Here is a 55,899-nt window from a genome sequence, read left to right as displayed (position 1 = left end):
TCTTCTGGAAAAAAAAAACAAACCACCAAAAACTTGTTGTAAAGGGGTAATTATTGCAGTTTCTAAAATGGGGGGGAAGTTTCAATGCAAATGGAAGGAAAGGGAGGTATAGGTGAGGGTGTGTGTGTGTGTGTGTGTGTGTGTGTGTGTGTGTGTGTGTTCAGTCGTGTCCAACTCTCTGCGACCTGTAGCCTGCTAGGCTCCTCTATCCTATGGAATTTTCCAGGTAATGATACTGGAACAGGCTGCCATTTCCTACTCCAGAGGATCTTCCCGACTCAGGGATGGAATCCGCGTCTTTTGCACCTCCTGCATCGGCAGGCAGATTGTTTACCACTGCGCCACGCGGAAAGCCTATCCCGGGTGAGATGGCTCGTCAATAAACGCTGTGTGTGAAAGGGAGAGGTCAGCTAGCCCATCAAAGGGTTCGAATGGAGGGACTGTTGGGTTGATCTGGGCTCAGGTTTCGCCAGGTGGCGCCACAATAGAACAGAGGTTAGGATACTGTCCAGGATATGGCGAAGCTGATGGAGCTGGGAATATAGGAGAGAGACGTAGAGATCGGCCAGCAGGAGGCGCTGGTGCAGCAGGAGGGAATGGCTGGGCAAATTAGGCGGATTGGAGGCTATACTGTCTTGAGATAATTTTAGGGAAAACGCTTGGTTCTTGATCAGATCGCAGTATGCCCTGGATTCCCTGATCCGCTGGTCTCTAGTTCCAGGATTCTCCAAAGTTAAAACAGGGCTTGGACTAGAGTAAACGCTATATATTGCTAGCCCGATTAATATAATTTGTAAAACTCCGGAGATTCCATTACCCTTGAGGCACTGCAGCCGCCCGGACTACAATTCCCATCATGCCTAGCAGCCCGTCAAAGCCATAAATACCCATGTCCCTTAATCGGTTTTCCAGTCCCAGCATTCCTCAACTGTTTTCCTACCGCGGCAGCACGCTTGCCAAATCATAGGAGCAACCAATTAGATCAGGGAGTGCGAGACCAGCAGGCCAATCGTTCAGCTAGAGGGGCGGGAGCGGGCGAGGTCAAATCTGGCCCCGCCCCTGCCCCGTGGCCGGTTCGTTTCCGGCTGAGGCTTCGGGCGGGACCAGAAGACATGGGCCCTACCTGGCGGAGTCCGGGGTGGGTGCGGCTCGCGCTCTGCCTCGCGGGCTTAGTGCTCTCTCTCTACGCGCTGCACGTGAAGGCGGCGCGCGCCCGGGACCGGGATTACCGCGCGCTCTGCGACGTGGGCACCGCCATCAGCTGTTCGCGAGTCTTCTCCTCCAGGTGCACGGAGAGTGGAGGGCTTGGGGGACCGCTGCTCGTGGGAGCGGTGCATGGGGTCCAGGTGTGCATGGCAGCCAGGCTGCCAGATCAATCGGGGGTTGGGGTTCCCGAGGAGCGGACGCGCGGGACCAGGCTGCTCAAGGGAGCGTTGCCTGGAGAAACGAGTGTGTCCAAGATAGGAGTGTGGAGCTATGGGGGCAGATAGTGCTGGGGACTGGGATTATTCGAGGGGATACATGTGAATCCTGATGACAAGGAATAACAGTGACCGGGCAGGACACAGGGAGATGGGGTCGAGTGTGGGAACTGATTATAGTCTTAAGGATGGGCGTGCCTGGCGACAAGGTGGCCAGGTCTGGTTATGCTTGAGGATACAGAGTTTGTGGGATGACCTGAGACAGAAGATGGGGGAGGGGGGTGGGGGCACTGGAGATTTAGGGGTCCAAGGCAGAGAGATTCTGTCCTGGTTTCCCAGTCTCTGGTAACTCTGTAAAATAAGATGAAGGGTTATACGCACCTTACCACCATAGGATTTATTGAAAGTCTAGGATGAAAAGAAGCGTCTATGGGAGAGCCATGGCCAGGCCTGATCTGGGGATGGGGGAGGATAGGGGCAGTGACATGGAATCCTGCCTTGGCCAAAGAAAGGCTATGCTCGGAGGTCACTGACCCTTGGACTCATGTAGGGGTTGGGGGGAGGGTGAGATGGGGAAGGACAGCCCAGCTGGCTTCTTGGAAACAACCCTCCCAGGATAGGGCTCAGGGCACTGGGTTGACACTCCTAACTTAGGCCCCCCCTTCCACTAGGTGGGGCCGTGGCTTCGGACTGGTGGAACACGTGCTGGGCAAAGACAGTGTCCTCAATCAATCCAACAGCATATTTGGTTGCATCTTCTACACACTGCAGTTGTTGTTAGGTGAGTGGCCTTACCCTCTCGTGACAGTCCCCTTCCCCTCTTGGCCAGCCCAGCCTGAACTCTTGCAGTCTTGGTGACCCAGACGGCCAACTAAATGCGCATCACTGAGCACCAAGGGGGTGGGAACTTACAGGAGTCTTTACTGTCAGAAACAGAGGGCCCTTAGAGACTTCCCAGGAGCCCGGTTTTCTAGAACAGACTCCTTTCTGGGGGAAACCCAAGGGTTGCTATCTCTCATCTCATGTAGAGCTCAGCAGGAAAATTCACTATTTTGGTCCCAGGGATCGTTGAACACGTAGGAGAACCAGGGTCTTGGTGGGGCCTGTCTGAGCTGCTCATATTAGAGGCTCTTTCCCCACTAGCCCCTGCTGTCTGGGTGGCACCATGGAGTCATGGCATGTTCTAGTAGTGGCCAGTTCCCAAAGGCTATGTCTGCCCCTTTTCTGCCTTACAGGTTGCCTGCAGAGCCGCTGGGCATCTGTTCTACTGAGGTTGAGTTCCTTGGTGTCTCTAGCTGGTTCTGTGTACCTGGCCTGGATCCTGTTCTTCGTGCTCTACGATTTCTGCATCGTTTGCATCACTACTTATGCCATCAATGTGGGCCTGATGGTGCTCAGTTTCCAGGAGGTCCAGGGACCCCAGGGCAAGGTCAAGGAGCACTGAGCCCTCACCCCAAGCCAGAGTGACCTTTGCCCAAGAAGGCCACATCTGGGTTCTTGGAAGAGTCTGCAAGTTGCCCCCACCATACTCCCCACACAGGACAGTGGACCAAACATGCCACATTGTTTCCTCCACCTTAGTGCCTCTGTTTCTGTTCCCAATGGCTGGTTTCCAAAGCTCCTGCTGTTGTTCAAGGAGGGAAGGTTCAGAGCAATAAAATTTTTAAAATAAATTGACCAAATCTGAGCCATCTGTCTGCCAGGGACCTTAGTGTTGGGCTTCCCCTGATCTTTCCTCCTCTGGGACTGGAAGATATGAGTCAGAGGGAGAGTGGAGGGCCTGCCTGGGAAGGGTGGTTAGTCCCTTCTCCAGTATGTGGAGTCAGCAAAACCTGGGGTGCCATCAGCCCCCCCCCCCCAAGGAAACAGGCTGGTAGTGTTCTGTGCCTACTACCCACAGAAGACAGGCCTCATCTTCTGGGGCAGCCAGGTATGTGCTTGCAAGGGCGAACTGACTTTCTGGTTCTGTGCAGACGTGCCTGGAAGTTCTTCCTGTAGTCTAACCTTAACCCCTCCAGCTGCCTTATCTACCACTAGAAGCCAGTCTTGATAGCCCTGGAAGGAAAGGGACAGGCTGTGTTTTGGTTTTGTTTTTCCTAATGTATCCTAAGTACTTATCCACATGCAAAGCACTGTTTAAGGACATGCCGTCTGTCAACTCATTTAATCCCTATAGCAATTGTATGAGGTAGGTATTACTACAGTCATCCCTTGGTATCCATAGGAGATTGGTTCCAAGACCCACCCCACTTCCCAAACCAAAATCCAAGGATGCTCAAGTTCCTTATAGTAAATGGCGTAGGGAATTCCCCGGCAGTCAGTGGTTAGGACTCCACGCCTTCACTGCTGTAGGCCAGGGTTCAGTCTCTATAGTCAGGGAACTAATTAAGATCCAACAAGCCATACAGTACACCAAAAAAATAAATAAAATGGTGTAGTATTTGCACATAACATACATACATCTTCCCATATAATTTAAGATATACTTTTAAGTCATTTCTAGATTACTTATAACATCTAATATAATGTAAATAGTTGTAAATACAATGTAAATGCTAGGTAACTAGTTACTGCCAAGCAGTACACTCAAGTTCTGTTTTTTGGAACTTTCTGGATTTTTTTTTTTTTTAATCTGCAGTCGGTCGACTCTGCAGATGTGGAACCTGTGGATACAGAGAGCTGACTGTATGTCTTGTGGAGGATACTTGAGGTTCAGAGAGGCTAAGTAATTTGCCTAAGATCACACAGCTAGTTGGGGGGAGGGGTTAGGAAACCCTCAGGATTTGAATCTACTAGGTCCATATTAGCTCCAGTGTCTGTTCTTAACCCAAGCCACAACTGCCTCTGAGTTGGGGCCACGGTTCCTAAAGAGTCTGGGCTGGTCTGAGTTAGAAGTCAGAGAGAAAAAGGATTCACCCTGAGTATTCTTGCCTCCTGATTGAGTTTTCCAAAATCCAAGGATGCTCAAGCCCCTTAAATGTTCTAGGGAATTCCCTGGTGGTCCAGTGGTTAGGACTCCACACCTTCACTGCCGTGGGCCAGGGTTCGATCCCCTAGTTGGAGAGCTAAGACCCCACAAGCTGCACAATGCAGCCAAAAAATAAAAATGGTGGGGGAGGTGGGCCCCACATAACCCTGGTTTCCCAGGAAGGTGGCAGAAAGGCATTGCGATTTGCTAGCTTCAGCCAGCAAGAAGCAGAGAGCCCGACCTCTTGACACCCAGTCCAGCAGATGCTGCCTCTGAAGCATGGGAGAAGGTATGTGAAACCCACTTGGATCCAGGCCTAGGAGAGAGGTGGGAAAGGCCTGCCTACTGTGCTCTTCACCTGTACCAACTCCCCTGCTGGGAGCAAGTTCACTCTGCCAGGCTGCGGTAAAGGCATTTTTACATCCAACAGCTCTGAGCTTTTCAGACAAGGCATGAGGAGCTAACTGTCCAAAGTCATTCACGTGTTAGGGGGATCTGGGATGTGACCCCAGGCAGCGAGGCCATGGCTGAGGCCCAGGGAGAGGTGGTGAATAGCCCAGGGTCACACAGCCACAGCCCCAGAGCTAGAAACTGCTGGCCCCCTTCCAGCCCAGCAAAAGCAATGACACCTGACTCCTAGCAAATTGGGGGTGGAGCAGAGGTGGAGCTAGGGAGACCCAGGTGGCCTCTCTTGAGAACCAGAGCACAGGCGGCAGATTGACCTGGAGCAGCATGAAGCAGAGCTGGGGACTGAAGCTGTTAATCCTGGGAGCCGTGGTCCACATAGAGGGTGAGTCACCCGGGTTTGGGGGGGGGGGGTTACGGTGATGGTTTGGGGGCTGTCCTCTGCCGGAGCAGCCCCTGAAGCTGGGTGTGTGGGAGGGAGCCTGTCTGGGGGGGGTGACAGTCAGCCTGTGGCAACGTAACTGTGTCCGGGTGTGTGTGTGGGGGGGGACACATATGTGGCTGCCTGTGTCCAAATGGGTGTGATTTCCTTGGACTGGATTATAATCTGCGTCTGCAGGAACTGTCATTATGCCTGTGTGTGTACCCTGTGCCCTCGTTGGCCTCTCTCCTTCCACAATAGCTTTAGGCAAGTTCTGGGGCCCTTTGGTCTCAGCCTCCCCATCTTTACATACATCCCATCTCTCCCATGTTCAGTGGATGTGTTTGTGTGTGCCTGTGATGGGGAAGAGGCAGGGCAGGGGACCCTTTGGTAGCATCTCTTTCTAGAAAGACGGGGGAGGCCGAGTCGTCAGAAGAGGGGTGGGGTGAGTCTCAACTCCTGACGCCCTCCGCAACTTGGACATGACGCAGGCCTCTAATCCTTCCTCTTAGGCCTCCACAGCCCAGGGCACAATTAAGCTAATGCTCTCCACAGACACAGGCTGCTCCCTGACTCAGCGGTAGGGGCAGGAGTTGGGGGTTCTGACGCCTGGAGGAGGGTTGGCCTGGTCCCAAGCTGAACCCCAGGTCCTGCCACTCAATGCCCAGGAGTGCTGAGCACAGCACTGGGAGAGGAGAATTAATGACTGAGTGTACACTCTGAATAGCTTCCAATAAAAGCTGTTTCTTGACCTCATATAAATATTTTCATTCTGGGAGGGGCCGGTGTGGTAGCCACAGACGGAGTCATAGCAAGGACCCCAGGCCAGTCCCCCCAAAACCTGTCCCCTCCACCAAGGCTGGGCTGGGCAGGTCCCCTCCCCCAAGGCTCACCTGCATCTTTCTCTTCCCAGGTCTTCAAGCAGCTCAGCGTGGTAAGTTCTGGGACTGTGGGGCCTGGGCCTTACTTGGGTCTGGGTCATGCTGGAGGTGAGGGCAAGCCAGGGGCCTGCTGTCAGCCTGATTCATGTCTCTCCACAGCATGCGGGCAGCGAGGCCCTGGTCCCCCTGAGCCTCAGGAGGGCAACACGGTGCCTGGTGAGTGGCCATGGCAGGCCAGCGTGAGGAGGCAGGGCATCCACATCTGCAGCGGGTCCCTGGTGGCAGACACCTGGGTCCTCACTGCAGCCCACTGCTTTGAAAAGTGAGTCATGGCTGCAGTCAAAAGATTTCTGGCTTTGGGGTGGGTGATTTGTCCCCAAGCCCTGCAAGACTGAGCCCTGCCCCTAGAGTAACAACCTACCGTTTATTTAAAATGTGCCACATGCCGGGAACACACTATCAGATTAATGTCAAACTTTCGTGGTAGAAGTCTTACAGATGTGACAGCTGAGGTTGGGAGGATGGCCCTTGTTCAAAGCCACAGTTTTGGCCACCTGTCACCTCCTTGTGCTATCTCCTACGGTGTCACTGTCTCTGTTGGCACTCAATGTTTGGGTCTTATCCCCTCTCCCCCTTCCAGGGAGGCAATGACAGAACTGAACTCCTGGTCAGTTGTCCTGGGTTCTCTGCAGCATGAAGGTCTGAGCCCAGGGGCTGAGGAGGTGGGGGTAACAGCTCTGCAGCTGCCCAGGGCCTACAACCACTACAGCCAGGGTTCAGACCTGGCCCTGCTCCGGCTCGCCCACCCCATGGCCCACACACCTCTCTGCTTGCCCCGACCTGCCCATCGCTTCCCCTTTGGGACTTCCTGCTGGGCCACTGGCTGGGATCAGGACACCAATGATGGTAAGTGCTGGCCTGAAGCCCAGAGAGGTACTTGGCTTGCCCAAGGTCACACAGCCTCAGCTGCTAACTGTTCCCATTCCCCGTCTCCCTTGCTCTTCTGGGCCCAGACTTTGGCCCCAACCCCCTCTCTTTTGCCAGCTCCCAGGACCCTACGGAATCTGCGCCTGCGTCTAATCAGCCGCCCCACGTGTAACTGTCTCTACAACCGCCTACACCAGCGGTCACTGGCCAGTCCGGCCCGGCCCGGGATGCTGTGTGGGGGTCCCCAGCCTGGGATGCAGGGGCCCTGTCAGGTCTGAAGGGGAAGATAGGGGAAGGGAAAAGAAAGAGGAGGGGGCCTGCCATAGGCTGGACACTCAATCCACAGGGATGGGTGGAAGGGCGGCCCACAGCGGGTGTCTACCCAGGGCTGGGGCTCAGATGTCTGTCTCTGACAACACTGCCCATTTCAGGGAGATTCCGGGGGTCCTGTGCTGTGCCGCGAACCCGATGGACACTGGGTTCAAGCTGGGATCATCAGTTTTGCATCAAGCTGTGCCCGGGAAGACACTCCTGTGCTGCTGACCAATATGGCTGCTCACAGCTCCTGGTTGCAGGCTCGAGCTGAGGGGGCAGCCTTCCTAACCCAGAACCCAGAGACCCCGGAGATCAGTGATGAGGACAGCTGTGTAGGTATGAGCAGCGGGTGTCAGGAGTGGGATGTAGGGGAACCTCCCCCTGGGCTGCATGAGGACTTCTGGGCAGCAGAAGGTGGGACCCGCAGTGGAATAAATTTCAGTTCAGAATAGAAAACTGATTAACGAGGCATCCACGCACTGCCACGGAGTAACAAGGGGATTTAAAGGACCCTTTCAGACCAGGATGGGAACAGCTCCATTTATGTCTGAGAGACATAGACACTTCAGAACTTTATGCCTTTGGGTTCAGGTAAGAAGAGGAATTTCTGGTACCTGGCTGAAGGTCTGGGGGGTAAGATGCAAATTTCCAAGCAGAGACTCCACAAGATTGGAGAGGGCAGGGTTCCCACTCAGTAGGGTGTGAATTCTGGCGTTAAGTGACTAACATGCAAATAGCATGCAAAATAATTCCTGGGATGGAAGCTCTATCTTGATGGGAAGAGAAGCATCAGTGAGCCAGGAGTTCTGGGGCCATTCCAAGCCCAGAGGGGTGCAGACAGGCGGGGTAGAGGAATGATGAGCGGGCCACTCCCATGATGCTGGACCATCAGGGTTAAAAGCTTAGACCCTGGGTTTTGAATCCCAAGTTGGCTACTTGCCTGTGGTTACTGAGCTAGAAAGTCACTGAACTTCTGGAATGTTGGTTACTTCAGTAGTGAAAATAACAAAGATTCAGCTTAAAAGGATAACGTAAGGATATCTGATAGCACACAGCAAGCTCTTAGCGCAGGGCCTGGCATGCAGTGAGTGCTTAGAGAAGGCAGATGATGTAATGCATCTGTTTCAGCCTGTGGATCTCTGAGGAGAGAAGGCCCTCAGGCGGGAGCTCCCTCCCCGTGGCCCTGGGACGCTAGGCTGAAGCACCAAGGGAAGCTAGCTTGCGGTGGAGCCCTGGTGTCAGAGGAGGTGGTGCTGACTGCGGCCCACTGCTTCATTGGGTGAGCCCTGACTCCCTCGCCCTGCTCCCCACTTCTAACGGTGGCTCTGCCACCCAGTGCTGTCACTGCTGTCCTTGCACAGGCGCCAGACCCCAGAGGAATGGACAGTAGGCCTGGGGGTCGGCCCAGAGGAGTCGGGCCTGAAGCAAGTCATCCTGCACGGGGCGTATACCCACCCGGAGGGGGGCTATGACGTGGCCCTCCTGCTGTTGGCCCAGCCTGTAACCCTGGGCCCCAGCCTGCGGCCCCTCTGCCTGCCCTATTCGGACCACAGCCTGCCTGATGGGGAACGCGGCTGGGTCCTAGGGCTGGCCCGCCAAGGAGCAGGTGTGTGGACAGGAGAGGGCGCCCAGCAGCTGGGCATGCAGCCTGGAGGCTGAGGTAGCAGCTGGGTCTTCTCCCTTACCCTGCAGACACCAGCTCCCCTCAGACAGTGCCTGTGACCCTCCTGGGGCCCAGGGCCTGTAGCCGCCTGCACGCAGCCCTCGGGAGCAATAGCATTCTGCCGGGGATGGTGTGTACCAGTGTTGTGGGCGAGCCGCCCGGCTGTGAGGTGAGCCCCACTCCCCTAACGTCACCCCACAGGCCCCTCGCCCTCCCACTCACAGTCTGACCTCTCACCTGTAACCTTTCTGCCAACTGACTCCCAAAGAGCCAGACCCTCAGCCCCGGCCCCTCCTGCCCCATGCAGCCGCCTAGGAAGAAGTCACAAAGCTGAGTCCCCTGACCTGACCCCTTTCAGGGCCTGTCGGGGGCACCGCTGGTGCACGAAGTGAGGGGCACATGGTTCCTGGCTGGGCTGCACAGCTTCGGAGATGCCTGCCAAGGCCCCGCAAGACCTGCTGTCTTTGCAGCGCTCCCCACCTATGAGAACTGGGTCAGCAGTTTGGACTGGCAGGTCTACTTTGCTGAGGAGCCCGAGCCCGAGCCCGAGCCCAGAAGTTGCACGGCTAACATGAGTACGTGGCCCTGGAGCCTCCTGCCAACACCTGCCTCCGCAGACCCCTTCTCTGCCGGCCCCAGGCTGTCTGTCCGCAGCCACCTCCAGCTGAGGCGGGTGGAGCCGTGGACGGAGTCATGGGGATTCAAGTACTAGCTCTTGTCATTGACTGGTTAGGAGCACATCTCTCAACCTGTGCAGCCCTCACTTTTCTCATCTGTCATAGGGGCTCAGGGGCACCTCCTTCCTCTTCCTTTGAGGGAGGGAGGGAAGCTGTGAACTCGAGACCAACCCCACCCTCCTTCCTCTCCCTGACAGGCCAGCCAGCCAACTGCTGACAGGTGGCTCTGGGACGCTGCAGTCACAGCAAGGCAACTCCCACAAAATTGCTTCTCTCCCATCCAGCCCCCTGCCTTTCCCAGGCAGGTCCGACAGCGCAAAGGGCTCTGGGAAGGAACCTGCCCTGAAAGCTCCACCCTGCAGGACAGGGAGATGTCGCCCGTGGATTCCCCCTACCCAGCTGTGCAGTCCAACATAGGCGTCCCAAGCTTTTCCTATTCTTCATCCCTTCAGATCCAATGACACCAGCCAAGTACTTTGAAAATTTCTTTTTTTGGGGGGAGCAATTTTCCTGTTTTTTAAAACTTAAATAAATTGTTACAAAATAGACTTTAGAAAATAAGTTACAAATTGTAGTAAAAGGCTCCCCATCCACAGGCAACATTTCCACCTGTGGGGGCGCTCTCTGAATCTGCCTCTCCCTGGTGTTGCAATCTGGCTGGTAAGGGTGGCCCAGCATCGTGGCCAAGCCGGGCACTGGGTTTCTTGGTGGGGCTGGTCATAGGAAAGAACCTGGTGACAAAAGCTGGGGCAAAGGAGGTCCCTCAAGGACAGGACAGAAGGAACATCTCACCCCCTCCTTGGGAAAGAAGCCAGATCTGGGTCCTCTTCGAAGGAGAGGAGAAAAGAGCTGGGGACGCCCAAACTACTCCTGAGCAAAACAAGGAGATCAAGCCTTTCCCTGCAACTCGCCCTGCACCCACCCACCCCCCCGCCCCATATTCTGATCTTTGGAGACTGGAACTTCAGAGGGAGAAGCTGAGGTCTGCAGGCCACTGGGGTGAAGGGTCCAGGAGTGGGGCCGTGGGGGTGGGTGGAGGAGGCAATGACAAGTCCCCTCTGCCCGCCGCTGGTGCCTTTGGGGTTCCTGGGGAGAGAGAGAGGAGGTGACTGAGGGGGCAAACCCCACACAGCATGTACCCTGCTCCCTACCCCGAAGGCCATACCCCACAGTCCTGTATGCGAATTCCCAATTATTTTCCCAGACCTGGCTAATTAGCTCCTTGCTCATTCCCTTGGGGGCAACAAAAAATCTCTTATTCTAGTAATATGTGCTGCCGAAGCGAGCACATGAAATCTTTTAAAAGCACATTGTCAGCACTCTCAGGGGAATCTCACCACTGTCCCCTCCTGCCCTGATGATCCCTGGTCAAGGGGATCATCCACTCTCTCAGGGACACCCATGCACTAGATGGAAGGGGTCTTGGGATAAGGGCTACAGGCTCCTAGAGGAGGTGGAGAGTGAGCCTGTGACTTGCAGAGACAACCGACCCTCCCATTCCTCCACAAGTCTGGGCGGAGGTGACTTTCCATGAAGATTCCCCTGATAAAGGATGGGAGATAGAGGCTAATGACTGTTGTTGCCACAGCTGGGCCTGGCTTCAAAGAAACAATTATCTGTGACTCAGTCCTTCAGTTAAAGGTGTGCTGGCGGGGACGGGGGTGTGCAGGTGGAAAGGGTGGTTTGGTTGGATCCCAAAAAGGAAATGCACAGCACAGAGAGAAGGATGAATAAAGGGAAGAAGAGACGTGGACCAACATGGGTGGGCAAGGGCCAAGGGTCTAGTTTCCAAGAAAAGAGGAGGGGGAGCAGAAACAAGATATGGGGAAAGAGGGACAGGGTGCTGAGTGCCAACAAGTGACCTGGTTTCCCAGAACAAGTCAGCATGGAAGCCACAAAGCAGTCCAGTCCAGGGGTGCCTCCTGTGGTCCGTCCTCATTCCCGGGATCCTGGCCTACTCTAAGAAAGAGCAGAACTGAGACTATCTTTTTCTCCGGAAATCATTACTTAACTGGCTGGATCAGAAGGGTTTCCAGAAGTATCTATAGTAGCCAGATGGTAGCTGGCTACCAGTCCTCCCCAGACAGAAAGACCATTTCTCTTTGGCTCCGACACAGCCAGAGGCTGTGAGCCCTAGCACACAGGGGAGCCCGAGCAGCTGCCTTGGCTCCGACCCTGCCACCCCCGCACCGCACCAACCCACAATGCTCCCTACTTACCTGACTCATGTGGTCAGATCTCAGCCGCTCTAAAGGCAGCATCCTCAACCTAGCTTTCTCCCTATCCCAGCCTGGGCCGCCTCCTGGAATCCCCATGATCCTCTCACTCCTTGCTTTCCTGCCCACCACGGGGCCAGTGGTTACCCTCCACTGTGTGCCCACCTCCTCCAAGACCCTTCGGCCCTCTGCCCAAGCCTGTTGGTGCCCCCGTACCGGAGCTGGCCACTGTCCACTCTTCCTGGTGCTGCTGCTCGTGCTGCAGGAAGCTGATGCGACGGCGGAAATGGCGGGGACAGTGGGGGCAGGAGAACGGCCCCTCCCGGGGCGCGTGGACCCGCCCGTGGCCCTCCAGCCGGGCTGCTGTCCGAAAGGCCTTGCCACAGATGCTGCAGCGGTGGCGCTTGGGGTCCGTGTGGGTCCTGCCATGGTTCTTAAGGGACAGCAGGTTGGGAAGAAGCTTGGGACAGAGGGAGCAGGGGTAGAGTCCCGTAGTGTGAGCCTTCTGGTGGTTCAACAGGCTGCCGGCATGGCGGTAGGAACGCCCACACTGGGCACAGCGGAAGGGCCGCTCCTCGTGCTCAGCCACCGCGGACTCAACACCCTGGCCTCCATTAGCTCTCCCCACATTCTCACCTGGGGCCACAGGGAGTTCTGATGGGGCTTTCCCTTGACCAGGGAGTTCCACCTCCTCCTCCTCAGCCCCCACTTTGGGACTTCTGGCCTCCACCTGGGGTGACACCTGACTGAGGCCCCTGGTATGAGACTGCAGGTGGCTGGCGAGTTCATGGTGGGACTCAAAGGCCTCGCCACAATCAGGGCAGGAGAAGGTCTGGGCAGCTATGTGGTTGCGGCTGTGGCTCTTAGGGGCCTCAGGATTCAAGAACTCCTTGGAGCAGAGCAGGCAATAGTGACGGTCAGTCTTGTGGGTGCTATGGTGGTTCAAGGGGCCCTCTGACTGGCAGGAGATCTTGCCACAGTGGCTGCAGGAAAAGGAGTGGCTCTCTGGCTGGGGCTGAGGGCCACGGTCTCCACTGTCCCAGCTGTCCACCGGAGTCAGACTAGGTCCATTGGGCTGGGTGTTGCCAAGGGGACAAGGACTTCTGGGAACACTGTCCCCTGGCTCGTCTTCTGGCTTGGTCAGTACATGGCGCCCAGGAACCCAATCTCCATCATGATTCTCTGGTCCCTGGTCTCCTCGCCACCCATCTGCTTCCCCCATGCCCCAGGATGCTGGCTCTGTGGCTTCTAAACCCGCTGCCCTGATGGGGCTCTGTCTTGGCTCTGCTGGCTTTGTGGCTCCATCCTCCAGCTGAGGTCCCAACTCAGTACCACCCGATCTGTCCTCCAGTCCCTGGTTGTCAGCGAGGTTCCCCTGACCACCCTCTGTGCCGTCTGGGCCTCCCTGACCCAGGTCTCTGGTCTCTTCCTCGTGCTCTCGCAGGTGCCGTTCCAGGGACCCCCGGCCAGGGAAGCCCCGACTGCAGAGGGCACAGCGCACAGCTGCCCGCCGGGACAGCCCGGCCCGCCGCCGGCGGCTCTCCGAGTGCAGCCTCTGGTGGTCCCTCAGGGCCATGCGGTTGGAGTAGGTCTTGGGGCAGGTGGGACAGCTGTACTGGCCTGTCTCATGGCTGCGCCGGTGGTTCAGGAGGCTGCCTGCGTGACGGTAGGTCCGCCCGCACTGCCCGCAGCGAAAGGGCCGATCTTCCCGGGACAGCTTGTGGGAGCCACCACCCCCACCACGCTCCAGGTGGACCCGCTGGTGGCTGGCCAGCTGCTTCCGCAGGCGGAAGGCCTTCCCGCACTCAGCACAGCGGAAACGCCGGGGATCGGCGTGGATGCGCCGGTGGTTCTTGAGGGACATGAGGTTGGAGAAGCCTTTGGAGCAGGCCTGGCAGCCAAAGTGGCCAGTCTGGTGGCTCTGCCGGTGATTGATGAGGCTGCCGGCGTGCTTGTAGGAGCGGCCGCACACCTCGCAGCTGAAGGGCCGCTCAGAGCTGGCTTCTGTCTGGCAGCCCTTCTCTGCCGTCTCCAACCTCGGCTCCATCTCCTCCCCCTTCACAGTCGTCTCCTCCCAGGCCTCTTCTTTCACTCTTGCCCCCTCCTCCAGGGGCTCGACTTTAAGTTCTTTCTGGAACCTCTCCACTTCAGCCTGCTCGAGGGCCTCCTCTGCCAGAGTTTGGGCTTCACTGTTCCTTTTTGCCTCTGAGACGGGCCCCACCTGGGGCTCTGAGCCTTTGCAGCGTGGGTGGTTTCGCAGGTGATTGCGGTAGGCAGCCAGGTTGGGGTAGCAGCGGGAGCAGACAGGGCAGACGAATTCCCCAGTCTGGTGGATCTTGCGGTGGTTCACCAGGCTGCCCCCATGCCGATAGGTCTTGCCGCACTGGTTGCAGCGGAAGGGGCGGGGCTGGGTCTCAAGAGAACTTTCCTCACCCTGCCGGCAAAGGCTGTCAGCAAGCGTGTCACCTACACCCTCACCCGGCTTTGTGTCCCCACCCTCTGCAGGGAGAGAGGTCACCGTGCCCTCAAAGACACCGTCTGCCACCACCACCGTGGCATCACCTGACTCTGCTGGGTGATGCATGAGACTGGGAACCTCATCAGTGGCGTTCCCGGAATTCCGGCTTTGGTGGTGACGCTCCAGGCTCCCCAGGTCATCGTAGGTCTGACCACAGCAGCCACAAATATGGCCATACCCAGCGCCGTCCAGCGCTTCCACCTCCCGCTGCAGCTGATTCAGTAGCTCAGCTTCTGAGAGCTGCAGTGGGGGGCTGTGGGTGGAGATTGCCCCTGCAGCTCCTTCCTCCTCCCCCTCCTCTTCCGAGCCCTCAGTCACGCCAGAGTCATGAGCCTGGCGCCGGTGAAGCCTGTAGCCAGCCCGCCCAGGGAAGATCATGCCACAGAGGCAACAGAGGAAAGGCTGGGTTGAGACGGCCTCCCCGGGCCCGTGGTTCTGGAAGTGGCTACGAAGGGCAGGCAGGGAGTCAAATTCCTTTGGGCAGAGGGAGCACTGATAGATGCCCGGTGGGTGGCAGGGCCGGTGGCTCAGCAGGCCAGTGGCATGGGGGAAAGAATGTCCACAGTCAGAACACGTGTGGGAGACTTCAGCCGGCCAGCCCGCAGAGCTGGCAGAGCGGGAAGGGGAGTTGGGCTGGCCAGGGACTGGTTTCTGGTCTTCCTCCACCCCAGGGAGGCCATCGCAGAAGCGAGTTCCATTGCTTTCCTCAGTGCCTGGGATGTCCACGTTGTCAAGGAAACAGGCCTCCATCCTCTCCAGTCCTTCCTCGGCGCCTCGGCTCTCTTTATCACCCTGGAAACAGGCCTCATTCCTCTCAAGCCCACAGTTGTCCCTTTCGGCTGCAGCCTGCAAACAGCCCCCACTGCTTTCCATGTTGCCTTTGACTCCACTCGGACTTGCTCTGGAAGAGTCTCGGGGACAGCCCAGGCCCACACTGTCCGCTGGCTCCGGGGCCCAGTTCCCGTCTGATTGGGGTTTGGCTTCTCCCCCACCGCCGGCACTGCCAGCCCGCCTCCGGTGCCGCCTGCTCCGTCGTCGACTGTGGCGACGCAAGTGGTTCTTCATGGCAGCCATGGTGTGGAAATGTTTGGCACAGGCCCCACAACTGAAGTCTCCCGTTTGGTGGGTCTGCCGGTGGTTGATAAGGCTGCCTGAGTGGCGATAGCTCTTGCCACAGTCTCGGCAAGCAAATACTCGAGGAGGCGACTCTCTGGCCTCGGTCCTGCTCTGTGCCCCATCCCCATGAGTCCGGTTGTGATGTTCAAGGCTCTCAGAGTCTTCAAAGAGCATCCCACACATGCTACATATCTGTGGTGTGGTCTGATCTGCTGCTGGGGGGACAGCAGGGGCTCCCTCTTCATGTTTGCACCCAGGCCCTTGATCGGAAAGTAGAGTTGTCTCTGGCCCCACTGGGTCAGGTGGGACCTCCACCTTGAGGTGGCTGGGGGGACCCTCAGCCCCTGGGCCCGTGCTGCGGCGAGCAGCCTTGCAGTGTACCCGCACGTGGTTGCGCAGGGCCATGAGGTTGGGGTACTTGCGGGGACAGAGAGAGCACTGATACTCTCCTGTCCGATGGCTGTGGCGGTGATTCACTAGGCTCCCCCGATGCCGGTAAGCCCGACCACACTCATTGCACTTATAGGGGCGGTGGTCTAAGGTGGTGGTGGGGGCCTCTGTTTCTTTGTGGGTGGACTCAGCCAGAGGCAGGGGAGCTGGCAGCACTGATAGCTTCCCATCCTCTCCGGCTCCTTGCCGGGGCCTGTGATGAGCCCGCACATGGTTTTTGAGGGCAGCTGCATTGAACAGCTGCTTCGAACAGATGGAGCAGGGATAGACACCTGTCTGGTGGCTCTTGCGATGGTTGATGAGGCTCCCAGCATGGCGGTAGGTACGGCCACAGTCTCCGCAGCGGAAAGGCCGGTACTCCTCCAGGCTGATGTCTTCCAGCTCCCCAGATGTGCTCAGCTCCCCTGAGCCATTCAGCATCTGTGTCCCAGGGAGCTGGTCCTGGCTGCTCTCATCTGTGTGCCCATTGGTGGTGGGCATCCCTTTCTCTTCCCACGGCTGCTCCTGACTTTCACCCTCATGGGACTGCTGGTGTTCCAGCAGCTCTCGGGGGAGCCGGAAGGCACGGGGGCAGTGGGGACACTGGTAAGGCCGATACTGGGCATGGAGTCTGGAGTGATTCTTCAAAGCCATGAGATTAGAGAACTCCTTGAAGCAGATAGCACAAGGGTAGACGCCCAGGGTGTGGCTCTGGCGGTGGTTGGTGAGGCTCCCAGCATGCTTGTACGTCTTGCCACACTGACTGCACTTGTACCGCCGCTCCTCCTCAGCAGGAGCAGACTGGGTGGGCTCCTGGCCCCCGGTAAAATTCACTACTGATTCAGCCAGATATTGTTCCAAATTGCTAAGGAGACTGCTGGCTGGGGTGGGGAGTGGAGTGTCTCTGGCAGAGTTGGTGGTGGGACCCCAGCCCTCTACACCCTCCTCAGTATCAGGCTGACTCTCCCAACCTTCTCTTTGTCTGGTGGGTGGATCTTCCCATGTGCCCAGAGCTGCCCTAGGGTCTGGCCCAGACTCACAACCAGATGTCTCTTCAATATGTTTTTTCTGATTTTCCCAGCCTTCCCCAGGGTCAAGCCTCTGGGCCCAGGAGTTAGTGGACACTGTCTCCCCCTGGAGACGTGGAGTGGCTTCCTTGGGGCGGGGAGGCCTGCGCCTCCGACGGCCTTCAGGAGCATGAGTCCTCATGTGGCTCTTGAGCGCCATGGGGTTGGTAAAGTCCTTGCCACAGGTGGTACAGGGGAAAAGGCCAGTCTCGTGGGTCCGGCGGTGATTGACCAGGCTCCCTGGGTGACGATAGCCCCGCCCACACTGCTGACAGCGGTAGGGCCGAGGGATGCTGTCGGCCTCGCTGCCCTGGCTGGAAGATGGATGGAGCAGTTCTCGATGCCGTAACAGTTCTGGGAGGCTAGGAAAGTGGCGCTGACAGTCAGAGCAGCTGAGTGAGGTGAGCGTGTCCTCCATGGGGCAGTGTGGCAGAAACCTGGAGGTTCAGGAAGAGCAGGCAAATGGCAGCAGCATCTTCCTCTGATGGAGGGTCCAAGGCCTAGGAAAAGGGGGCAGTGGTCAGAAGGAAGGCTTGAATTAACTTTGCCTCTTGATTTTATGAGCAACAAGTTCACCAGAGGTCACAGTTACCCCCAAGTAGCAATGCCCAGGGACCTGCTCTCTACTAGATCTATTCTGGAAATACCATTTAAAATTTCTCTGAATACAGGCTCCCCAAATATGGAAGCTCTCCTAGGCCTAACTCATGTCTAGAAGTATATATAAGGAAACTAACATCTAAAGGATTGCATTCCATCTCTAATCACAAACATATTATCCTGTCTTCAGACCAAGTCCTAAAAATCTTACTGTCCCTAATCCTCTGCTCTCTATAATTCTGAAACAAACAACCTATCTTATGTGACATTTTAAAAGGAAACTTGTACCTCTCCTAGGACCTTCAATAAGATAAGTCCAATCCTCTATCTTTCACTCCTCAGCTAAATAGAGTAGCTTAGAGGCACTGAAAGGGGCTTCCCTGGTGGCTCAGACAGTAAAGAATCTGCCTGCAATGCAGGAGACCCAGGTTCGACTCCTAGGTCAGGAAGCTCCCTGGAGAAGGGAATGGCAACCCACTCCAGTATTCCTGCCTGAAGAATCCCATGCAGAGAAGCATGGTTGGCTACAGTCTGTGGAGTCACAAAGTCGGACAAAACAGAGCAACTCTCATAGAGACGCACTGAAAAAGCAGCCTTTCTCCAATAGACAGCCTAGGACCTGAGAGGTGAGGTTAGAGGCCTCCTACAGGGAAAAGGGCTGATTTGTTCCCCCTTCTGCCCTATTCCTTTCAGGGTCACAAAATCTCCTTTCTAAAAGACTCTCTTGGGTTCCCCGGGTTCCAAACCATCTTCCATCTTGGAAATTCCATCTCCTTTCTGGTACTTCGCCCCTTACCTTTTTCTTTCCCATTATTCATCACTTTTCTCCATCTCTTTTCGTTTTTCCTTCTACCTTCTCTCCTAATATTGATGACAACAGCCACTTGTGCTACCTAAGCACTACCATGTGCTAGGCCCTGTGCTAAATAAAGAAAATTCATTGTGTCACCTAGTTCTCACAACTCATTGCACTGGCCTCTATTATTCCAGTTGACACACGAGGAAGCCCATTCACTCAATCTTCCTTCCAAAGCCCTTACTCCATAGCAGGCCCCCATGCTTCCTACATCACCTTGGCCTTCTCTGACTCGGACTCTTACCCCCCTGGGGGCCCCAATATGACTCCTATCTCCGACTTTAAACCTCCTTGCTGAACCTGCTCCCAGAATTCTCACTTCTCACAAAGCCCCTTCGCTCAAGAGTCTCCTCTCCCAATCAACTACCAAAGAGGTCCTCTCGCCTCATTCATCTCCTCAGCCAGTTTTCTCTTAGGACCCCTACCTCACACCGGTGGCCCCTTCTCGTTCCCGCCGCGGGTGCGTCCGTTGGGGACCGCGAACGGGAGTGCGCCTGCGCAATGGGACCCTCACCCTAACTGCAGCCGCGCGCCCCAAAGGGTGGTTGTGCGGGGGCTCTCGCCCTCCCACACACGCACACTCTGCAAAGACTCAAGGAAGTGGAAGAGGAGGGAAAGAGGGAAAGGAGAGGGGGGAAAGGAGAGAGGTAGAGGGAAAAGGGCGCAGCTGGCACAAACCAGCCGTCTATCGCCCAGCTCCGCGGACACTTCCTATTGTTACTAGGAAACAGGAAGTGTCCTAGCCTCAAAATCTTCCCCGCGAAACTTCCGCCTTAAAAGTGCTTCTGTCCCGCCTCCAAGCAGCTGTTATACACAGACACATTTCCGGTGCTAGGAGAGAAGCAACTAACGCGCGACTCCGACCCCGCCCACGTAGGTCAAAGAGCTCGTTGTTCTGCACTAACCTTAGCCACACTTCCGGGAAGATCCGCTAAAACCGTTCCGGTGCAAATTGACTGAGCGCAGAAGAGGGGGAAAAAGCCTTCTGCAATCCTGGCCTCAGTACTTGGGCGACACTTATTGTGGGGTTCCCTGAAAAACTTCTCAAGCCAGATGGAGGGAGCGTCACTTACTGCTTTCTATTAAGGCAAATGTTGTGGGATATAGGCAGATTTAGGTACTACAAATTTTGGACATGGCCTTTTTGTCCTCCCACCTTCTAGTTCACGGTGATCTAGCGCCACGCTAGCAACAGTCGGTGCATCCCGTAAACCTATTCCCGTATCCCTTGTCATTAGCACCCAGAGAGACCCCTTGCAAGGTGTTTCTCCGCCACCTTCTCTTGGGGCTGCTCCGGCGAACTTTGTCTTCCTCCCTTGCCGGGAAAGCTCTCTTCCACTTCCGCTCGCCGGCCCCGCCTCCTGTCCCTCCCCTTCTTACTCCCCCCCCCCCCCCCCCGCTGGGTCCTAGCGCCTGCCCCTCCCTGGCAGAGTCCCGGGCTCTGTCTGTGAGAGGAGCTGCAGCTGACGCCACGGAACCAGCCCAACTCTCTTCAGGTAGGAAACGCCGGCGGGAAGATGCAGAGATCCTCGGGCAGCCCCATTGCAGACGCAGTCCGAGCAGGCCTCAGTTTCCCTTTGGGTGCCTAGGGCGGATGGGGTTGGCCTGGCGCGAGCGGGGCGGGCGGGGCGGGAGGAGTGCGGCCCCGGGAGGGCGCGGGCGGGCTCCAGGCCCAGCGGGTCCTAGAACCCGCCGGCTGTCCCGGCGGGCCGGCAGCGGCAGACGCCTGAGCTTAGGCGGCACGGCTGCCCGCGTAGTGCCGTGCGGACCCGAGGGTCCTAGAGCCCGCCATGTTGCGGGCTTTTGTCCCCGGCGCGCAGCCCGCCTAGCATGGTCCCTGGCGCTGGCGGCCCCCCCGCCCCGGTCGAGGTCCTGGCCGCCCCTCCCGCGGTCCTAGAGAACGCCATCTTGCAGGCCTTTGTCCAAGGTCTGGCCTTCGGTCCATTCATTTGTTCATTCTGTCATTCTTCGTTCACCTTTTTGCTGTGTTCTCCCAGGCCACGTTTTCCCAGGGCATTTCCTGAGAAGAGCCAGCCCAGGGCCCTGCCATGTGGGATTGTCTGTCTGGCAGAAGCGCCGACACGTAGACAGTTGCAGGGAGCAAGAAGCGCAGGGTTTCCGCAGCTCTTGGCTCTAACGCCATTAAAACTCCCACATGCCTTAGAGACCCCATTTTACTGATGAGGAAACTGAGACCCAGAGCGCCATGGCGCTCTTACCTCTACTGCCTGTTAAGTCTTCCTGAGGACATTGGGGAAGCAGGTAGTTGAAGAATGCAAAAAGAGTTTTCCCACTGGAGAAAGCAGAGGGAACTGCATATGGAGATGGATTTAGGTGGGGAAGTTTGAGAATTGTAGCTGGAGCTGAGGTTGTTGTCGGGCGGGGGTGGGGGAGCCACACTGCCGCTAGAGGCGAGGCCGGAAAAGTGAGTTGGGATTACGTTGTGGACTGACCAGATTGGATGCCTAGGAGACGATTAGCTCTCATCTCTGCATGGTTCACAGTTCCCCATCTGCCATCTCACCGGATCCCTCATGGCCTGTGAGGCCTTTTCGTGACTACTTGTTTAGACGTGGAGAGACTGAGGTCTGAGAACATTAAAAAAGTGGCTCTTTACTGTCCCTGCCCGCAGGGTTCTAGCTTAAACTGGGAATTAAATATCTGGATCCCTGGCGATAAGAGTCTTCAGGCAGCAGGAAGTCATCCCCCTCCTAAATCCAGTAGTAAACAAAGATAAGGCTCCCACATGAGAGCAGTGAATCCACTGGGATATTTGGACCTTGTGAACTTGGAAAGGCAAAGAAATTCAGTACAAACTCCTGTTACGGGGGAGGTGGAAGCTAGAGACCTGGGTTCAGATACTGTCTCAGAGGTTCATCTGTTCAGTTTATTTTGGGGCACCAAGCGTGGTTCTATTTGTAGAGGGTACAAAATAAAGGTACCTGGCTCTGTGCCAGCCTAAACGCTTGCACTGAAGACAGAATTAACAACTGAACCATAAGATATGTAAGTGCTAGCAAAGCAATAATCAGGGGACAGAGAGCTGAAGTTTGGGAGGCAGACCACCTGGCTTTGAGTATGGGTTGTGACCATGACTTATTACTTCCCTTCTGTGTGCCTCAGTATCCTTGTCTGTAAAATGAAAGAAATGGGGAAGACACTACTTAACGTAGTCTGTTCAGTCTATACTAAGTCTGTTATATAACAGACTCTACCAAGTCTGACTGTAACCAAAACAAACAAACAAATGATAGCAGACTGGGGGCACAATGGAAGTTTATTTCTCATGGTTCGGAGGTTTAGGTGTCCAAGATCAAGGTGCTGGCTGATTCAGATCCTGGTGAGACCTCCCTTCTAGGAATATATATGTGACCACCTTCTAAGTTCTCACATGACCCTTTCTTTCATGCCTGCACATATTCATAACAAACTCCTAGAAAGTTGTGAAGCTTAGCTTGTGTAGTACACATAAAATGCTTAGAATGATACCTGGCCCTTGGTATATTTGCAAGAAATGTTATCCAGATGAACAACATGAAGGAGATTAAAGAGGAGGGGAACAAAGAGTGATTAGCAGAGATGCAGATAGCACTAAGAAAGGTGGTCAGGGGCTTCCCTGGTGGTCTAGTGGCTAAGACTGTCCTCCCAATGCAGGGGACCCAGGTTCGATCCCTGGTCAGGGAACTAGATTCCACGTGCCACAGCTAAGAGTTCGAATGCCACAACTAAAGATCCTGCATGCCACATACAACACCTGGTGCAGCCAAGTAAACTTAAAAAAAATTTTTTTAAATGTCAGGAAAACCCTCTTTAAGGAGGTGACAGGGAGCTGAGACCCAAATGGAATCAAAGAGATAGCTACACAAAGATCCTTGGGGAACAGTGTTTCTAGCAGTGGACACGGTTAGTGTGAAATCCCTGAGATTGGAAGGAATTTAGGTCTTTGAGGGTGGAAAAGGGGGAACCTGTGTGGGTGGAGCCTAGTGAGCTAAGGAGAGGGGAGTGGGAGATGGGATAGGCAGGAGTTAGGTAGTTCAGGGCCTTGCTGGCCATGGTCTTTGTCTTGGGAGCCCTGGAAGATCTCATGGTTTGGCTAAGAAACCTTAAGTAAATGAAGAACAGTAGAGAAAGAGCCCAGCCCAGTTCAGTTCAGTTGCTCAGTCGTGTCTGACTCTTTGTGACCCCATGGACTGCAGCCCACCAGGCCTCCCTGTCCATCACCAACTCCCGGAGTTTACTCAGACTCATGTCCATTGAGTTGGTGATGCCATCCCACCATCTCATCCTCTGTCGTCCCCTTCTCCTCCTGACTTCGATCTTTCCCAGCATCAGGGTCTTTTCAAATGAGTCAGCTCTTCGCATCTGGTGTGAAGAACAGTAGAGAAAGAGCCCAGCCCAGGGACTTGCAGATTTGAGTTTGAGTCTGGGCCCCTTGACTAGCTATATGTCCTTGAGTAAGTTTTTTCGCTATGGAGGCCTTAATCTCCACATCTGAAGAAAAAAAAAAAAATGTTAAAAATGCCTCTCTCCTGGAAGCTTCTGAAGATCCACGGATGTGTCTTTGGTTCTTAAATGTTAAATGTTGGTTGGGATGACCCAGAAAACATGTTTAGAATAGGTTTATGAATCCTACCCCATGCTCCCTGGATGATTATTCTCATGCCGGGAGCTCATAGAGTCATCACTGTAAGGAGTGGTGGGTGGAAGAGTCCTCTGTGAACAGCGAAGTGAGGAGCTGATAGTGGGGTTTCAGACAGGGCCTAGGCTACCTGGCCCTCCACTGCTGCTGGAGCTGATATCTTCTGGGACCAGCCTGGTGCTCCCCTCCCGTTTTCCCTGGGAAGTGCTTTAGGACAGGTTTACCCCTCCAGCTACCTGCTTTCTGGCTCAGAGGGGGAGGTTGAGGCTCAAAGCTCAGAACCCCCAGGTCCAGCCCTCTGAGAGGGAGACAGAAACATAATGGGGGCTGGCTCTGGTCTCCAGGCAATTATACAGGGATGTGAAAAGACCAAGGTGTAACCTGAGCTCAAGAGTTCTGGTCCCCATGGGGCTAACCCAAGCAGCAAAGTCTGGGAGGGCCCAACAACCCAAGGCAGATTAAACACCTGGATTTCAAGTCTGCTGCATGAGTTATTAGCTATGTGATCATGGGTTAATCACTAACCTTCTTGGAACCTCAGTTTTGTTTTTAATAAATTTTATTTATTTATTATTTTTGGCTGTGCTGGGTCTTTGTGGCCCTGCACTGGCTTTCTCCAGTTGTGGCAACTGGGGGCTACTCTCTAGTTGCGGTACATGGGCTTCTCATTGAGGTGGCTTCTCTTGTTGCGGGGCACAAGCTCAATAGCTGTGGCACACAGGCTTAGTTGATCTGAGCATGTGGGATCTTCCCAGGCTGGGGATAGAACCCATGTCCCCTGCATTGGCAGGTGGATTCTTAACCACTGGACCACAGGGAAGTCTAGAACCTCAGTTTATTCATCTATAAAATGAGAATAAATAATCCTGATCTCAGAAAGCTATGAGAGAAAAAGGTAGCACATGCAGCAAAGTGTCTGGCTCTGATAAGATTCAGTAATTGAGGGCAGTAATTATTATCTCATTCAGCCCTGCCCAACCCTGAGAAGTAAGTCCTGTTATTACCTCCCTTTTTTCAGATGAGAAAAATCAAGGTCCTGGAGCAGGAAGTACATTTCTCGGGGTCAATGTACAGCTAGGAAGCGAGCAAGCTAAGATTCAAAGCCAGGCAGTTTGACTTCAGAGACTGCACTTAACCACAAAACTACCTTGTTTCTCTGGGCCTCAATCCCTTATCTGAGAAAGAAGGTTAATGATAAGAACTTATCTCCTGGTGCCCACGTGAAGTTCAAGTGAGTTAATGCAAGTAAAGAGCTTAGGATATTGTCTGTTATTTAGCAGGCACTCTGTACATATGAGCTCTTATTTTTATTAAGGAGACTGTCAGACTGTCCAGAGATGATCTGGAAGGGAGGTTGTGAGAGCCTCATCCAGGGATAAGCAGATCCCTTGGAAACTGTAGGTGGAATTCAGCCCTGGGGAAGGTGGGGCCTCAAGCCCTTAACTCACCTTCCAGTCCTAGGATTTAGTCGGAAAAGTACCAAAACCAAGCTGGGGGTGGAACAGAGCTGTGTAGGATGGGGGTCAAAAACCAAAGGGAGATGCAGGATGAGCTTCCTTGGGGAAGTAAGGCTCCAAAAGGAAGGATCGGTGAGATCCGTAACAGCCAGGAAGGATCTGGGAACTTGTGTGATGTGATGGAAGCCATGGGAAGTTCCTGAGTAGGGGACCGAGCATTACATGGCACCTCGGGAGAAGACTCCAGCTGCCTGTGCACACTAGACTGTGCAGGTAGGGGACAGGAACCGAGGCAGGGCCACTAGGCAGAAGGATGCCGATTCTAAAGATGCACCCCTTGCTACTCACCCTCAGAGACTCCTGCATCCTCCCTGGGTCATAAATTAAAGCCACCAATCCCTGAGGTATACGGATGAGGAAACAGGCCCAGAAAGGAGAATCCTGACCTCTCACCTCCCAGTCCACCTTCTGGGCACACCTGGCTCCCCTCCCCTCTCCATAGTATTGTCCTTGCCCCCCCATCCCTGGCTGCCCCCAGCAGCTGCTGCAAGCACTCCTTAAGTGGATCTGCTATAATCCTCTTCCCTTCATCCCCCAGGGAGGATGAGCTGGTGTTAAGACTAATGTAGCCATTAATCCTATTTCCTCCCAGCCATGATCCCCAGGAGCAGCTGGGTGGAGGGTGTCTGGACTCTGAATGGAAAAAGAAGGGGCCATGGCTCCAGCCGGGTGTCCCAGGAGGCCAGGCCAGAGCAGATACATTGAGTAGGAGACAGAGGCTTCTAAGTTCTGCTAGCAATGGCTCAAGCCACTTGGAGAGTGACTGAACTCCCCATTACCAGAGTTATGGCAGCAAGAACCAAAGGGCCATTCCAGAACAGAGGGTGGACCAGGATTCCTATCTGGGGTGGAGTATCTTACAGCTGTGCGGGGCCAGAATTCTGTGCAAACAGTTGCTGCCTCTGACCGCTAACCAACCAGAAGGGAAAGACCAGATACACATGCTGGGGACCTACCCTTCCAGACAGATGATGCCAGTCACCACATTTAGCCCGCTGGCTCTGCCCTCCTCTGGACCCATATCTGTCTCTCCTGAGCACTTAGAGACCTTCAGGCCAGACTCACATCTGGGTAGCCTCCGTGCCTGCAGCCTGGCACAGGTCTTGGACACTGAGGTTAAGAACATGAAGATGGTTAGATGGACCGAGCCTGGGCCTTCTGGGAATGCCACAGGGCTTGGAGAAGCCCAAAGGCTGGGGAGAGAAGTGCCAGTGAACATTTGGATGATCCCAGCCTCCCCTGTCGGCTCCTCTGAGGTCACCTAGTCCAGCTCCTTTCATCAGTGAACGGACCAGAGGGGCAACAGGAGCACAGACAGGACACGCACCCGGGTGGGACATGCAGATAAGTTGAGTTCCTTCTGAGGCCTCCGAGGGCTTTGGTGAGGAGAGAGTCCTTGGAGAAATCGGAAAGGGGTGTGGCTCCTAACTTTGATTCTCTTGCAGAGAAGATCCGCCCATCGAGGCCATGGAGGTAGAGTCTCCGGAGGACCGGTCCCCAGCCCCCGGCTATAAGCGCTCTGGCCGTCGCTATAAGTGCCTGTCCTGTACCAAGACATTTCCAAATGCACCCCGGGCAGCACGCCATGCTGCCACGCATGGGCCTGCAGACTGCACTGAGGAGATGGCCGAGGCGAAGTTGAACCCAGAGACAGACCCCAAAGCGGAAGATGCCAGCGGGGACAAGGTGTCAGGTGCAGCGGCCAAGCCTCGGCCCTATGCTTGCCCGCTGTGCCCCAAGGCCTACAAAACAGCACCAGAGCTGCGCAGCCATGGGCGCAGCCACACGGGCGAGAAGCCCTTCCCTTGCCCCGAGTGCGGCCGCCGCTTCATGCAACCCGTTTGCCTGCGTGTGCACCTGGCCTCGCACGCTGGCGAGCTTCCCTTCCGCTGCGCGCACTGCCCAAAGGCCTATGGCGCGCTCTCCAAGCTAAAGATCCACCAGCGCGGTCACACGGGCGAGAGGCCCTACACCTGCGCCGACTGTGGCAAGAGCTTCGCTGACCCCTCGGTGTTCCGCAAGCACCGGCGCACCCACGCAGGCTTGCGACCCTACAGCTGCGAGCGCTGTGGCAAGGCCTATGCAGAGCTCAAGGACCTTCGCAACCATGAACGGTGAGGGAGGTGGACTGGGTGGGGGCCTTTGAAGGGGTTGGGAAGAGTGCACCAATTGGGTAAAGGCATTGAGTCCCAGAGAGCTGAAGGAACCAATGGAAGGCGAGTGGTTCTAGCGGATCTAGCGGATCTAGCGGAAGGATCTATGGGAGCTGGAGGGGATCTGGCATATGATTGGAGTGGGTTCCTAGCGCACAGGGAAGGGGATGGGGCTTGAATTTGGGCTGCTTCTAGGGTCTTTGGTCCAGTGCAAGAGGTGCGAGTTGGGCCTGGGTCTGGGGCATGCAGTGATGGATCTGGAACCTACACCTGTCCTGAAGGCTTTTTACTCTGGGGTACAGCTCTGTGGCCAGTAGACCAAGGCCCTGGAGAGGTGAGGGGGCCCTAACCAACAGTGCAGACAGGCAGCAGGGGTCAGGCAATGGGCTGCCACCTTCACACCCGGTCTCCGCACTCCCACAGGTCCCACACTGGTGAGCGCCCCTTCCTCTGCTCAGAGTGCGGGAAGAGCTTCTCCCGCTCTTCCTCGCTGACTTGCCACCAGCGCATCCACGCGGCGCAGAAGCCCTACCGCTGTCCAGCCTGTGGCAAGGGCTTTACGCAGCTCAGTTCCTACCAGAGCCACGAGCGCACACACTCGGGCGAGAAGCCCTTCCTCTGCCCGCGCTGTGGCCGCATGTTCTCCGACCCCTCAAGCTTCCGGCGCCACCAGCGGGCACACGAGGGCGTGAAGCCCTACCGCTGCGAGAAGTGCGGCAAGGACTTTCGGCAGCCGGCCGACCTGGCCATGCATCGGCGGGTGCACACGGGCGACCGGCCGTTCAAGTGCCTGCAGTGTGACAAGACATTCGTGGCGTCCTGGGACCTCAAGCGGCACGCGCTGGTGCACTCGGGCCAGCGGCCATTCCGCTGCGAGGAGTGCGGGCGAGCCTTCGCCGAGCGAGCCAGCCTTACTAAGCACAGCCGGGTGCACTCGGGTGAGCGCCCCTTCCACTGCAATGCCTGCGGAAAGTCCTTCGTGGTCTCGTCCAGCCTGAGGAAGCACGAACGGACCCATCGAAGCAGCGACGCCACAGGGGCTCCCCCGCCACAGGAGCTGGTGGTGGGGCTGGCACTGCCGGTCAGCATGGCTGGCGAGGGCTCCGCCGCCCCGGCATCAGGGGCGGCACTCGGAGACCCTCCAGCTGGGCTGCTGGGGCTGCCCCCGGAATCGGGTGGTGTGATGGCTACTCAGTGGCAAGTGGTGGGCATGACGGTGGAGCACGTGGAGTGCCAAGATGCAGGGGTTGGGGAGGCTCCTGGTCCCTTGGGGGCGGCAGGTGAGGTGGGGGGTGAGGAGGTGGATGAGAAACCACCCCAGTTTGTGTGCCGGGAGTGCAAGGAGACATTCTCCACGCTGACGCTGCTGCGACGGCATGAGCGCTCCCACCCAGAGCTCCGGCCCTTCCCCTGCACCCAGTGCGGCAAGAGCTTCTCAGACCGGGCTGGGCTGCGCAAGCATAGTCGCACCCACAGCTCCGTGCGCCCCTACACCTGCCCCCACTGCCCCAAGGCCTTCTTGAGTGCCAGCGACCTGCGCAAGCACGAACGCACCCACCCTGTGCCCATTGGCGCCCCCACGCCCCTCGAGCCCCTCGTGGCTTTGCTAGGAATGCCTGAAGAGGGACCAGCCTGAGGTCCAGGTCCCCTCTGCCACACTCCTGGGAACCCTGCCCCATGAGGTGCTTCCCGAACCCTCCTTTGCCCCAGCTCACTCTTAGACTTCAGATCCATCTCTGCACCCAGGCAGCTAGCTCATCTTCCTGACAAAGCTGGGGACAGTGGTGGCTGGTAGCAGTTGGTGGGAGACCTGGCTCCCTCTGAGCACCACTCATTAAAGCATTCACTTGACACTGGGTTGTCTTCTGTGTTCTGGTTGGGGGTAAGTAACAGAGGAGTTTGGGCACCTGAGAAGGTTTAGTGGAGATCCCTGGACTGACAAGTTAGAAATTAGAAGGGTCTTTGGGTGCATTGTTTTCTCTAAATATGTTTTCAGAATATCTTGTGACGAAGGGTTCCATGGTCAAGTAAGTACCGGGAATTCCTGTACCTTCTTGGGAATTCTTGGTGATCAAAGTATATTAAAGTCATTGATAAATCCTGCAATGAACAAATCTGTTTACCTTTCTTTAGCCCATACTTATTTAACCTTTTACTGAGAGTTCTACTTCTGTCTTTTTACAGATAATAAACCAAGGCCAAAGTTATTATAATATTTCCTGTAAATTACAATAACAAACTAGAAAATATACTTGGAGTCCCATTTTCAATAACAACAAAACCCATAAACTACAAAGGAATAAAGCTCACACAAAAAACACCAATTCTACATGAAAAAAATGGTATCTCTATCCTGAAGTATATAAGACCTAACTGAATGAAGACATAACCATGTACCTGAATGGAAAGATACTATTAAAAGCTGTTGATTCTCAGTTTAATCTTTAAGTTCATTGCCATTCAAAATGATATTTTTAACAGAACTTGAAAATCCTAAATTCCTGTGCAATATATATTTTTAAAAATAGTGGAGGTGATGTATTTGACACTAAAGTAATTTTTCAAAGACCAAAAATGGAAAAACAAAAATGAGGCCCTACAGTGTAAACTGGTACAACCTCTTGGAAAGACAATTTGATGTTTATCAAAAGTTAAATGCCTTGTGATGTACGTGATCATTATGCTGTACACCTTAAACACAGTGCTGTATGTCATATCTCAGTAAAACTGGAAGAGGAAAAAAGAAGCAAGCAAACACATTTTTTAAAAAGTAAAAGAACTTCCCTGTCGGTTCAGTGGTTAAGACCCCTCACTTCCAACGCAGAGGGCATGGGTTTGATCCCTGACTGCAGAACTAAGATCCCACAAGCCATGCAGCACAGCCAAAAAAAAAAAAAAAGCATACACTTTTTGATTCAGCAAATACACCTCAAAGAATTTACACCACAAGTTTCTTTTTCCAACTCTGTGACAAAACTGAAAATGAAACATTGTTCAGTGCAGCAAAATGTGTGATGACTGGGAACACCCTCTGTGTCCATTACAAAGGACTAAAAGCCACTGTAAAATATATTAGGCAACAGTTTTCAAAAAAATTAGGCTTATCAATCTATGTCATTGGATAATATCCCAAAAAATGTCAAATGAAAAAGTGCAAAGCAGTGTGGTTAGAATCCTCCCATTTAGGCCAAATTACTCATAAGTGCTCAAATGCAAGCTATAGAGTATTTCTAGAAGGATCCTCAGGAACTGATTCTGAACTACAAGTTCCAACTACTAGGGCCTTTCACAATTATAAGACAAAACAAAGCCAAAGGTCACAGTGAACCAGATCCTCCTTTCCACACTGGCACCTGTAGACTTGGGGGCCACCAAGTTGGCAGCCTTAGGAAGTGTCTGGTGTTCAGCCCCCCTCCAGCCTATGTGGTAGCACCTGAAGCAGAAGTAGTAGGTATCGCCTTAGTGTCAGGGACCTCACGTCCATTCTCCACAGCAGAACAAGGGGGGCATGTGGCAACAGCAGGGACCAGCCTGTAATGGCCGCAGAGAGAGGGCACCAGTTTGACCAAGGACACTCACTGGCCATACTCACACCCAGAGCAGGATAAGCACTGTCCCCAGGCCTCCTTCCTGTCCAGGCTGGGATCAAAGTCTAAGGGACCAGGAAAGAAACTGACATCAGATTGGGAGACTGAAAGTAGGAGAAATTTTGTTTACTACTGACTTGATTTTTGGCATTGAACAAGATGATTTATCTTGGGGGTTGTGGTGGCACCTTTTAAAAATATATTCGTGTAAAGATACCATATGGACTTCCCAGGTGGTACAGTGGTAAAAAATCATCTATCAAACAGGAGACTCAAGAGATGCAGTTTCCATCCCTGGGTGGGAAAACCCCCCGGAGTAGGAAATAGCAACCCACTCTAGCATTCGTGCCTGGAAAATCCTGTGGACAGAGGAGACTGGCAGGCTTCAGTTCATGGGGTCACAAAGAGTATTTGGGCACAATTGAGCGCGCGTACGTACACATACACAAAGATACCATATACGCTAATCGATAGATCTCCCTGGCTATCTATATACAATGAAGGACGGAGTGGGTTCCCTGAATGTTCAGAAGAGATCCACAACTCCTGCTCCCTTTCTGGGCCCAGACAATCCACCCATCCCTTGGTCCCCCTTCTCTGACACCCCCAGCATCCTATACCCAAGTTCCTGCTCCCTGAAGACTCAGTCTGACTTTCAAAAAAATTAACAGTGTTATTAAAATAAAATTCATGGAGAAGAAAATGGCAATCCACTCCAATATTCTTGCTGGAAAAGCCCATGGACAGAGGAGCCTGGGGGGCTGCAGTCTATGGGGTTACATGACTGAGCATGCGCACACATGAGGAGGGTGGAGGGAGATGGGTTGGTAAGCAATAAACTGGCAAAACTAAACAAAAATTAATACACCCTACAATTAATCTGTCTGAAGTATATAATTAAGGGGGTTTTAGTATATTCACAGAGTTATGCAATCATGATCTAATTTTACAATATTTTCATACCCCCTAAAAGAAACTCTATACCCCATAGCTGTCACTTCCTATTGATCCCAAGCCCCCATTCCCTGACAATCCTTTACCCTCTGCTCTAGGCAATGGATAATTTGCTTTCAGTCTCTCTAGATTTGCCTGTTGTGGACATTTCATGTAAATGGAGTCATATAATATGTAGTCTTTTGTGACCAATTCTTTTACTTAGCATAACATTCTCAAGGCTCATCCATGTTGTATTGACAGTTTGATCAGTTCTTTCCTTCTTATTGTCAATATTGCATTGTATGGATATACTACGCTGTTTATCCATTCATCAGCCGGAGGGCATTTGGGTTTCCATTTTGGTCTATTATGAGTAACGCTGCTGTGGACATTCATGAACAAGTTTTTGTGTGGACATCTTTTTAAATTCTCTGTGTATATATCTAGGGATAGAATTGCTGGATCATATGGTAACTCTATGTTTAACCATTTGAGGAACTGTCAGACAGTTTTCCAAAGTGACTGCACCATTTGATATTCCCACCAACAAGGTATGAATGTTTCAATTTCTCCACATCTTCATCAACAGTTGTTATTATCTGTCTTTTTTATTACAGCCATCCTAGTAGGTGTAAATTCGTGGTTTTGATGTGTATTTCCCTGGTGGAAAATGATGTTGAGGATCTCTTCATGCACTTATGGGGCATCTATATATCATCTTTGGATAAATATCTGTTCAAGTCCTTGGCCCATTATCTTCACTGGATTGACTCTGTTGAGTGATAAGACTTATGTATTCCAGATACAAGTTCTTTATGATTTGCAAAAATTCCTTTCCATTGGGTGGGTTGTCTTTTTACTTTCTTAATGGCACCCTTTGAAGCACATTTTTAATTTTGATGATGTCCAAATTGTCTATTCTTTTTCTTATTGCCTGTGCTTTGAGAGGGACTTCCCATGTGGCATTAGTGGTAAAGAACCTGCTTGCCAGTGCAGGAGACTTCGGAGACATGGGTTCGATCCCTGGGTCAGGAAGATCCCCCAGAGGAGGGCACAGCAACCCATTCCAATATTCTTGCCTGGAGTATCCCATGGACAGACATAACTGTCCATGGGGTCATAAAGAGTCAGAGACGACTAAAGCCACTTAGCACCAGGCATTCACACATGTGTTTTGAGAGCCATATCTAATAACCCATTTTCTAATTCAAGGTCATGAAGATTTATGCCTATGTTTTCATCTTAGAGTTTTATAAACATTTACAAAGTTTATAACTTAGTTATAAACTTAAAAGTTTAAAATGCATAAAAGTTTTTTAAAAATAAATTTTAAGTTTTTAAAGCTAAAAGCTCTTCCATTCAGATTTTTGATCCACTTTGAGTTAATTTTTGTATATGGTTTGAAGTAAAGGTCCAACTTCATTCTTCTGCATATGGATATCCAACTATCCCAGCTCTATTTGTTGAAAAGACTATTCTTTCCCCATTGAGTTGTCTTGACTTTCTTGCTAAAAGTAAACTGACTATAAATATGAGGGTTTATTTCTAGACTCTCAATTTTATTCCCTGGGTATATATCATTCTTTATGCCAGTATCACACTGTTTTGCTTACTGTAGCTTGGTAGTAAAATTTTAAATCAGGACTTGTGAGTCCTCCAACTTGTTCTTCTTTCAAGATTATTTTTGTTTTTCTAGATCCCTTGCATTTCCATATGAATTTTAGGATCAACTTGTCAACTTTTGCATAAAAGAAAAGGATAACTGGCTGGGATTCTGATAGGGATTGCACTGCCTCCGTAGATCAATTTGAGGAGTACTGTCATCTTGACAATATCAAATCTTTTGACCCATGAACATTTGGGTGTTTTAAATTTTATTTAGATTTTAATTTCTCTCAACAGTGTTTTATAGTTTTCTTTCTTTTTTTTTTTTTTTTTGATTAAGAAGTTGAATATTTTATTATTAAATTGTTTATTCTCCTGCAAGGCTGTTGCTTCACTGTATAAAAATAGCACCAGCAAACACAGTATATTGCAAAATTAAGACAGTAATATTCTTCACTGGACACTATACAACTAACAAACTTTTCTCCACTGGCAGTTATTTCTAGTGGGAAGATCATTTTGACCCAAATTCAAGGATAGCTGTAAGCAAGTTACAATGTCATATAAGGTATAAGATAACCATGTTATCCTTGAATTACATAATTTTTATAATTAGTTTTATCAGAGATAATTTCAGGAATTCTGAATATTATAACTGGAGCCTAGCCTAAAAATCACAGGATGCTGTGGAAAAGATACACAGTGTTTATCTGAAGGCATTAGAAAGTTAAGGGGTATTTTCTTCAGGAAACATTGTTACAAGTAGTTTCTTTTGCTAAAAGTTGCTTTTTAAATATCTATCCACCACTAATTTAAGACAACTATGCTAGATTAAGTTGTTTCAAAGTAGTTTATTTAGCGGTTCCATTTTCATTCCTCAATAGATTTTATGTATTTTTCATATGCTTCTTCACTCATTAGTTCATCTAGTTCTGAAGGGTTACTGAATGTCGTCTTGATCAGCCAACCATCTTCATAACAAGACTTGTTGACAAGTCCTGGATTTTCTGCTAGAGCTGTATTAAATTCAGTTATTTCTCCTGATAGAGGGGAATAGAGTTCACTAGCAGCTTTCACACTTTCCAAAGCACCAAACTCCTCTTGTTTGTTCAACTTTGTCCCAACTTCAGGCAGACTACAGTAAACATCTCCCAAAGCTTCCTGTGCAAAATTGCTGATTCCCACTGTTCCAACACCGTTTTCTGTTGTTACCCATTCGTGTTTTTCTGTGAATTTCCGCACCGACAGCAGAGCAGTGCCCGGACGGCAGCCGCCCGCAGTCCCCGTGGCCGCGGCGAGCAGGGCGCGCTGGGTGCCGAGATGGCGCGCAGGCTGCCGGCCGCGCCCGCACGCTCCGCGCCGCTTGCAGCGCCATGTTCGCACGGGTGCCTCAAGAGTGTTTTATAGTTTTCAAGAGGATGTGTCTTACATTTCTTTTGTTAAAGTTATATAGAAGTATTTTTTCTTTTTGTTACTATTGTGAATGGAATTATTTTCTTTCTTTTTTGGATTGTTCATTGCTAGTGATGAGAAATACAATAGATTTCTATACACTGTTCTTATATTCTACAATCTTGCTGAGCCGGTTTATTAGCTGTAATTTTTTTGTGTATATGAATTCCTAAGGACTTTTTATATACGAAATCATGTCATCTGTAAAATGCAGTTGTTTAGTTCTTCTTTTCCAATCTGGATACCTTTTATTTATTTTTATTGTGTTTATTTTTACAGTGTTAAACAGACATGATGGGCGCAGACATCCTAAGACTGAGGAGGGGAAAACATCTAGTCTATCATCATTTAAGTATGATGTTAGCTGTGACTTTTTCATAGATGCCTTTTGATAATTAGCAAGTTAAGGGAATTCCCTCTTATTCCTAGTTTCTTAAGCTTTCTTAAAAATCAGAGTTGTTGGATTTTGTCAAATGTATTTTCTGTGTCTGTTGAGATGATCAAAAGGTTTTTGTCCTTTATTCTATTAATAGTCTTTATTATTACTACATTAACTGATTTTCAGATGTTAAACCAATCTTACATTCTTGAGATAAATGTCACTCGTAGAGTCATTTTTACATATTGCTGGATTTTGTTTGCCAGTATTTTGTTGAGGACTTTTACATCTATGTTCATAAGAAATAGTGAGCTGAAGTTTTCTTTTCTTGTGATGTCTTTGTCCTCATTTTGTTAACTGGATAATTCCAGACAGTCTGACTTCTGGCCCTCACTTTTCTTCTGTCCCAATTTCCTTTAATTCTCTGGCTCTGCCAGGACTGTTCCAGGTAGTGAATGCATCTTGGGAATGCAAAATCATAGCCCCCACTGCTAGGGCAGTAGCTGACATCACTCCTTATCATGGATTGCAGTCATCATCCCCTCCCCAGCCAAGTGGCTGGATACATTAGAATTCCTCACGGGAGAAAACTAGCACCAGGGCCGGAGCAGGGGTACGGGAAGGCAGCAGACTTTGTAGGTGGGGCAGTGATTCTGGATTCAACCAAGGAAATCTGGTGACTTGTTCTCAGTTACTTATGCATAGCCGACTCTCAGGCTTCCCAAATGGTGCTAGTGGTAAAGAACCCGCCTGCTAATGCAGGAAACTGTAAGAGTCTTGGGTTTGATCCCTGGAGGAGAGTATGGCAGCCACCCCAGTATTCTTGCCCGGATAATCCCACGGACAGAGGAGCCTGGTGGGCTACAGTTCATAGCGTCTCAAAGAATCGGACACAACTGAAGCAACTCAGCACAGACACAGACAGCCCATTTCAACAAAAATCCCTCTCCCTGGAGCCTGCCTTCCACTCAAGTCCTATCCCTGTTCTGACTAATCTCTTACCTGTTCCTTACACTCAGCAGGCTCCAGCCATGCTGGCCTTCTATTGATTTGTTTCTTCTCCGTCTTGGAATCTTTGCATTTGCTCTTTCCTGGGGATGGAACCCATCACCCTAGATTTGCCCATGATGTTTTCTGTTCTTTCACATCTCAGCTCAAATCTTGCTGTTTCTACTGCTGCAATAAATGACCACAAACTTAACATCTTAAAAACAACATCTATTTCTTATACTATGGTTCTATAGGTTCAGAAGTCCAGGCTCTGACTGGGCTTCTACTTAAGTGTCTCACAAAGCTGAAGTCAAGGTCTTGCCCAATGTGAACTTTTATCTGGAGGCTCTGGCGTAGAATCCACTTCCAGACACACCTGAGGGTATTAACGGAATTCAGTTCCCTTTGGCTGTAGTACTGAGGTCCCTGTCTCTTTGCTGGCTGTCAGCCAGAGGTTTGTTCTGTTTCTATAGGCTGTCTATGTTCCTGGCTAGGAGCTCCTCCCTCTTCAAGGTCAGCAATGGTGCATTAAGTCCTCCTGCTTCAAATTTCTCTGACTTCTGTCTTTCTCTTCTGTAGTTAGCTGGAGAAGCTTCTCAGCTTTTAAGAGCTCATATGATTACATTTGGTCCATGTGAATAATTCAGGACAATCTCCCTGTCTCAACTGATTGGTGAACTTAATTACATCTGCAAAGTCCTTTTTGGCACATAACATTCATAGAGATTAGGGCATGGAATCTTTGGGGGCCATTATTCTCCTTACCACAGTTCACCCTCTAGGCCTCAAAGGTGCACATCTGTCCCACAAGCAAAATGCATTTACTTCCTCCCAAGGTCCCTAAAATTCTCATCCCATGGCAGCATCAAGTCAGAGTTAAAAAAAAAAAAAACTCATAAATCTCATCAAACCAAAAGTCCCAAATCTCATTATCTAAATTAGATGCAGATGAGGCTCTGGGTATAATCCATTCTGGAGCACAATTCCTCCCATCTGTGGACCTATGAATCTAAAAAAACAAGTCAGTGGGAACTTCCATGGCAGTCCAGTGCTTAAGCCTCTACGCTTCCAATGCAGGGGGCTTAGGTTCAATCCCTGATTGAGGAATGAAGATCTCACTGCTGTGCCATGCCACCAAAAAAGAAAAAGAATGAAACAAGTCATGTACTCCAACATGCAATGCTGGGACATGCATTTTTTGTTGTTTAGTCTCTAAGTTGTGTCTACTCTTTTTCAGCCCCATGGACTGTACCCTGCCAGGCTCCTGTCCATAAGATTTCCCAGACAAGAGTACTGGAGTGTGCTGCCATTTCCTTCTCCAGGGGATCTTTCTGACCCAGGGATTGAACCTGTGTCTCCTGCACTGGCAGGCAAATTCTTTACCACTGAGCCACCAGGGAAGCCTGGGACATGCATCAGGTAATAGTAATAGACATTCTGGTTAAAAAAGAGGAGAAATGGAAAGCAAAAAGAAGTCACTGATCCAAAGCAATTTCAAAAACCAGCTGAGCAAATTTCTTTAGCTTTTGAGGCCTAAAAACAATCCTCCATGGTTTTATTCTGCCTTCTGAGCTGTCAGTTCTGCCCTTTGAATTAGTCACCTTCCCTAAGAAGCCATTCCTGACTCTTTTAGAACAGTCCCCAAAATTTTTTGTCACAACACACTGGTTAATTTCTTAATAACGCATATCCTGGTTTGGGGATGTCCTGGCTATTTGTTTATTTTTTAATATTTCTTTATTTGTTCATTTTATTTATTTGACTGAGCTGGGTCTTAGTTGTGGCCCAAGCGACCTTCCTTGCATCATTCGTAATCTTTCTTTGCTAGAGATTAGCTCCAGAGCACATGAGCACAGTAGTTGTGGCTTGCAGGCTTAGTTGCTCTCAGGCATGTAGAATTTTGGTTCCTTGATCAAGGATTGAACTCATGTCCCCTGCCTTGGAATTGCAATCTTAACCACTGGACCACCCAGGAAGTCCCACAAAGATGAGTTTTAATGAAACTTTGTGGGTTAAGGGTCTCGTCGGTTGCATCTTTCACTGGCTAAAAATTTGGATGAGGGAATTCCCTGGGACTCTTCCCTCACACTGCAGGGAGCACAGGTTCAATCCCTGGTCGGGGAACTAAGATACTATATGCTGCACAGCACAACCAAAAATGCATTTTTTTTTTTTTAATAATTTGCCTGGAGTTTCTATATTCTCTTCCATTTCTGCTTTAAAAGTGGCCAATTATTTTCTGAGTCATCTTTCTTATAGTAACTTGTCAGATGCACCCAACACCAACCAGGGCATGCTACTAATATTCTCTTTCCCCAATTTTTTCCCTAAATCTCTAAACTCAGTTGGACATTATTTGTACTCTTAGTTCTATTTCCAGCTTACAGTTTAAACAAATGCTTCACCATTACATAACACACATCACCATCTTTCCAACTTCCAATGCTAGTTTCCTCACCAGCCCCTATCCAGATCCAAAGTTAATGACACACAACTCAGGTTTTTCTTTTTATTGTAGCAACACCTCACTTCTGGGTACTAGTTCTGTAACAGCTGAACTAGACTTATGATAATGTGGTAAAAACCAACCTCCAAATATCGGTGGCTTCCAGCAGAAGTTTCTCATTTACATTACACCTCACTTTACAGGTGGGCTACAGCTCAGCTTGATGTCCTATTAATGTTGGGTTTCAGGTTGAAAGAGTCTTCATCTGGCAATTGACAGGTTCGTGGCAGAGGTAAAAGAGATGGGAAGCTGCCAGACTACTCATTGGTGCTTAAAGCTTCTACTTGGAAGTGGTGTCTTAATATCTACTCAGATTCCAAAGCATGTTATACAGCCAAGCCTATTGTAAGTGAGCATGAATGTATAATCCTCCTAACATGAGGGGCCCAAAAGGAAGAACAGCATGTATTTGGAACAATAATATAATCTACTACAGGGCTGTACCAGAAACATCAATCACTGAATTCGTCCATTCTTCCTTCATACACACTGTGCTGACGCGTTTTGTACCTTGTAACATCTCTCACACATCTTGTGTATGTGCTAAGTCACTTCAGTCGTTTTCAACTCTTTGTGACCCCATGGACTGTAGCCCACCAGGTTCCTCTATGCTTGGGATTCTCCTGGCATACACCTTGGTCAAAGGTAAAATCTTGACTCAAGGTAGACAATTCCCAAGTAAGTCAATGTAGCCTGACCTAAACCAATCAGGTCCCTTTTCTTAAGAATCTGAACCATGACATATTCAGTGGGTGAGGAATAAGTGGAGAAGGCTGCAGCTGAAAGGTTGTGATACAAGATGGATTTGGAAAAGCCACAACTCACGCAGACAGTGTTCCTTAAAAGTTGGACTGACAGCACCCAAGCCAGAATTTCAGTGAAAAAAACCTTCCAATGACTCCTCACTCAGGTTGGTTTCCCTCACAGAAGGGGTATACATAAGGGAACTTGTGAAATCTCCAATGCCTGGGTCCACTTGCCTACTAGGTCTGCTCCAAACCTGCCACTCACCTGTTCAGAAACCTTCCATGGGTCCCCACAGCCCATCGGAAAAGTTCAAATTACTGAACCCGCCATCCGAGCCCTTGCTTGGCCGTCTAGTCAACTCTTCTGGGAAGTTCTGGATGGCGTCCTGAGACAAGTAAGCAGCCTTTCGGGGGTGGCGCTGTCCAGCACTGCCAAGCAGAAGGCACATGCTCTACGTGGACACCCAGCTGCGTAGACGTGGCAATCTCCGCGTCGGTTTGACAGTCTCTGTCAGATCCCGGTAGGTGCCATGGGTTGTCAACTTCAGTTGATTCTGAAGGCAGAAAAGTGAGAGAGTGGATAAAGGCGACCAACAGGACAGGATTCCGCTGAAGTAGTAGGCCTTAGGGGAAGAGACGGAGAGTGGAGAATCAGGGAAGCCCAGAGTCCAAATCAGTCTTCCACTGGGGCAGGATCCATCCGGTCTCGGTTTCCCCATTGGGTGGACATCCAGAATGTTTGCACGCTGCTAAAAACGAAGGGCTTCCTCCTGCAGGCGTCTAGTTTCTTCTGTACACGGTACACAGGACCTCAAGCAGGACCAAAGTGTGGGTACACTCGCGGACTCTCTAGGACCCGCAATATCCGGCTGCTAGGGGGCGGGACCCGGCCACGCCTTCTCGCGTGAGGTCCCGAGCCCCTACCCTCACGGGTCTCTCCCAGGCCAGCCCCCTTCCGCCTTATTAGGCTTTTGATCACGCCCCTTGAGCTCTGTGATCCAATCGCTTTTCGGTGCGACTGCGGTCTCGCTCTGAGGCCCCGCCCACATCTAATTGCAGTTTTAATTCCGGATGCTCACTCCTTCAGGACGCCCTGCGGACCAATCCTGATGCTCTTCAGGAACATTTGCCAATCCGAGCGGTCCGTTTTCCAAGTGTCTGCCCAGTCACCCCCTCAGCCACGCCCCGTACGTTCGGTGCCAAGTGTAACCCTCGGACCTGGCGCAGGCCCCGGCGCAACCGCCGCTTCCGGGCCACCGGGAGGCGCTGCAGGCGGGCGCCCAGCCTCCGGTAGAGGCGGGGCAGGTCCGGTCGCACGTCACTGCGGCCCAATCCCGCCCCCTGGTCCCTCCCAGCCCGAGTCCAGGGGCGGGGTGCGAGTCTGCACCAACTTCCACTGGCCTATCCCTTCCTTGGCTCGCGTCGCCCCGGCGCCCACGTGTGTACCCCATACTTGGCGGCCGAAGCAAGCGGTACAGCTGGGCAACCAGGAGCAGCGGCGGCGACCAATGGGATCGAAGGTGGGATGGGACAAGGCGGTTGGAGCCCCGCCCCCCAGACTTTGGTCAGGGGTCAGGTCCTGCCCCATTCCTACCAGGCTTCGGAGGCAGGAGCCCTGAAACCAAGTGTCTGGGGACAGGCGCTACATCCAGCTCCAGAAACCAGGCAGGGCGCTTGGAACTCTTAGAAATCTCGAGCTGGAGTCTGGAACTCAGATGAGTCATAGAAACTCAGCTCCTCGGCCTCTTCTACCCGCTTCAGCCACAAGACCCCTGAGAAACAAGGTGTGGGCTGATTCAGAGTGCCTCCCTCTCTAAGCTGAACTCTTATATAAAAGGCAATGCCACGCCAAGTGGGGAGAGGGAGCGGTAGGCGGGTGACTGGGAGATTGGCATTGACAAATATACGCTATTGCTTTGGGTTTTTGTTCAGTTGCTCAGTCCTGTCTAACTCTTTGCACCCCATGGACTGCAGCGCCAGGCTTCCCTGTCACTATTGTTACACTATTGTTACTATGTATAAAATAACTAAGAGAACCTACTGCATAGCTCAGGAAACCCTATTCTTTGCTCTGTGGTGACTTTAAATGGGAAGGAAATCCAAAACAGAGGGGATAAATGTATACATACAGCTGATTCACTTTGCTGTACAGTAGAACATTGTAAAGCAACTATACTCCAATAAAAATTAATTTACAAAAATAAATAAATAGGGACTTCCCTTGGTCCAGTGGTTAAGAATCCGCCTGCGAATGCAGGAAACGTGGGTTTGATCCCTGGTCTGGGAAGATCCCACATGCGTTGGGGCAACTAAGCCCCCACAGCCTGGAGCCTGTGCTCCACAAGAGAAGCCCCAGATAGGAGAAGCCTGTCCACCAAAACTAGAGAGTAGCCCCCACTCACTGCAACAAGAGAAAACCTGAGCGCAGCAACAAAGACCCAGCACAGTAAAAAATAAGTAAATTAAATAAATAAATAAAGAAAAAAAAAAAAAAAGGCAATGCTTTTTTCTGAGCACAAGGCCTGGCCTGTTGAACCCTATGCCTGGCAACCTCTTCACTGATTCTTCCCATAACCAGCCATTGGACTCCTCGCTTCCCACTGGACTCAAATATAGCCACCTCTGAGACAGGCCCTTCCTTGTCCACTGTATCCAAAGTAACAGACTCTGTTGCTTTTTCACAGTGCCTCTTCTTCTTGGCCTCAGGAATGCCCATAGATGCCACACACGCATCCCTGTGTCCCAGCCTGGCCTGGCTCAGCCTCACTGCTTTGGGCTTAGGTCCTCACAATGTTCTTTCCCCAGGGACAGTACTGAGCCACATGTGGGTGTCACCTCCCCCAGGCCCCACCCATTCTCATGGGAGAGTAGAAGGGTGCTGCCAGCCTGGCGTGGTCACCTGAGACAGTCTGATTTGAGTCTGCCTGGGCTGGGTCTGTCCCCCAGGGTGGCTGGGAGGTGGGGAGGCTGGATACCTGATGGCCCTGGACCAGACTTTTCAAGGACACACGTGCACAGGGGAATCTCCAAGCTTTTTTTTTTTCTTTAATTTCTTACAAAACCACATGTCCCTGCCAAACAGGACACTGCAGGCCTGCCCCCAAGCACTGTGACCCAGGGGGGGAGGCCCCCATGGATGAGTGGCTGCCGACCCCAGAAGAACTGTCTGCCCCTCTGCACAAGGCCACTGTGAGGAAAGAGTCTGGCTGGAGGCTCTGTCCTGCCCACCCTCAGCTGCTGGGAGAGAAGGCAGACCCTGGGTCCCTGGTGCTCTTAGTGTCTGCAAGGGAAGGCGGGAGAAGAGGGTCTGAGGGGAGGAGAAAAGGCTGGGGTCGGGGATGGGGCAGGCCAGGGAGCAGGCCCACGGTATCTCACCAAGAATACGCGGCGCTGTCAAACCAACATGGAGATGACAATGATGACCACCAGAATGAGGACAATGATGGACACACAGATGGCAATAAAGACTTTCTTCTGTTGGAGAGGAAGCGGGGTGGGGGGCGTGGGGGTCAGGGAAACTCAGGAGTGGAGGGAGGGCCAACCAGGGGGGAGGGCTGGCAGGGGGAAGGGCGGAGGCTCACCTTGCGCGCCTTCTTCTGGTTCTCCAGGGCCACCTTGACATGCTCCTGCCCACGTTCCACATAGTCGGCTGAGCTCAGAATGTTCTTCTCAATTCGGTTGATCATCTCCCCCTGCTCGGAAGAGGAGGCGGTTCAGGCAGGAAGGAATGACTGGAGGCGGAAGGCCCAGCAGCTCCTCTGCCCACCCCAACCACAGAGGACTGAAGGACACTCCTGGCAGAAAACGGTGCACTAAGGAAGAGGTGGGGACAGGACCGCATCTGACAGAAGTCCCCACGCCTGGGGATGGCTTCCAGGCTCCCTCCTACCGTATGCCCCCTTCTGTCCTGCGCCCTCGCCCCATACAATTTCTACTCGCAGTGCTGGCTAGGAGCCGAACACCTTGAATGGCTCATATGTTTTCACAGAGGGTGAACTTCTGTCCCCTCGCAAATCTATCTGAAGTCCCTTGTTCTTTAGGCCTGTCTCCGAGCTGCTGGGAAGCCCTCCCTGTCGCTGCCTCCTCACGGTACCACCAGCCTTCAGATCCTGAACTCCTACCGTGTGAAATCTCTCCCCCAGGACTCCCAGCTGCAGAAGGGCATTGGAGTCAGCTCCTCCCAGATGGGGCTGGAAGTTCCCCTTATCATGAGATAAGGGCCGGGGGAAGAATCCCACCTCCTACCCCAACCTTCTACATTTTAGGAGGCAGGCCCCTCTAGGGGGCAACTGAAGAGCTCTTAGGTGTATAAGAATGGATTCTGTTGCCGGAGGAGGAGGCAGGGTGGGGGCCATACCTGGTCTGGGCTCCAGCTCAAGGGATGGGGTACAAGGTATAGAGCAGTAGTCATCTGAGTAGCTACTGAGGAGGATGAAATCTGGGGACACAGCTAAGGATGGAACTAAGGGCCAGTCTGGAGGGTAACAAAAGCCTCGGTGCAAGAGGCTAAGGGTGGAGGCAGGCTGACTGTCATGACACGCTCTCACATCTAGGGGCTGGATCGAGCCCAGCCAGCGGCCTCAGGCACCCACCTGTATCTCCACTTCAGTGGCCAAAAAAGTGAAAATCTCATGAAGTTCACGGATACTGCGCTCCAGCTGCTGGATCTCGCTGTGCCGGGCCGAGATCTCATTTAGGGCCTGTCGAGTCACTTGTGTGTCCTTCAGTATCTGCAGAGTGGACAGGAGCGATGGGACAGGTCACAAAGAAATCAGCAGCACGTTTAGAAGTTCCTGTTCAGCTTCGGGGCAGCTCTTGGGCCTAGAACTGGGGCCCAGGCCCTAATGAGGGATGCCAGGCAGGTTAATATGTTCCCTTCTGGGCCTGAGGATTCCCTCCATGAAAAAGGGCCAGGAGGGCTTCCCTGGTGGCTCACTGGTAAAGAATCCGCCTGCTAATGCATGAGACACCAGTTTGATCCCTGATCGGAGAAGATCCCACCTGCTGAGAAGCAGCTAGGCCCATGCACCACAACTACTATGCCTGTGCTCTAGAGTCCACCTCCTACCCACTCAGAACCACAACTGTCTGAGCCCATGGGCTGTAGCGCCTGTGCTCCACAAAAGAAGCCACTGCAAGGAGAAGTCCACACACCGCAACAGAAGAATAGCCCCTGCTCGCTGCAACTACAGAAAAGCCCGCACAGCAATGAGGACCCAGCACAGCCAAAAATAAATAAATAAATATAAAAAGGGGTCAGAACTCAGAGAGGACGGGGGGGCCCAGCAGAGAGAGGCTGGCGGCGACCACTCACATTGGACACAAACACCTCACTCTGCCCGCTGTCCAGCATCTGCTCCAGCTCCTCGTCAGACACCATTCCAGCATTTGCTGTGAAGGGAAAGGTTAGGCTCAGAGCCGGTTGGGTCAGCTGACCCTATGTGCCGGGCACCACAACTCACTGATCTTCAGCTGCCTCCGAATCCGCTCCACGTTCTTCTCCCGGTATTCAGACTGCATTGAGTTGCACTTGTTGATGAGTTCCACGAATTGCTGGGACAGGATCCCGTGCTAAGGAGGGAGAAGAGAAGCTGGGGACCCCTGGGAGGATCCCTGCCTGGTCTGGGCCTCAGCATCCCCTTGGGTACAGTGAGCAAAGAGCATGAGCTCAGAGGTGCCTGTGGCCTTGACCTCCTTGAAAGGCTCCTCTGGTCTCTCAAAATAAAAGCCAAAGCCCTAAAAAAAAAAAAAAAAAAAAAAAAAAGCCAAATCCCTTCCCAGGGTCTACAAGGCCCTACAGGACCCACCCCTTCCCATATTCCCTCTTTCATCTTACCTCCCCAAACTGTTTGCCTCACTCCTTCCCTCCAACCACAGTGGGCTCCTGACTCCTCCCTGATCAGTACACAGCCCCATCTCAGGCCTCTGCAGTTGCCATTTCTTCAGCCCAGAATGTTCAGGCCCCACAGAAGCCTAGAAGTCTTTGTTCCAGTGTCACCTTCAGAAGTTTTCTCCACCTTGTTGGAACCTGCCTTCTCCCACTGGTCTCAATCCCTCTTCTCTTTTCCCTTTATACTTCTATGTTCTACAATAATTGACTGATTTATTATGGTGACTGTCTCTCCCTACTGGAATGAAATCTGCATGAGGAAAGAGATCATTTGTTGACAGCTGTTTCCTAAACAGCTAGAAAAGGGTCTGGCATACAGTAGGCCCTCAAAGAATATTAGTGGAATGCTTGCTGAACACCAGCGTCCCTGCTTATACTAAAGGTGTGCCAGGATACCTGGGGGTCAGCTGATTGCCCAGATTTTGCAGGCCCACCTGGGCACTCAGTCTCTCATACAATGACTACCACAAGCCCCCCACCCCCTACCCCCAGAAATGCCTTCCCTGCTTGTCCATTTTCCTGATGTCTAAAATCTGCTCATTCCTTGGAGTTCCTTTCTCCAAAACACATCTGCTGTCCTGGGTTCAGCTGCACCCTTTCAAGATGCCCAAATTGCAGGGGGTGCAGTTCTTGAGGCCCTAGCCTACTGTGTTCCCCCTTTGTTTGGCAAAGTAATAAAGCTACTCTTTCCTTCTCTTCCATTTAAAAAAAAAAATGCCCAAATTGTTCAATCTTCAATCTGGGGTCTTTGATGAGTTCTGGGCCCACCTACTCCAACTCTGATCTCCAAGAACACCAAACCATGCCTCTCTGGGCACCCAGAGGACGCTGCTCAGACCATCTCAAATCTCCTTATTAAGATGATGATTCTGAAATAGAACTGCCACATTACCTAGCAATCCCATTTCTGGGCATACACACCGAGGAAACCAGATCTGAAAGAGACACGTGCACCCCAATGTTCATCGCAGCACTGTTTATAATAGCCAGGACATGGAAGCAACCTAGATGCCCATCAGCAGACGAATGGATAAGGAAGCTGTGGTACATATACACTATGGAATATTACTCAGCCATTAAAAAGAATTCATTTGAATCAGTTCTAATGAGATGGATGAAACTGCAGCCCATTATACAGAGTGAAGTAAGCCAGAAAGATAAAGATCATTACAGTATACTAACGCATATATATGGAATTTGGAAAGACGGTAGCAATAACCCTATACGCAAAACAGAAAAAGAGACACATATGTACAGAACAGACTTTTGGACTCTGTGGGAGAAGGCGAGGGTGGGATGTTTTGAGAGAACAGCATCGAAACATGTATATTATCAAGGTGAAACAGATCACCAGCCCAGGTTGGATGCATGAGACAAGTGCTCGGGGCTGGTGCACTGGGAAGACCCAGAGGGATTGGGTGGGGAGGGAGGTGGGAGCGGGGATCGGGATGGGGAACACATGTAAATCTATGACTGATTCATGTCAATGCATGGCAAAAACCACTACAATACTGTAAAGTAATTAGCCTCCAACTAATAAAAATAAATGAGAAAAAAAAAAAAGATGATGATTCAGTGACCTTCCCTCCCCCCGCCCCTCCTGCCCCACCAGGGAAGTTCCTCTTCCTGACTTCTTGAATTCTGTCCCTGGGGCAGAGGATGTCCCTATCACATGGGTAGGGAACCACCCGGTCACTTGACTGCACCCTCTTCTTCCCGGGCAGAGCCATTAACTACCAAATCCTACCTGAGTAATGTCTTTGTCATCTATGCAAGCTTAACTCCCCATCTTGGCTTCTAGAAAGTATATCTCCTACAGCCGAGCCCAGATCATGTCTGGGGTCTCAGCAACTTCTCACTGAATGGAGGAGAAGAAGGCAAGGTGTTATAATGGATTGGAAGTCAGGAGACCTGGGTTCTTGACCTTGGGGTGAATCCTTTTTTATCTCTGAGCCTCAATTTCTTCATTTGGAAAATCATCAGGTTGGATTTAATGATCTCCAAGAGCCCTGCCTTCTTACATCTGCCATCTAATGATCTATTGAACACTTGCTAAAATGTCCTACTTCTGGGAATAATGAACCCACCTGGGTTTTTCTCATTCTTGTGTTGACGGAGTTATAATTCTCATCAGCTTCCTCCTTCTGGGGCTCTATGGCTGTGGAAAGACACAAGAGTATTGGTAGAGGAGGGGGTTTGACCTCTGGCTTCTGAAATTCATTTGGGGACTGGGACCCAGCCACCCAGCCATACAATAGAGAGAGGTACAATATCTCCACAGGGCTTTTTTCTTTTTTTTTTAATAAAATTCATCATAAAATGACTACTTCTGAGCCTCTGACAGGCAAAAGTATATTTTTCTTTGCAATAAATACATCAGAGAATTCCCACATGTTTGGAGATGGTTCCTAACAAAACCCACATCTTCCCGCCCAAAGAATACACACTGGGCAGAAAGAATTGTAGGAGTACAGATGATCCTTGCACAACTGTGTGGGTCCACTTATACCTGAATTTTTAGAAAATAAATGCATACTACAGTACTACACAAACCACAGTTGCAAGAATCCACCCATGCAGAACCTGGGATGTGGACTATACAGTTATATGTAGATAATGACCTGAAGGTGGGGGTGGCAACACTAACCTCTGCCTTGGACAAAGGTCAACTGGAAATGGTTTCATTATAAATAGGGGAACCTGAGAGGCAGGCATATGCTGTGGAAAGAACTTTGAACTGGAAGCCAGGAGATGGAGATTCTAGACGCTGGCCTGCTGTGTGACCTCGATATATATCACTGGCCTCTCTGGACCACACACTCCCCAGATATACCAGGAGTTGGGCAGGATCAGAGGAAAGTATCTGGCTGATGTCCTAGAAGCTCACCCTTCAGCTGCGCGCGGATGTCCCTCCCTAGCTGTTTGATCTCGTCGCGCAGGTTCTGCAGGTCCTGCTTCATGCCTAAACAAGAGAAAGCCATGATGCCCAAATAGCAACCTCTACCTCAACAAATCTCCCTGGCCACCACCTGTGCGGAACTACAACCCCCACAAGCCCGCCGGTTGAGCATGCGTTCTGCACCCGGGGTTTCACTCACTCTCCTCGGGAAGGGGCGTGGCCAGGATGGTGACCTGCTGCTTCTCCAACTCTCGGACTTTATTCTCTAGCTTGACGATAGTCTGCCGAATTGTCCCAACCTGGGGAGTATGACCGAGAAGGCTGAGGGAGATATGGGGGGTGCTCCAGGCTGCTCTGCTCCTCGGGCCCTCCAGCCCCCTCGTGAATCCAGACCGAGACTCCAGCCTCTTACCTTCTGGAAGAACTCATCGTCCGGGCTCCCCAGCCGTGCAGTACCCGGGTGTACCACCAGCGCGACTCGCTCCTTGTCTTCATCGTCCGAACTGTCATCCCCCTGCCAGGGCCGGGGTCACTGGCATCACTTCCTTGCTACTGCTCTCCCCCAGTAGAGTCATGGGCTTCCGGGACTTTCCTTCCTAGCCCACAGTCATCCCTCCCGGCCCCGAGGACCAGGAGTCCTGCATTCCGGCAGACCCCATCCCGTCCGCCCATCCCCAACCCTGCTGCGCCAAATTCTCACCTGCCTCAGCTCGTGGGTCCTGTCCCGCATGGCGGCCCGAGATCCCTCTCGCCGGCGCCGGAGCCCGGCGGGCCTCAAGATTCTAAGTTTGGAACTCCCGTACCAAACTCACACTCTGACACTCCCCTCCGCCCTCACCCTGAAGACCCCAAATCCCCCCCCAAGAGTCGCTAGAGGCTCTGTCCCTGGCACCATTCAGTTTCAAAGGGAAGGAGCCGACCTCGGGGACCCCCAAGATTCCACAGGTTGGAATTCCCTTTTCTTTCCCCCCCGCCCTCTCCTGTAGCCTCGGCCCCGCCCCCTCTGGAAAGACTGGAGCATGCGCGCCGGATCGCGTCCCTTCCCCACCCCAGGGAAAGGCCGAGGTCGGAAGCCGCAGCGCCCCGAACGGAAGCGAAATTGCCAGGACGTGAGAACCCGCCCCCTTTGCCGGAACTATCGCATCTTCCAGCGGAAATCTTGTTGCCAAAAGGGGTGGGAATGCGTCATTGGTACGTGATCTGAGAGGCCCCTCATCTCGCATCACCCCATAGTGCAAACCCCCCCGCGCACGTCACGTGACTTGCCTGGTCCCAGCTTCTCAGACCATAGAAAGTGACGCTTCGACTGTCACGTGTCTCGGCCCTGTCAACCCCATCTCTGGAACACCTATCTCCCCACGACGTCCTCGGCACCCCGCGCCCAAGTTACCTCCCTTCAGAACCCCCGCGAGGCGGGGAGGGGGCGCTGACTGTCCCCAGAGACAGTGGGTGGTAGGACCCAGGCTGAATCCGGCTTTCTTTCTTTTGGGTCCGCGAGTGTGGGCAGACTGACGACTTAGAATTTGGAGCTGTCAACATCATAAGACCTTGAAATTCAGAAAAGAATAAGATCCAGCGTCAGAGAATTGCAGGGTTTTGTAGGCAGAGCATCTGGGGGTGGGAAGTGACCTCACCCGAGGCGGAACTCTCTTCTCCCGCATACTCCTGGCACAGTTTCTGGCAGGTGGGCGGCTGCCTGGCGCCCGGCTTGAACACTGCAGTCCCGCTGCACTCACCACCGTCGAGCAGGGCATTTCAGGGCAGCTCGCGCTGAGAAAAGAGTCTGTTACATTGAGCAGCATGTCACTTAGACAACCCCCTCCCCAGACCCCCACCTTGCACTGGGGTCTACCCTCTGGAGCCCACGAAAATATGCCATATTATCGTGGCCTCTGAGTTGCTAAAGTGAGGGCATGGCTGTGGACAGGGGAGCCTGGTGGGCTACAGTCCATGGGGTCACAAGAGTCGGACACGACTGAGCGACTAACACACACAAACCGTAGCCCACCAGGCTCCTCTGTCTATAACAATTGTCCAGGCAAGAATACAAAATCGGGTTGCCATTTCCTCCTCCAGAGGATCTTCCCAACCCAGGGATTGAACCAAGCATCTCTTGTGTCTCCTTCCTTGGCAGATTCTTTACCACTGAACCAACTGGGAAACCCAGTACATGTTAGGCCCTCAGTAGATATTTGTTGATAGAGTCTTAGCCTCTCATATAACTGAAGATGAAACTTATGGTTCCTTGGTCCTCTCTTTTATGCTTCAGGCTGTTGGTGACACTTCCCTAACCCTGACCCTGTAGACATTCATTCATTCAGTGAATTTTTACTGTATGGGCCAGACACTGTTTTAGGGCCAGAGATATATCAGGGCAGACAAGAATGCCTTGCCCTTTTGGAACCCACCTTCTATAGAAGGATGCCCCAAGGTCACTCAGTGAGTCTCAGAATAGCTGAGAAGAATATTAGTTCTCCTAGATCACAGGATATCAACAGCCCGGGTGTCTCTGCCAGGGATTCCTTGCTGCTACTCCTCCTCCAGAGTCTTTCTTCCCCTTTTCATCTCCTGAGCCCCACCGTGCACCAGATCCTTGCCAACTCCTGCCCATCTCTCATGTCTTCACTTCGACCTGACATACCATGTATTTTGCTAATTTGTGTTATCTATTGTCTGCCTCCACCCCTCCTCTCCACCCTACTAGAATGTAAGCTCCAAGAGGACAGGGATTTTCACCTTAATTATTCACTGCCGTGTCTCCAGCACCTGCAACACTGCCTGGAACATTGTAACTGGTTAATAAATACTAGTGAAGGAATGATTTTTTTTTTTTTAACCACACCATGCAGCTTGAGGTATCTTAGTTCCTCAACCAGGGATGGAATCCAGATCCTTGGCAGTGAAGCACAGAGTCCTGACCACTGGACCACCAGGGAATTCCCAACTTCTTTTGTTTTTTTAAATTAATTTATTTGACTGCATCGGGTGCTAGTTGCAGCACTCGAGATCTTCGCTGTGTCATGGAGGATCTTCTGTTGTGGTGCATGGACTCTCTAGTTGTAGCATTTGGGCTTCTTGTCTGGTTGTTTAGAGGGCTCCAGAGTTTGCGGGCTTAGAAGTTGCCCAACGCGGGCTTAGTTGCCCCCCAGCATGTGGGTTCTTAAGCCCCCAGTTAGGGTTTGAACCTGTGTCCCCTTCATGGCAGGTGGATTCTTAACCACTTGACGACCAGGGAAGTCTGCCCAGTTTCTTTTTAATTGACATTTACTTAGCATTTACTGTGTGCCAGGCACTGATATATGTACTCAATAAAAATTTACTCATTTCATCCTTATGTACATTCTGTGAGATTGGTACTATGTTACGGTCCTCATTTTACAGAGGAGGAGGCTAAGACACAGAGGCAGTAAGTAACTTGCCCAGAGTTACACACTAGCAAATATGAGAGCCAGGATTTGGAACCAGAGAGGAAGCTCCAGACTCCATGCTCTTAACCAGTACACCATGATCCAAGAAAAACACCAGCCAGGAGTGGCTCCCTGTGTCCTACTCACCCTTGGGGGACTTGCTGCCACCTATTAATGCTCTACGTTGGATCATCTGGTGGCGAGGTGGGGGCCAATGGCAAAACGAGTCTCTTCCCTTCCCCCATCATAGGGTCTCTCTTCCACATCTGTTGGGTGGGAACAGGCTGCTGGGGAGGTTGTTGGTCCTCCTCTCATTCCCTGTTTGCTGTCTTCCCAAGAGCCAAGGGCTTTCCTGGTGGCTCAGATAGTAAAAACTCTGCCTGCAATGCAGGAGACCTGGGTTCAATCCCTGGGTTGGGAAGATTCCCTGGAGAAGGATATGATTACCCGGTTCAGTGTTCTTGCTGGGAATATTCCATGGACAGAGGAGCCTGGCGGGCTACAGTCCATGGGGTTGCAAAAAGTTGGACATGACTAAAAGACTAAGTACACATACACACCGAGAACCAAATATATCCATGCATGGGTCACATAAAGGGCTTCTGTGCATCCTCAAATGTCTCTGAGGCTGGTTTTGTGCTGAAACCCCAAGGGCTACAGAGATGAAGCCCCCACCACTCTCTCCTCATGATGTGTCCTGAGCCTGACCTTGATCATGCCCTCGAGTGCCACCTGGGAACCTCTTGTCTCTCATGGCTTTAATCAACATACATATTTGGCTCCCAAATCCATATCTCCAGCCCCCAATTTTCTCCGAAGCTCTAGAACTCTGAATCCACTTGCCTTCTGGACATCCCCTCCTGGAGTTCCATGAATGTCTTAAACTCACCATGTTCCAAACACCACGCATCGTCTCCCCCGAGAATCTCCTAAGTTAACTTCTTGTTCTTCCTATTTTCTTTCCGTGTGGATGACACCAGGTCACCTGTGCCATAACCTTGGCCTGGAACTTCATTCTGAAGGTGATGCATCACACAGCTGGTTTGGATAACCCCCATAAAAATGCTAGAAAAAAAATGGACAAAATTCTTTATAACTCATAATGAGAAAGACCTTCCTAACTACAGCTCAAAATTCAGAAACTACACTCAATAGTTTATAATAACCTATAAGGAAAGAGAATCTGGAAAAAACAGACATATACATGTATAATTGAATCACTTTGTTGTACAGCTAAAACTAACACAACATTGTAAATCAAACTTCAATTAAAAAATAAAAGCACATTAGAAAGTGAAAGTCACTCAGTTGTGTCCAACTCTTCTCGACCTCATGGACTATACAGTCCATGGAATTCTCCAGGCCAGAATACTGGAATGGGTAGCCTTTCCCTTCCTCAGGGGATCTTCCCAACCCAGGGATCGAACCCAGGTCTCCCACATTGCAGGCAGATTCTTTACCAGCTGAGCCACAATGGATATTAAAAAATCAGAAAATGTAAAATAGAAGATTAGTATATTTGTCTGCATGAAAAAGTTTTCATGGCAAAAAAATGAAAGCACAATCAAAAGACAAATTGGGAAAATAATATTTGCAATTCTTATCATACACAAAGGGCTAATCTCCCTACTATTTAAAGAGCTCCATGTAGTGATAAGAAAGAACAATAAAAAACAATGGCCAGAGAACATGACAGATCACAAAAAAAGACAATAAAGACTTAAATAGGCAGATGTTCATTTTTGTATGTAAGAGAAGTGAAAATTAAGATAATACTGAGATATATTGCATTAGCAACATTTTCTTTTCTTTTTTGGCCAGAATGCCAAAGTTTGTGGGATCCTAGTTCCCTAACCAGGAATGGAACCCATGCCCCCTGCAGAGGAAGCACAGAGTCTTAACCACTGGACCACCAGGGAAGTCTAACAAAGTTCATGTTTGGCAACTCAGTCTTTTGGCAAAACTGTGGGGAAACAGGGACTTTCACTTGTTCATGGGGCCTGCAAAATGATACAACCTAGACCATATGTGTCAAAATTCTGAGTGCATATACTGTTTCTTTTTTTTTAATATTTGTTTATTTGGCTGTGGAGGGTCTTCATTGGGGCATGCAAAATCTTCTTTTTGTGTCATGTGGGATGTAATTCCCTGACCAGGGATCAAACCTGGGCCCCCTGCATTGGAAGTGCAGAGTCTTAGCCACTGGACCACTAGGGAAGTCCCCATATACTGTTTCTGAATTCTGAATGCATGTATTGTTTCTCCAGATTCTAAAGACAGCTGGGTGGTTTTTCTGCTGGTCTCATCTTATTCAGGTAGCAACAATCAACTTGTACCTTGGCTGGAGTTAGGTGGCCCATGATGACCTTTCTCACATTTACATGTCTGGGACCTAAGCTCTGATGATCCAGTTGACCAACACAGCTGAACCACACACACTCTCTCTGTGGTATTTCAACCTGGGTTTCTTCAGAGTATAGTAGCCTCAGCATTCCAAGAGGGTGGGAGGAGAAGCTGCAAGGTCTCTTGAGGCCTTGCTCAGAAGCTGCACACTACTTGCACCATATTCTATTAGTCAAAGCAAGTTATAAGTCCATAAGGGCTGCAAAGGGTGAGGAAATGGAATTTTAAGTCACCAGATCTGCATATGTGTGAAATAACACATACATACATCAATACTATTCACTGGGTATTGTTTGCAACACATCAGAAACTTGTCCATTACTGGGTATGCAGCCATCAAAAAGAATGAAGGCATTCATTATGTATAAATGTGAAAATGTTTCAAAACATGCTTTTAGTTAAAATGTTATAATGAATGTATCATGCTACTGTTGTATAAGAGAAAAAGTGTGTGTGTGTGTGTGTGTGTGTGTGTGTGTGTGTGTGTGTGTGCATGTGCCTGTAGGTATTTTTCCTGTAACCTCATAAAGAAATCTTGGAATGTTGTGTAAACCAAAAACAGTGGCTCCTGTGGGTGGTGAGTACAATTGTTAGAGTAAGAATTTTTATAGTAAAACTTTGATATAATTTAGAGTTTTGAACCATGTGAAAGTATCATTTATTTTAAATAATTATATCAAAGAAAGAATGGTAAAGGGATACCTGTGAGTAATTTTTTTTTTAAATAGAAAGTTTTATTGGAGAAAAATAGAACCACCACGTACACAGGGAAAAGAGCACAAAAATTCAACTGATACAGAACTGAAAGTCACAACTACCCAATGTTGTTTGCGATTACTTTTCAATTTCTTAAATGGATTCCATCAATTTTTTAAATAGCCTTGCCAATTTTCAGCTGAAATAGAATCAAGTTTTCAAAAAATTAAGAGCCTCAGCGAAGCGACCAGCTTTTAAGATAACAAAGGTGACACCAAGAGTCTCCTAATAGGACCAATTCTACCGAAAAATTCCTGAAGCACATAACTACTGAGTCTGGTAGAGCAGTAGCTCAGAGACCTTAGTTAGAACACTGACTCAGACGGTCCAGTATGCAGAGAGGGCAAACGACAAAGCTGCATTTCCCTGTCAGATGAGTTCACATAAGAAAACCAAGGAGGTGCTAAGAAAATACAGGCAATGGCTGCTCGAAATAATTAAGAAGGCATTCTAAATACCACATATTATTAGACAAGTGTGTAAAGTGATGCAATTAGAAAACAGGCAACTTAAAAAAATATGGTCACAGGTCTTTGAGAACTCAAGAAAACAATCAATAGCAAACACTAGAGCTGAAAGTCTTCTCAGCTGAGGGTTGAAAGTGAAAGTGAAAGTGAAGTCGCTCAGTCATATCCGACTCTGCGACCCCGTGGACTGTAGCCCACCAGGCTCCTCCGTCCATGGGATTCTCCAGGCAAGAATACTGGCGTGGGTTGCCATTTCCTTCTCCAACCTGTGAGTAATTTTAAGCAAAGGAATATGTCTTATTAGCTTGGGCTGCTCCAACAAAGTACCATGTACTCAGTGGCTTAAACAATAGATATTTCTGACAGCTGTGGAGGCTCGAAAGTCCACGGTCAAGGTGCCAACAGATTCAGTCCTTGGTAAGGGCTCTCTTCCTGGCTTGTCCTCACTGTATCTTCATGTGGCAGAAACAGAAAGTTCTGCTGTCTCTTCCTTTTCTTATAAGGTCACTAATCCTATCATAGGATCCACTCTCATGACCTGATCTAAATCTGCTTACCTCCCAAAGGCCTCACCTCCTGCTATCATTACATTAGGAATTAGGGCTTCAACATATGAATCTGGGGAGTAGTGGGACACAGAAATCCAGCCCATCATAGAATACCATGATCAAACTTTCATTTTATGGAGATATCCTCTGGTGGCCAGGTGTAAGGCCATCACAGATGACACTGCCAGTACACACTACACAAGGTACCCCACGAAAGGGCTAGCAACATGCAGACACCATGTATTCAGTATTGGAATATTTATTACAATAATTATCTTACAGAAGGAGGTAGAGTGTTGTGAGGAAGGGACACCTTTTCTAACTGCAAAGGGTACAGTAAGTGTTGACTATAGCCCTCCCTGTGTGAAGGCTGATTGGGAGATCAGTTATGAGTCAGGCCCAAAATAGTGAGGCCTACACTGAAGCCTGAAGATAGGAATGGAGCATTTACTAAAGAGACAGAATCCAGAGGGACTTCCCTGGTGGCCCAGTGGCCAAGACTCCAGGTTCCCAATGCAGCGGAGCTGGGTTTGATCCCT

General features: G+C 51.1%; 5 protein-coding genes, 1 non-coding gene and 1 pseudogene across 15 annotated transcripts; 3 read left to right on the top strand and 4 right to left on the bottom strand.

The window, feature by feature from the left end:
- The first annotated feature begins 1,046 nt into the window (after positions 1-1,046).
- Positions 1,047-3,108, top strand: VKORC1 (vitamin K epoxide reductase complex subunit 1). 2 transcript variants are annotated; one of them, XM_065924705.1, is made up of 3 exons: positions 1,055-1,285; positions 2,093-2,202; positions 2,657-3,108. In XM_065924705.1, the coding sequence occupies exons 1-3, from the start codon at positions 1,113-1,115 to the stop codon at positions 2,863-2,865; spliced, it is 492 nt and encodes a 163-aa protein (XP_065780777.1). In that variant the 5' UTR covers positions 1,055-1,112; the 3' UTR covers positions 2,866-3,108. The 2 variants fall into 2 exon arrangements, with proteins under 2 accessions (XP_065780778.1, XP_065780777.1); XM_065924706.1 differs by lacking the exon at positions 2,093-2,202 and having other exon boundaries at positions 1,047-1,285.
- Positions 3,109-3,251: 143 nt separating this feature from the next.
- PRSS53 (serine protease 53) lies at positions 3,252-10,030 on the top strand. Of its 3 annotated transcripts, XM_065924703.1 has the most exons (11): positions 3,252-5,179; positions 6,129-6,149; positions 6,256-6,418; positions 6,737-7,002; positions 7,141-7,295; positions 7,455-7,674; positions 8,467-8,617; positions 8,700-8,944; positions 9,031-9,170; positions 9,360-9,576; positions 9,876-10,030. In XM_065924703.1, the coding sequence occupies exons 1-11, from the start codon at positions 5,122-5,124 to the stop codon at positions 9,893-9,895; spliced, it is 1,656 nt and encodes a 551-aa protein (XP_065780775.1). In that variant the 5' UTR covers positions 3,252-5,121; the 3' UTR covers positions 9,896-10,030. The 3 variants fall into 3 exon arrangements, with proteins under 3 accessions (XP_065780775.1, XP_065780774.1, XP_065780776.1); XM_065924702.1 differs by having other exon boundaries at positions 9,360-10,030; XM_065924704.1 differs by having other exon boundaries at positions 5,121-5,179; positions 6,256-6,312; positions 9,360-10,030.
- Positions 10,031-10,152: 122 nt separating this feature from the next.
- Positions 10,153-39,932, bottom strand: ZNF646 (zinc finger protein 646). Of its 7 annotated transcripts, none has more exons than XM_065924694.1 (4): positions 19,386-19,811; positions 18,421-18,546; positions 12,111-17,524; positions 10,153-10,764 (listed from the first exon to the last, which is right to left on the bottom strand). In XM_065924694.1, the coding sequence occupies exons 3-4, from the start codon at positions 17,440-17,442 to the stop codon at positions 10,643-10,645; spliced, it is 5,454 nt and encodes a 1,817-aa protein (XP_065780766.1). In that variant the 5' UTR covers positions 17,443-17,524; positions 18,421-18,546; positions 19,386-19,811; the 3' UTR covers positions 10,153-10,642. The 7 variants fall into 7 exon arrangements, with proteins under 7 accessions (XP_065780766.1, XP_065780769.1, XP_065780770.1 ...); XM_065924697.1 differs by having other exon boundaries at positions 19,757-19,771; XM_065924698.1 differs by lacking the exons at positions 18,421-18,546; positions 19,386-19,811 and adding an exon at positions 39,256-39,932.
- Positions 19,889-30,438, top strand: ZNF668 (zinc finger protein 668). Its single transcript, XM_065924701.1, has 3 exons — positions 19,889-19,976; positions 26,082-26,750; positions 27,213-30,438. Exons 2-3 carry the CDS (start codon positions 26,104-26,106, stop codon positions 28,423-28,425), a joined length of 1,860 nt encoding a protein of 619 aa, XP_065780773.1. The 5' UTR covers positions 19,889-19,976; positions 26,082-26,103; the 3' UTR covers positions 28,426-30,438.
- On the bottom strand, positions 33,177-34,292 carry LOC136160696 (glycine cleavage system H protein, mitochondrial pseudogene; annotated as a pseudogene).
- Positions 39,933-42,018: 2,086 nt separating the features above from the next.
- Positions 42,019-48,731, bottom strand: STX4 (syntaxin 4). The gene is made up of 11 exons (XM_065920365.1): positions 48,480-48,731; positions 48,192-48,293; positions 47,979-48,078; positions 47,768-47,842; positions 46,968-47,038; positions 44,453-44,561; positions 44,305-44,381; positions 43,583-43,720; positions 42,572-42,682; positions 42,366-42,464; positions 42,019-42,270 (listed from the first exon to the last, which is right to left on the bottom strand). Exons 1-10 carry the CDS (start codon positions 48,507-48,509, stop codon positions 42,384-42,386), a joined length of 894 nt encoding a protein of 297 aa, XP_065776437.1. The 5' UTR covers positions 48,510-48,731; the 3' UTR covers positions 42,019-42,270; positions 42,366-42,383.
- Positions 48,732-53,330: 4,599 nt separating this feature from the next.
- On the bottom strand, positions 53,331-53,403 carry TRNAG-UCC (transfer RNA glycine (anticodon UCC)). Its single transcript has one exon. It is a non-coding gene; the product is annotated as a tRNA-Gly (tRNA).
- Between the last annotated feature and the right edge of the window lie 2,496 nt (positions 53,404-55,899).

The sequence above is a fragment of the Muntiacus reevesi genome, chromosome 2 (genome assembly GCF_963930625.1).
Source record: "Muntiacus reevesi chromosome 2, mMunRee1.1, whole genome shotgun sequence".
Lineage (NCBI taxonomy): Eukaryota > Metazoa > Chordata > Mammalia > Artiodactyla > Cervidae > Muntiacus > Muntiacus reevesi.
The sequence above is the reverse complement of the archived record's forward strand: the minus strand, read 5'-3'. Positions and strand labels throughout refer to the sequence as shown.

Bases quoted from the DNA above. Each gene is read 5' to 3' on its own strand.
- VKORC1 (XM_065924705.1), top strand. From the start codon at position 1,113: ATGGGCCCTACCTGGCGGAGTCCGGGGTGGGTGCGGCTCGCGCTCTGC. The intron at 1,286-2,092 runs GTGCACGGAGAG...CCCTTCCACTAG, and splicing joins TCGCGAGTCTTCTCCTCCAG to GTGGGGCCGTGGCTTCGGAC. The intron at 2,203-2,656 runs GTGAGTGGCCTT...TCTGCCTTACAG, and splicing joins CACACTGCAGTTGTTGTTAG to GTTGCCTGCAGAGCCGCTGG.
- PRSS53 (XM_065924702.1), top strand. From the start codon at position 5,122: ATGAAGCAGAGCTGGGGACTGAAGCTGTTAATCCTGGGAGCCGTGGTC. The intron at 6,150-6,255 runs GTAAGTTCTGGG...GTCTCTCCACAG, and splicing joins TCTTCAAGCAGCTCAGCGTG to CATGCGGGCAGCGAGGCCCT. The intron at 7,296-7,454 runs GTCTGAAGGGGA...TGCCCATTTCAG, and splicing joins GGATGCAGGGGCCCTGTCAG to GGAGATTCCGGGGGTCCTGT.
- ZNF646 (XM_065924698.1), bottom strand. From the start codon at position 17,442: ATGGAGGACACGCTCACCTCACTCAGCTGCTCTGACTGTCAGCGCCAC. The intron at 10,765-12,110 runs GTACGGGGGCAC...CTCTCTCCCCAG, and splicing joins GTGGACAGTGGCCAGCTCCG to GAACCCCAAAGGCACCAGCG.
- ZNF668 (XM_065924701.1), top strand. From the start codon at position 26,104: ATGGAGGTAGAGTCTCCGGAGGACCGGTCCCCAGCCCCCGGCTATAAG. The intron at 26,751-27,212 runs GTGAGGGAGGTG...GCACTCCCACAG, and splicing joins GACCTTCGCAACCATGAACG to GTCCCACACTGGTGAGCGCC.
- STX4 (XM_065920365.1), bottom strand. From the start codon at position 48,509: ATGCGGGACAGGACCCACGAGCTGAGGCAG. The intron at 47,843-47,978 runs GTGAGTGAAACC...TCTCTTGTTTAG, and splicing joins CACGCCCCTTCCCGAGGAGA to GCATGAAGCAGGACCTGCAG. The intron at 42,465-42,571 runs GTGAGCCTCCGC...CCTCTCCAACAG, and splicing joins ACCAGAAGAAGGCGCGCAAG to AAGAAAGTCTTTATTGCCAT.